The 60,948-nt window shown below is 38.7% G+C and overlaps 1 protein-coding gene across 1 annotated transcript; it reads left to right on the top strand.

The window, feature by feature from the left end:
- The first annotated feature begins 28,866 nt into the window (after positions 1-28,866).
- LOC307102876 (putative selection and upkeep of intraepithelial T-cells protein 1 homolog) lies at positions 28,867-59,337 on the top strand. The gene is made up of 7 exons (XM_079776565.1): positions 28,867-28,944; positions 30,590-30,934; positions 35,522-35,803; positions 39,512-39,619; positions 50,594-50,698; positions 56,756-56,878; positions 59,247-59,337. Exons 1-7 carry the CDS (start codon positions 28,872-28,874, stop codon positions 59,297-59,299), a joined length of 1,089 nt encoding a protein of 362 aa, XP_079632691.1. The 5' UTR covers positions 28,867-28,871; the 3' UTR covers positions 59,300-59,337.
- Positions 59,338-60,948: the final 1,611 nt, after the last annotated feature.

A 60,948-nucleotide genomic window follows, 5' to 3' on the forward strand; every position in this document is an offset into this window, starting at 1 on the left:
TTGCTACTTTTAAAATTCTCTCTGTCTTTAAACTTTTGCATTTTAATTATTACATATCTTTGTGTGGGCCTCTTTGGGTTCATCTTGTTTGGGACTCTCTGTGCTTCCTGGACTTGTATGTCTATTTCCTTCACCAGGTTAGGAATTTTTCTGTTATTACTTTTTCAAATAGGTTTTTCAATTGTTTGTTCTTTCTCTTCTCCTTCCCACAACTGATGATGCAAATATGGTATGCTTGAAGTTATCCCAAAAGCTCCTTACACTATACTCATTTTTTTATTCTTTTTCCTGCTGTGATTGGGTTTTTTTTCCTTCTTCTTTTTTTTTCTTCCATATATTCCAAATCACTGATTTGATTCTTGGCTTCATCTACACTACTGCTGATTCTCTGTAGATTATTCTTCATTCCAGTTAGTGTATCCTTCATTTCTGATGTGTACTCTTTTATGCTATTGAGGTTACCACTAAGTTCATTGAGAATCGTTATAATCAGTGTTTTGAACTCTACATCTAGTAGATTGCTTATCTCCATTTTTCTTTTTTAGTTATTTTTTTGATGTTTTGTTCTGCTCCTTCATTTGGGACATATTTCTTTATATTATCATTTTGGCAGCATATCTGTTTTAGTTTCTATGTATTAGTTAGAATTGCTACATCTCCCAGGCTTGGTAGAGTGGTCTAATGTAGTAGGTGTTCTATAGGGTCCAGTGGCACAGCCTCCCTGATCATCCAAGCTGGGCACACGAGGTGTAACCCCCATGTGGGCCGTGGGACCAGCCTGTTCAGCATCTCTACCACTCCTACCAGTCTCAAGGTAGCTTTTTTAATTCCCTACTTTTAGGACTTCCATTCAACTATATTTCAGATGGCTCAGAATGATGGTTTTTCTGTAGATTATTGTAATTTTGATGTGGTTGTTGGATCAAGACACACTTTCATTATCTATACATATAAAAGCCTAGGCAACTGAACAACCAGTCGCTATGACATGCACTGACCACCAGGGGGCAGATGCTCAATACAGGAGCTGCTCTCTGGTGGTCAGTGCACTCCCACAGCCAACCTCCTGCAGCCGGCCAACCTCCCGCAGTCCCTCCCCCTGGCCAGCCGGCTCTGATGACCCCAATTGGGGCCACTGGCCAACCTCCTGTGGCCCCTCCTCCCACCGGCCAACCTCCCATGGCCCCGATCAGCCTTGATTGCTGGCCAGGCTGAGTGACCCCACCCATGCATGAATTCATGCACTGGGCCTCTAGTAAGGATATAAAAGGGGTTAAAAGTAAAAGAATGGATAAGGACAGCCTGTGCCAAAAGTAACCAAAGATAAGGTAATATAGCTATTCTAATATCAGACAAAATAGATCATAAGACAAAAAGCATTAGTAGAGATAAAGATAATGATTTAATAATGATACATAATGATAAAGGTGTTTAGCACAAAGATATCAAATTTATAACACATGTAGGTATACACACTAATCTTGTACCCATCACTCCCATGTCACATCCTTCTGTGTATCAAGGATGTGTAACAAAGTCCAATTATATGTTTTCTATCTGAGTGCCTGCAATGAATTAAATTTTTGTGTCCTAAATTTGTATGTTGAAATCCAACCTCTCAATGTGATGGTTTTAGTCGGCGGGGCCTTTTGGAGGTAATTAGGTCATGAGGGTGGAGTCCTCACAAATGGGATTAAATGCTGTTATGAAAGAGACACCAGAGAGCTCACTCACCTTCCTCCCACCATGTGAGGATGCAATGAGAAGATGGCAGTTTGCAACCTGGAAGAGAACCCTCACCAGAACCTGACCATACTGGCATCTGATCTCAGACCTTCAGTCTCTAGAGCTGTGAGAAATAAATTTCTGGTGTTTATAAGCCACCTTGTCCATAGTACTTTATTATAGCAGCCTGAATTGACTAAGAGAATGCCTACCTTTCTTCTCTCTATTACCCTTGCTCTTCTTGCACTATGTTCTTGTCAAGCTTTCACAAGCTTTCTTGGGGTCCATGGTTTGGTGTCTGCATTCCTATCCTGGTTTCTAGCCCTCTGGGGCCTGCCTTTCTTTCTGCTTCTATCTCTGCTCTAACCAGGCATTTAGCCTTATCTGACACTATCACCTAAGAAATGGCATGCACACATACCTCATAGACTTTTTTAATAGAATAATGGTCTGGTATACACTCCTCTCCTACTAGAACTAATATCCCACCACATTATATTTTGGAGATTAAGATCCTCCTAGCTGAGCTTGCATGAATCACCTTATCTGTGCCAAAATTGCTGCCTCACCCAGGGGATTGGTCTTCCTTATTTATTTCTCATTTTCTTGCATGTGAACTAGCCAAACTCAGATAAAAAAAATTGTAAGTTATAAATATCATTTTCAGAAAAAAATTAGGCAGAAAATATGTTTCTCTTTTGCTGATGGTGAGATATTTTATCACCTTATCTCAGAGCGCAAACTGCTTTTATTGGAAACTGTGGCTTGTTAAGTCATCTTGAGGTAGGCAAATACAGACAAGCCTAGGCTTCAGCTAGTGCCAACGCTTCTGAGAAATTATGTATTATTTTCTCTGTGTGGGACATAGAGTCAAAAAGGAAAAGGGGAAAATAGAAAGAAATTATAATAGCATCATATGTGTCGTAAGCTGTGTAACACATCTATGATCCTCAAGTCATTGGTAAAGCAATGGACATTACAAATGCTTGGGATGTGGACATTATTAAAGTCATTGAGGTCTGCTTTTTGGATTATGTGGAAGCTAAACAGGAACAGAATGCTTAATTTTAGTGGCTAGAGATATAGGTGACATGCATATTTTGATTCTATAGAAGTTTCAAAGATTTCTGGACTTCCCCCAAATATGGAACTAGTTAGGGTTCAAGGACACTTCATCTAGGACACTGGGGAAGAGGAGATACCCAAATAAGATCTGGATCACAGGTACATTCAGTAAATTACATGTCCCACTCTGTCATATCCAGCTCCGCTTTCTGAAGCTACCGGAAGAGTTTTATATCTGCTTTATGCTCCCAGATACTGGCCTGTGACTTCTCAGGAGTCCCCAGAGTGGTAGAAGTCTCCAATTTGGGGTTAAAGTGGGAGACTCACTTATAGCCTCCTTTTATTCTCATCAATTAACCTGTGACTACTGCCACTCAACCTCTGGTTCATAGTTGCGATTTTACTTTTAAAGGCCAACCTCTTTCTCCATGTCTGCTGTTTCTTGAGACAGTGCCTCTGTCAAGGGCCTGGTTGCTGTGGGAAATGGATCATAAACTGAGAGGGTGAATGGTAGAGACTCACTAGTACTTTATGGAGTTAGCAGTCTGTTCATCCTACTGCTTAGACCTGGTGTGACATACAATCTTTCAAGTTCCACAATATTCATATGTGACTTGTGAATCCTTACTGTGTCTCCTCACATATCATTGTTCCTCTCTGGGCATTAGTTTCCCTAAACTTAAAATGAACCAAGAGATTTTTTTTTTACTAGTTCTGTGCTGCTAGGAATATGATCAGGTCATTAGAAGGAAAGATTAACATTGCCATCTACTTCTTGTACCTCCATTCTATTTTTTAAATTCCCTGCTTGATGTCTTTAGTCCTAATTTTTATCCTGGCTCTGCCTGGGACCCTATTTTCTTTGGAATAGGGTCTCTGCCTGGTTCTAATTTGACCTGATAGAGACAGTACTTCTGATCTTAAATATTGCCTCTGTCAGTTCTCCTAGAAGTTATGCTGCATATCATTAGCTACCAGACTTTCAGCCTTGTAATCTAGGACCTGGAAGCTTTTAAAAGAATTGCTCCTCCTGCCGAGGCCGGTTTGGCTCAGTGGATAGAGCGTCGGCCTGCGGACTGAAGGGTCCTGGGTTTGATTCCAATCAAGGGCATGTACCTTGGTTGCGGGCACATCCCCAGTGGGGGGTGTGCAGGAGGCAGCTGATCTATGTTTCTCTCTCATCGATGTTTCTGGCTCTCTATCTTTCTCCCTTCCTCTCTGTAAAAAATCAATAAAATATATTAAAAACAAACAAACAAACAAAAAAGAATTGCTCCTGGATTCTGCCCTCTTGCCACCAATAGTGACCACGATCTGTCACTATGTCTTTTGGGGACCAAGTAGATCCAAGTGGCCTGTTTGAACTCTCTGTCTAAATGTCCTTCCTTTGTTCTCTGCCTGCTGTATTCAGGGACTGTAACATTATATCAAATAAAAGCTTCTTCTGCTCCAATTGGGTTTCCTCCTCCCTTTTCCGAAGAATTCAGGCTTCACAGATGCCCTTCACTTTATAAAAATGGTGACAATCTGATTGGCTGCTGCTGATTAGACCCTGGACATTTGATTGAATCTGGGAAGGAAAGATGCATCTCTGGGACGGAGGCTCTCTGGAATATTGTGCTGTATAAAGGCAGAAATACTGTCATCTGTTTAGTAACTGTGTCCATCACTGTGTTCTTTTCAAAGCTCTCTTTCACATAGACCATCATCATTGTAAGGTAGGTTGGGGAGCTATTTATATTTTACCATATTAGCAATAAAAATGAGGATTTTAAAGATGTAAGACACTTGCTTAAAATAACACAAAACTACACATGCTTGAGAAAAACAGAGTTGTTTAATTTTAATGAAAAGCCCTATGAAGACACAGGCTTCTTTTCATTCTGGCCACTCCCCTCCCCTTCCTGCTCCCCACCCCCCCCATTTCCTATCAGGATTTATGGAAACCAGGTGGTAGCTCAGATCAGAGAAGACAGGATTCTAGGCAGGGCCAGGACAGACATCTGAATTGAAGCAATCAAACAGCACATCTAAAAATGGAATGGCAGAGTAAGGAAAGGTAGATGCTATGGTCAGTAGAGTATAATCCAGGAATAACCTGGATTCTCTCCTAGGCTCTCTGTTTACCTTCTTTCAGTACAAGCTTCTATCCAGCAAAAAAAGTTTCTGCCATGCTTCTTTGTGTGTGTGAGTCAATTCCATCTATTATTACCCTTTTAATTCTTTCTTTAAATTACAGTTTGCATTCAACATTATTTTGTATTTGTCTCAGGTGTAACAGCATGGCTGTTAGACAGCCACTTACTTTACAAAGTGTTCCCCCTGATATTTCAGGTAGTAGGTATTTACCATGATTCTTAAAACGCTGCATCTACAATCCCATCTTCTACGATATTTCAGACAGAAAAATCCTTACTTCAGGTAACACACATAATTCCACACATTCTGTGTCTGTAGAGAGCCCGTGGAAACTATAACTCCTGCTCTTCCAGTTTGTAAATTTTCTGCCATGTTGATGGAACCTACTAAGGAAGGAAATGTTTCTCACTCTTCTCTCTCTTTTTCTCCTCAAATATTCAGAAACAAGGATCAGCTGGGATAATGGAGTGGGTAAAGGAGTAAAAAGTCTATTTCTTTAACATGTCCCAGATTCAAATGTTTTGACAAATATTTAGTATCTTATAAGATATAATTGCAAGAGGAAGAACTTGCCATTTTCAGAAATATTTTGCCTAGTGAATGGTCTATGTCTCCATGTTTTGCAGAATTATCATGTTTGCTATCAAGCTATGATCAAGTTTCTCTGGATGATTGGTGAGCAGGACAATGGTCCTTAAGTTCCTCCTGTCCCAGGTAGATGCAAGTGGGATGTCAAAGTCATGTGCATATTCATCATATTCATATTTAATTGACTCAGCACTGACCTTTGTTTGTTGGTGTGGTAGTTTGATTTCACAAACATGAGACTTAGCTCCATTTAACACATACAGTAATACTTTGAGAACAGAATTAATATTTCTCTTTTATGAAGCTTTGTCCCAGATCATGCAGCACACAGCAAAAGCAGGCAGAAATATAACACAGGCCAGTGTGATTGTCTGTTACTCCACATTACTTTATAAGGTGTGTATGTGGGGTTATCCCACAGATCCTGGGGCATCAGAGTTAGGAATTCCCCTTAACAGGGGATGCAGAAAGTCAATAAAAGAAGAGTCTAGACAGTGATGGGCAACCTTTTGAGCTTGGTGTGTCAAACTTCGCCAAAAAACTGAGCAAGACTCGGGTAGTGTGTTACTTTGAGGAAAAAACTAACTCCAAGACTCTAGTCACAAATGTTTCATCCTCAGGAGCAGCAAATGTTTCATCCTCGGCATGCGGCCGCGTGTCATCAGAAATGGCTGCGCGTGTCAGTGCTGACATGCGTGTCATAGGTTCGCCATCACTGGTCTAGGACGTATTTCAGATGAGGCAGGTTGAGCAGGCAGTTATTCAGCAGACTGGCAGGGTTCAGGATCCAGGAACTCAGGGGATCAGCTAAAATAGCCCCCAAGAGCAGATTGGGTAGTGAGGTTTTGTTATTGCTGGATTTTGTTTTATTTTGTTTTGCTGTATATGTGTCTCCACAGCTAATACTATTGTTAGCAATACTCTGAGAAAGGGCTTACAGGGGTCCTCAAACTTTTTAAACAGGGGGCCAGTTCACTGGTCCCTCAGACCATTGGAAGGCCAGACTATAGTTTAAAAAAAAAACTATGAACAAATTCCTATGCACACTGCACATATCTTATTTTGAATTAAAAAGCAAAATGGCAAAAACACCCGCATGTGGCCCGTGGGCTGTAGTTTGAGGACGCCTGGAGAATATGCTTCATTTTAATGCTGCATGATGGTGCCCTCTGCAACAAAGTTGGGTTGGGTCAAGGCAAGGGACAGTGCTGGAGAGTCATTCTCAAGAATTTAGAAGGGATCATGGCAAAAGCAATAGCCACACATGGGATACCAGGCAGGTACACAGACAAAGGCAGACCAAATCCCAGTGATGAACAGCTCCTGTAAGCCAGGTCTGGGCAAGCCTTGTGAAGCCACTTGAATTGTGACCTGATAGAAGTGGACTGGATGAGCTTCAGACACGTAAAGTAGGGAAGTAAAGAATGTCTGCTATGTTTGACATGCCTACTCACATCTCAAAGGCTTCTCAAATCTGACAATACAAATACTAAAAGTGTGGGCTAGCTACCCCAGAGAAAAGGCTGGGGTAGCTATTATTTCAACTCAATTAGCATACAAAGACTTGTATCTTTCTCAAGTCCATTTATAGAGCCTAGGGTTTCCTCACCATAGGGGGTACTGACATTGAGTTCCAACTTAGGTGATTCATCCCTTTCTGCTCCTGAGTAAGAGAAGATCTTCCCCAAGAAATCAGAATGATGCCCCAGCAACACTCCATTTCAACAGTGATAAAGACTCAGTCTACTAACATGCTCAGGCCTCCAACACATCTCCCCGCTCTGGTCTTCCTTTTGAAAACTATCAATCCCACCATGCTTTTATTTTATTTCAAAATTCAAATTCCTGCAATCTCTTCTTCTCTTGGATTCTTTTATACCTTTACTCTTTTTTTTTTCCTATCCATTCTACCTATTGGCCCAGGATACTAATTCTATGTAACTTCACTCTATCCATATATTCCCCTTATTTTTTATAATTCTTTCTTCCTCCCTCTCTTGGTTAATTTTATGTGTCAACTTGGGTATTTCATGGTTCCCAGTTTTTGGTCAAACATCAGTCTAGATGTTGCTCTACAGGTATTTTTTAAGATTTTATTAATCTTTAAATCAGTAGGCTTGTGGATAGATCTCATGCAATCAGTTAAAAGTATTAAGAGAAAAGATTGAGGTCCCCTGAAGAAGGGATTCTACCTTTGGACCCGAGAGAGCAACATTAACATTTCCCTGGGTTTCCATACTCCTGGCCAGATCTACACAACTCAGAATTGACAACCTCCACAATTGCATGAGGTAAAATAAATCTCTCTGTGTATATATACATCTTATTGGTTTTGTTTCTCATGAGAATCTTTAATACACTCCCTTAAGGAAAACTTGACTCAGCCCCATGGAAACCACCTCCCACCAAGTGGGTGTCACTAACTGCTTTTTCTCTCCCACAATAGACCACAGAGCCAGGAAGCAGAGTCAGCATTTTATAAGCCTCCCATTTACTACCTCAGAAGTCATATTCTTTTTTGATCAGGTAAAAACCCATCTTTCTTTGTTATTGATGCTATCCAACCAAGAGAGTACTACTTTTATGTTTCTTACTTTTGTCATCTACAACCTCCACATCACGTCCACTCATTCACTCAAGATAACAATGTCTGGCTCTAGCCTATGCATTTGGGACAGTGATATCTATCTTGAAGGATAGTTGTCAGAACTAGAGCCAATATGTATAAAATACCTAACTCTGTGTGACCACATAGGAGTTATTAGCATTTATTATGTTTCTATACAGGTCCTTGTATAACCAGATGAGGCTCCAATGACCATGAGGACAAGCCATCCAACAGCCCTTGTTTCAAAGCTCTTTGACCTTCATTCCAAAAACTTCCACCCAAACTGCTCTTTGGCCACTCATATCACAGCCAAGTACTGTATCTTGTTAGTTTAAGAGGGAAGCATGTTCCTTAAAACTCCCCAGCCACTTACCACAAACTAGTTTTACATATTTCAGCAAGAAGAAAGACTTACTTAAGAAAACCATTTCTGTGATTTCCATGAAAAGAAAATTTCCCCAAACACTACTGGTCTCTTGCTCCACCACTGTATTCCTCCCATCAAAAGAAGAGAAGGTGTTATGGTTGGTTGGTGACAGCATTAACCAAATTTTTTCTCAATTTGCTTGGAGATAATTTGTCAAAAGTCAGTGACCACAGGGATTCAATTTATTTTCTAAACTCAGACCAGTGTAAAATCCTAGACAGTATTTTATTGTCCAAACACCTATTTCTTTTCAGGTGGTCCGAGGAGGATAGGAGTGGTGAGGATGGGTAAGCAGGGAGTCCATTTGGTTTTTAAATTAAGCCAGCAATTTTACTGGTGATAAAGCATTGTCATTTATTAGCCTTCTTAGATTTCACTTGTCATCACCAAAAACTGCTTTATCTGTCTGAAGTCTTAAAGGACAAAATATTGATTGATAACCATATCTTTAGACCATCAGGATTTTTCACACATTTTCCTACTGTAACTAGTCTTTTATTACATGAAGACATAACCCTAAACTCCCTCTATAGTTTGTCATGACAACAACCAATGCTGAATTGATCTCATTCCCAACAGGGCTCTGGATATGTGGAACAGGGACTATTGGTGGCTGTTGTCTGGAGTCAAGTGAACTTTATGCAGTAAAAATCTCTAATAAGTCACTGTTGAGAGACTAGGAGGTCCTGGATGGACACAAGCAAGATACTGGTTCAAACTTCAAAAGGGGAGAATGTGTGTTTGAGTGTGAACATGTTATACACTGAGATGCCCTACAGTGTGAACCACGAGAGTCCCGCTGGGCAAGCACAGTGCCCACCTCAGTGGCTGATGAGAAGTCACATCCTCTCTCTGGACTCTAACTTACAAAATACCTCATCTCTGCTAACCTCTTGACCATAATTACCAAGGGGTCAGATTCAAGTCTCTTTGGGTAACTCCTTCTTTTTACCCCAAATGTGAGAATTATTTTAATTTCCTAAGGATTTCAGAAAACAATGACAATTGAGGATACTTCCAAAGACAGAAGTAAGATGATTATCACAGACAAAAAAGTAAAATACAAAATTGAATGTTGTAAGGTGATATTTGACAGGGGATTTTCTTCATTTAGGAGTTTGGCTGCTACTTAGATGTACTTATGCTGCTGTTTCTGTTGCTGGTGGTGACTTGCCTTGGCTTGACTTGAGTCTGCTCATTTGAATCACCACTGTGAGTGAGCTGGTTGCCAGTGCATCTCTGCCTTGCTTCATTCTCTTTATATAGCAGCAATGTTTTCAAGGTGGTGCTTTTGGGAACATTCAAGGAGCAAGGACTTGTTCAAATTTTGAATGGATTAAGTCATATACATGTGAGTAGTCTAATCCTCTTCTTCCAATTTAGCTGTGGCCATTCTCAGGTTCCATTCTGTAATTTTTTTAAAATCTAGTTTTTCTTACTATGCTGGCTACTGCTCTGCTCTAAAAAGGGAAATTTGTTACGGGCCCATTTAGGGAAAGCTCACAGGGGTAAACTATTTGATTCCATGATGAGTTCAGAGACACCTAGTTTCTGAGAAAAGCAGATGCAGAAAATAAGTTTGCCTTCTCTTTTGTCAGATAGGTTACAGACACTAATATAAATAGGACATGCAAGGAAATGTGTCCAGGTTCAGAATAAGAGCATGGGATACTCCTTTTTGAGACAATGATTCATTCTGATATTTCCTTAAGGTCATGATTTAAAAGGGTCTCCCTCAGATTTAGGGCGCTGCCATATTCAGAAACTTAAAGACCAGGTGTCAGGATGCCACAGTGTGATGATTTAGAGGCAGGCCATTGTTGACAGGACACATTCATGCTCTCCTCGTGGAGATGTATGAACGGATAATAAAGAAATATATAATATATAAAATATGTCCTATATATGTAAAAAATATGTAAAATAGGGGTCTGTTATTTATTTATTTAGCTTCTTTTTAAAGTTTATTTTTCAATTTCATTTACATTCAATATTATTTTGTATTAGTTTCAAGTGTACAACATAGTGGAGAGATAATTATATAATTTATAGTGATCCCCTTGATATTTCCAGTACCCATCTAGCACCATACATATTATTACAATGTTATTGACTGTATTCTCTATGCTGTACTTTACATCCCCATGACTGTTTTGTGACTACCAATCTGTACTTCTTAAACCATTCATGTTTTTCACTCATACTGCAAACCTTCTCCCCTCTGGCAGCCATCAGCCTCTTCTCTGAGTCTATGAGTCTGTTTCAATTTTGTTTATTTATTTTGTTTCTTAGATTTCACATATAAGTGAAATCATATGGTATTTGTCTTTCTCTGACTGACTTATTTCATTTAGCATAGTACCCTCTAGGTCCATCCATGCAAATGGTAAGATTTCATGTTTTATGGTCGAGTAATATTTCATTACATATATGTACCAGTTTTTGTTTTTTTTTATAATTTGTCTATTGATGGGCACTTGGGTTGCTTCCATATTTTGACTATTGTAAATAATGCTGCACTGAACATAGGGGTGCATGTATTCCTTCAAATTAGTGTTTTGGGTTCTTCAGATATATACCCATAAGTGGAATAACTGGTTCATAAGGCAGTTCCACTCTTAATTTTTTGAGGACTCTCCATACTGTTTTCTGTAGTGATTGTACCAATCTGCATTCCCAGCACTAGAGCACGAGGGTTCCCTTTTCTTTACATTCTCGTCAACACTTGTTGTTTGTGGATTTATTGATGATGGCCATTCTGACAGGTGTGAGGTGATATCTCATTATGGTATCACCTCAGAGATACCATTTGCATTCTCTGACAGTAAGTGGCATTGAACATCTTTTCATGTGTCTATTGACCATCTGGACATGTGTCTATTCAGCGGAAGTGTTTATTCAGGTTTTCTGTAAAGACATGTTTTTTAGAATAGCAAATCTTCTGATTGTGTTTGACTTTTAATATTTCAACTATATTACTACCTAGTCTCCCCTCTACCCCCACCATCAAAATTATGTGGAGTTTGCTTGAACACTTCCCCAGCAAGGGAAAAATTGGGTATAACTATTATAGTCTTCATGTCAGTAAGTAGTTATAAAGCTGTAAATAGTATTTATAACTTTTTTCATTACCTAATCCAGATTCCCCTTTTCCTCACTTTAGAGAATCAGAGTTCTTTACCTGTTAGGAGACTCTAATCTTCATTCCTAAAACATTTGAGTCTTTAGTGGTCTTGCCTTTATTCATTACTGTGGTCTTTAATTAACATCTACTATTGAACTTGAAGTAATTAGATGTGTTCAAGAGCATCCCCTGGATTACAGGCATAGTCTTCTCTGCCTTGAGAGTGTATATTACCCTTTAATAACTGGATTTCAATACATTTTTTGCCTATTGATTCAGTAGTATAAGGAGCCCAAATTTGCCAAGTGGCAGTCTCAACTTCCATGTTACCAGGGATATATTGCTTACATTTGTGAAATTATTCCTTCCTTGAGAAGACCTTTAAACTGACAGAGCTCAAAATTATTGGAATGGGAAGCAAGGGTTCAGTGAATAGATTATTTGGTATGATAGTAGGAGAACCTCTCCCACTTTTGTCTCTAGTCTTGAACCTATGTGTTTTGGCAATTGAATTAAAAAGCACCACGTATAAATCATTGGCTCAAAGATAGACTGATTCTTATGGGGTCGTGTTACAGCCTTGCAGATGGTGCTTTCCAGCAAGCACCATACCTGAGTCTTCAATAGGACATGGCAATAACCTATAAGGCCAGCTGCTTCTGTGTAAAGGAATATATGATATGATCCATCAATTTCATAAGTAGGAGCTCATTACTGTACTTTTTATGGTAAAATTAGTTCCTGAACCAGAAACCATTTTGTGTGGAACACCATGACAACAATAAAGCATTGTTATAAATTTGTTCTTGGTGAATCTGGCAGAAGCACTGCAGCCAAAGAAGGCAAATGCATATACGGGATAATTATCCAATTCATGAAGGACAAATTGTCCTTTTCACTATGGTGGCAGAGGTCCAATATAATCAATTAGTGGAGAAAGGTTTCTCATCCAGAGGAATACTTGAAAACATGGGGCTTAATGTTTAATCCATGCCATTGGTAATTGGGCAACCAGTTATGTCAAGTAGGCAGAAATTGTGGAGAGGGAAAATCCATCTTGTTGAGCTCATGCATAGACCTCATCGCACAACCACACCTGCTTTGAATATAAGCCCATTAAACAAACACTGGGGTTGTTCACAAGAAAAAGTTGATTTACATCCACAGAATGGGGCATCTTGTCCACTTGATTATTGAGAGCTTTCTTTGCAATAAGCAACCTTGAATAACCATGCAAAGAATTTATGAATATTTCCATACTTCGTGCTCATTGTGAGTGGTACATTCACACAAAAACTTTACTAGACTGCCTGTCATTAATCTTCCTACTTCATATATTTCAAGATTCTGACCAGTTGGCCAGTCTATCAGTTGGTGTTATTAGCCAGTATAGATCTTTATGGTCACCTAGTGTCTCATTATGAGGCATCTAGTCTTGACCAGAGTGCAGGGATAAGCCAGAAGCTGATTCTCTCAAGGAGAAAAGTTAATTGCTGAAGATGGTCTGCCCTTTTCCCCCAAATCTGTAGAAATTTACATGGTTATTCTTGAAAATGAGAGACTCAGACAATCTGATTTCAAAGCTCAATATACACTAATCAAGACAATATGGCTATTGCTGTAAAGATACACAAATAGATTAATAAAAGATAACAGAGTCAATAAATAGACCCAAATTTTCTGCACTTTGAACCTTTATAAAAAATGAGTTATCAATATATATACCTATCCCCCTGTTGATACAACACTGTTTTGATTAGTATAGCTTTCTAATACATCTTGAGATTAAATAGGGTTGGGTCTTTAACTTCGTTATTTTAAAAAATTATTGGAATTTTCCCATATAATTTTGATGTATTATATAATTTCCTCAAAACAACATGCATGGATTTGGGGGTTAAGTTTAGTTTATAAATAAATTTCAAAGTATGGACTTATAAACAATACTGAGTCTTAATATATCTTTCTACTTAGGTGGGTCTTTAATTTCTAAGATGTTTTGGAATTTTCATTGTAAAAATTCTGTACTTATTTTATTAAATTTATTTTGAGATGTTTAATTTTTATGTTATTGTAAACTGTATTTTTTAAATTTAATTTTCTAATTATAATTTGTAGTATCTGAAATAAAATTTATTTTATTTATTGGTGTTATTTTCTGTAGTCTTATTATATTTATTTATTAGCTTTAAGGTTTTGTTTTTATGTAGATTCCATGGGTTTTTCTATACATATATTCATGTCACCAGTTAATAGAATAAGTGTTACATTTTTCTTTCTGATCTTTATGCCTTTATTCTTGTCTTCTTACACTGGATTGGATAAGTACAATGTTAAATAGAAGTAATAAGATCAGACATACTTGCTTTAGGCTCTAGCTTAACAGAAAGTGTTTAACATCCCATCATTAAGTATGACATTAGCTGTAGGTTTTCTATAAATACCTTTTATCAGACTAAGCGAGTTTTATTCTATTTATATTTTGAAATAATTTGTTATGTGTTGAGTTTTGTGAAATATTTTTTTTCTGCATCTGTTGAGATGATCATATAATTTTTGTCCTCTATTTTGTTAATGATGTAAATATTCTGTTCCACTTTTTTTTTTTTTACCTTTTCTTCTCTGTTAAGTTCAGTTTGGATTCTAGTTTTCACTCTTCAGTTTTACTGCCCCCTTTTTTTGATGGTGTCCTGTCTGTGGTAGACCCATTTAAATTAACTCGTTTTTTTAAAAAAAATTATTATTGAAAGTATTACATATGTCCCCCTTTCCCTTCTAAATTAACTCTTTCTATATAATATCATGTATTTATATTTATTATTTTTTAAACAGTGTCCATATTTCTGGAGAAATTTTTCATCTGGTCACTCATATTGTCACTTTTCTAACTAGATATTTTATTATATTTATCATAATTATCTTAAAGTTCTTGACTTGTAAATCAAATATCTAAGCCATCTCTAGGTCTGCTTCTACTGACTCTTTTCTCTCTTGATGAGTCACATGTTTCGCTTGTTCATATCTGATAAACTTTTATTGCATATCAGACAATGATGTGCTAATTCTAAGTACTGAATGCTAACTCTAATCATATAAAGATATAAAGATATGTTTCTTCTTTTATCAGGCTTTTAATAGGGGGGGGTGCCTAAATTAATCTAATTTGTAGTTGACCTGCATCATGGCAATTTCAGCTTTTGTTTCATTTAGTTTCACTACTTACGTGAAATGCTGTGGGCATGAGATCAGAATTTCCTTTAAAAGGAATCTGGGAGCAAGTTGTATGAGATATCTTTATGCTCTACAACCCAGTTGTCATCTTCCTGATCTCTGAGACATCTTTCTCTGATTTATATTCAAACTGCAAGCTTTTTGGTTCACTGAGGAATTCTTTTTGCTCTCTTGTTATATTTAGCTGTTCCATTTCTTAGAAGATCTTTCACTGCCCTCTTTCTCTGCCCCAAGCTGTTAGAAGGCCAATGCAATGCTACTGATGAATGAGTCTCTAGGAAGAATTTCTCTCATAATTTATAGTGATCCCCTTGATATTTCCAGTACCCATCTAGCACCATACATATTATTACAATGTTATTGACTGTATTCTCTATGCTGTACTTTATATCCCCATGACTGTTTTGTGACTACCAATCTGTACTTCTTAAACCGTTCATGTTTTTCACTCATCCTGCAATCCCCTCAATCTTCAGCAACCAATGTCTTGTACTTGAGGGACATCCTGCATGCCTCAGGTAGTCTCTCTCTTACCTCTTATGCCGTGTCCCCAGTTTTTCGTACACTACTCTCATTCACTAATTGAATTCCCATGGGAAAAAGTTGGTGTTATATACAGACTTGCTCTGTGGCAAGAGCTATTCTAATCTATCAGCTCAGCCCACATACGACTGTTAAAAGTTTAGTTTATTTTGTCCATGGTAAATTTTCCTCCTCTGAAAATTTCACCAGAGATGAAAGAAACTAGAAACAGGTCTTTTTTCAACTAGATTTACGCGCCCCCCCCCCCCGCCCCCTTCCTGGAATTTAGTTCATTAGGTTTCTTTGAGTTCTTAGCTCTCTCATGGTCTTTACAAAGCTATAATTTTATAGCTTATTAACATTCTCATTTTTAGGGTGGAAGTAACAGTCTCTTATTACCTAAAAAATGAAACAATTTTCAATTTTTATCAATGTCTCAAGAATAGTACAAAGAACAAGTATGCCCAGAGACTCCATAAAAGTATTATTATTTGTTCCAGTAAAGTTCTTTTTAGCAGAAGATTCCAATCCAAGATTATACATAGTGTCTACTTTTCAGGTCTCTTTAGTCTTCTTAAGTCTGGAAAATTGCTTCAAATTTTCTTTCACTTTAGTGACCTGGGCATGTTTTATAATTATAGAACATTTATTTTGTAGAACATTTTAATTTAAATTGGTGTGATGTTTCTCCTTGTTTAGACTCAAGCTAATAACTTTAGGCTGAAATACAACATAATTAACCCTATGTTAGTCTCATTGCATTATGACTGGTGGAATATGATGTTGATTTATCCTATTTCTGGTAGAAACTTTGATCACTTGATTAAAATGTTGTCTTCCATTGCAAAAATAAATTTTACATATTTCCCTCATTTTTATTGATAGCTATTTTGTGGGGGAGATTATGTAAAATCTCATTTCTCTTTTTACTTTTACCTATTACATTTTAGTATTCATTAATGTGACTTATCAAATTAATTATTATGATGATGGTTGAAATGGGTGATTTTCTAATTTCCTCATTCCTACTTAGTATTCGACTGTAAGAAAAATATTATTTATTTATTTATTTATTTATATGTTTACATCAGTTTGAACTCATGGGTTTCTATTTTATTCAACAGATATAATCCATAAATATATTATTTACTTTGAAGCTCAAATTGCCCCAAGTTAGGTAGTGGGAGTCCTGAATTCTGTGTCCCCATCATATATTAATTTAAAGCTCATCTTGTTCGTGTGTTTGTTTTTACACTATGACTCTGGAATTAGTTATTTGTCTAAAGAACTGTGATTCCATTGAGAATGGAGTGGTATTTAGAGACCAAGAACTGGGTGCTATATATACTCAGTGCTACTGAAGTGCTAGTACTCCTAGGCCCTCTCAGTGGACAGAGATCAGAAAGAAAGAAAGGAAAAAAAGGAAGGAAGGAAGGAAGGAAGGGAGGAAGGAATTATTTACGTATATAATTTTATTGCTCTTTATATATGTATGAATATGTGTATATATGTGTGTCTATCTACACTAATAAAAGAGAAAGATGCAAATTGACTGTACCTTTGCAACACCCACCAGCCAATCAGGAGTGGGTATGCAAATCAACCCAACAAAGATGGTGGGTTAATTTGCATATGCAGGTGCCAAGCGGTCAGAGGCGTTACACACCACCCCAGCCGCTCCGGGCCTCTGTGCAGTGTGGGAAGGCAGAAAGGCGACTTTGGGCCAGAGCGAAGGCAATGCCGGCAGCCAGGGGAAGGAAGGCCCATTCTTGCACGGATCTTCATGCCAATTGTATATAGACACCATATTTTTCTTTGTTTTTACCTTATCCTTTGCTGTGTTATGATTCAATGTGGATTTATGTTTCTATAGATTTTATTTGTGTGATTTCATGTTAAACCTTGAATAAATGCTTTCTTATATATAGATAGACACACATACACATATATTTATACATTTATTCTCTATCTACCTATATATATTAAAACCCATGCCTTTAAACCAATTATTCTAACTCTAACACAAAGTCACAGAATCTATTCTAGCTTTCTTTCAATATTTGTAGCTCCTTTAGTATATTGTAAAAGGCCTGGCTCCTATTATTTCATTATTTGTTGTTTTTTAAAAGATCTTGACTGATTTTACTATGAGGTAATGATAAGCAAGTTGTTCTGGAAGGTTATATTTTTTTCTTAGTATTAGTTTGTTCCTTAAATGTTTGATTTGATTAAATTCACTAGTAAAGTTATGTGTGCTGTTAGTTTTCTGTATAAAAAGATTTTAATTATAAATGTAATTTCTTTAATAAATATCCACTATTTATATTTCTTATTTCTTGTGTCAGCTTTATTTCTAAATAGTTTTCCACTTAATGTGCATTGTAAATTTATTGTCATAAAATGTTCACAATATTTATTTAATTTCTACCAGAATACCTTCTTTACACAAACGATACTGGCAATTTGCTTTCCCACATTCTTTTCTGCTGTCTTACCAAAGATATATCAATTTTGTTAATCTTTTTTTTTTTAAAAAAAACACCATCTTTATAATTTAATTGATTTTTCTCCATGTTAATTTTCTATTTCATTGATTTCTATTCTTGTTTTTATTTAACTTCTTCTACCTTCTAAAAGTTTGTTTTGCTTCTGTTTTCCAGCTCCTTAAGGTAGAAGCTTAGACATGAATTTAATCCTTTAAATTTTTTCACATAGGCATTTAAAACTACAATTCTCTATCTAAACTCTGCTTTAGCTGCACCCTACATATGTTGAAGTGCTGTGTTTTAATTCTCATTTAGCTCATAATATTTTCTAATTTCTCTTCTGAATTCTTTTTGACACATGGACTATTTGGTAATGCATTGTTTAAATTTCAATTATTTGACTATTTTCTAGATTAAAACAATGGTTTCTATTTTACTTTCCTAAAATAAGAGGACTTATTCTTTAGGATTTTAATTGTTTGGAATTAATTGTGACTTGTTTTATGTATTTGATCTGTCTTGGTGTATGTTCAGTTTCTGGGTATAATCTTCTATAAATATAATTTTATTATTCAACTTCTTTATTTTGCTCATTTGATGGGTGAAAAATTGCATTTACCTGATTAGTAGTGAGATTATGAATTTCTTTATACAGATTTATCTGTTCAAGTCTACCCTTTGATGGATTTCTTTTTCATACAATTTAACAATTTATTCATTATTAGCATAGATATTTAATTTAAAGTTGTAAAATGAATTTTTCTATATATTTTGTACTTTGTGGACTTATTAAGAAATCCTTTTCACTCCAGTGTCACAAGACACATTATCCTGAGTTTTTATTTACTCCTTTTTTCATAGAGTGAGCTGTTTTCTTCAGGAATCCATCTTTGTTCAACTGATAGGTAGTTCTACCTGTTTTAGTCAGGGTTGTGGCGGAGAACAAAAGGCAGATTCAGATTAAATTCTGAAGATAATCAAATGAAGAAAATGTTTATTCAAGAGTAACTGGAATTAAGTGAGCTAACAAGATCCTCAAGATCTGGCTAATAATGAGTTATCTCCCCTCATCATGAACAACAAAGGACAAAATAGTGTTGCCAAAGCCTGAGAGATCCAGAACCTTGTGTGATGGGCCATGAGCTGGCTCTGTAGTTGTAGAGAATGAGCCCATTGGCTGAAGTGTGGGCCAAAACGAAAGGGAGCAGGAAAGAGATAGCCTGGCCTCTTCCCAATCTTTTTTTTTTAAATATGTATTTTTAAATTGATTTTGAGAGAGAGGAAGAAAGAGAGGAAAAGAGAGATAAAACATAGAAGAGAGAAGAACATTGTCATGAGAGAGTAACATCATTGATCAGCTATCTCCTGCATGTCCCCTACTAGGGATTAAGCCCACAACCTGGGCATGTGCTCTGACCATGAATCAAACCAGTGATCTCTTGGTTCCAGGGTCAACACTCAACCATTAAGCCACACCCAGCTGGGCCTTTTCTCAATCTTTAGTCCACTTTCTATGGCAAAAGGACCCTAAATTATTGAGTTGGTAGAGGTCAGCTATGCAAGCTACAGAGGAAGGAAAAGAAGTGTAAGAATGGTTCTGAAGGGACAAATGGAGAAAGACCAGCTTATACCACATATATTAAATGCTGCAGGTAGTGTTTTTGACTCTCTATTCTGTTTCATTTGGATTTGAGTTTTCTAATACCAGGACTACTGTGTGTGTGTGTGTGTGTGTGTGTGTGTGTATTTTCTTCTACTATAGTTAATTAATATCTAGTAGAATGAATCAAAAAACTTTGTTGTTCTATAATTATCTTAGCTATTAGTAAATATTAATTCTTTCCCATAATTTTTAGATTAAACCATTTTATTATTTCTAATATTCTGCTACACTGTATTAGAACTACAGTGAATCTATATATTAATATGAGATAATTTAAAATGTTAATATTTTTTTCCTCCCTGAATATTATGTAATTATCCAATTATTTAGGTATATAAAACATTTTTAAAACTCCAAAGAGAGCTCACACATTATTTAAATTAACTTAATTAAGCTGGAGGTAAGGAGTACTATTTTAAAAAATGTATTTGTATTTGTCCATCATCTTATCACTTTCTATATAAATTATATCATCCACATTTATTAGTTTTTCTTCTTCATTTCTAATATTGCTACACTGAAATCTTAATTTTCTAATTGTGTTAGATAAAAATTTTACTTAAAGAGAAAAATTCCAAATAATTTTCCTCATTAAATATACTTTTTATGGAGATGTCTATAGGTAGCCTTTATCAACATAAAGATGATCCTTCCTATTTTCATTTTCAAAGACTGTATCCATCATGTATAATCTTCCCAGATACAAGATTCCTAAGATACTTTATTGTGAGTTTTCATCATAGAAAATTTAAATGATTCAGTCTTATGATACATAATAATAACATTGTTTTATGCTCTATTTTCAAGAAGAGGCAAGTCAAGTTAAAACTTGTGCTTGAGAGTTGTTATTGAATCCTGATGGCAAAAATGAGTTTGAACAAAGTCCTACACACTGGGTGGGGTTGCCACCTTCAGATTTTTCTTGTGAGGGGAAGCTGTTGTACACAGGCATTCATGTATGTTGTACATGTGTTTAAGGGTGTGAGGAGGCTATACAAAATATCTGGAAGGAATCTAGGTCTTTAACAATCTAGAGAAGCTGACCTACCAGTCTTGAAATGTGTGCCTTTGGCTTTCTTTGATCATGTTTAAGAAAATCTTAAAGATAAATATTGAATAGGTATAAATAATATTTATAATATATTTGAATTAAAGAATAACAATAAACTGAACAACCATGTAACTGCAACCCAAACCCATTTAAGAAAAAAAAAAAAAGACATAACAGTTTCATCATTAAACAAGATGAAAGAAGACCAAAGGTGGGTTTCCAAGGTTTACAAAGGTGGGGCAGCTCCTTCTGTTTTACTTGGTGCTCCATCATCTTCAGCCTATGGCTTCCACTTCAAGATTCAAGGTATGTATGAAGTATAGCTATCAGGATGACATTCAGTCTGACTCCAAGGAGGAAGAGAAGAAGCTGTGACTCCTTCCTTTAGGGATTAAAGAATGTTGTTTACAGTTCTGTTTGCATTGCTTTGGCCAGAAATCAGTTATACAGCTTCACCTTGCTGCCAGGAATCTGAAGTGTAGCTTTATTTGAGTTGTTCAAGTTCCTTTATGTACACTGGATGTTCTTTACTAAGGAAGGAAGAGAAAATGATTCTGTTTAAGAGACAACTAGTGATTTGTATAATAAGGATTAATTAGTATATTTTAGATACTGATCCTATGTTAGTAGTAGGTGTTTCAAATGTCTTCTCCTATATCAGAACTTGCCATTTTACTTTCTTTATAATATCTTTAGATAAATACACTGTTAAATTTAATGGAGTTGAGTTTTCCATTGCCATTTTATTCATAGTTTGAGAAATTTGTCCATATTCCAATTTCATAAAAAATATATTACTATTATCCAGATCCAGTCATGCTGTTCCAAATGGTAAGAGTTCCTTCTAAGCAAAATAAGCCAGAGAAAGACAAATACCATATGATCTCACTAACACATGGAATCTAACGAACAAAATAATCTGATGAACAAAATAGAATGAGAGGCATGGATACATGGAACAGACTGACAATGTCAGAGGATAGGGAGGTGGGGAGGACTGGATAAAAGGAAGAGCAGAGATTAGCCAAAGAACATACTGTATATGCAACAATGTGGTGAAGATCCAGGGGAGGTTGGGGTGGCGGCTGGATGGAGGTGAACATTCCCAGAGGGGAATGAGGGACATCTGTAATAGAATCAACAATAAAAAGGAAAAAGTATATTACTATAAAATTATTCAACATTTTTATAGCTTTGACTTAGCTTATTTATAGCTTATAGATTTAGAATCTCTACTTCCTCTGTGCAGCTGTCTCAGCACCATTCATAGAAAGTAATTATTTTCTTAATTGATTTGCAATGCTACTTCTATCATGGATAAGGTTTCCATGTGTGTTTGGATCTATTTTGTTGATTTATCTATTCATCAATTTCTACATTAATATCACAACTCTTTCTTATTACAATAATTTTATTTATTTATTTATTTATTTATTTATTTTTGAATTTTTTGAATGTTTTTATTTTAATAAATCTTTATTGTTCAGATTATTACAGGTGTTCCTCTCCCCCCCACCATAGCTGCCCTCCACCTGATTCCCCACCCCACCTCATGTCCTTACCCCCCGCCACTGTCTTCATCCATAGATGTAAGATTTTTTTTGTCCAATCTCTTCCCACACCCCTCAGACCCCCTTCCCCTGAGAATTGTCCATCCTCTCCCTTTCTATGTTCCTGATTCTATTATATTCCCCAGTCCATTCTGTTCTTCAGAATTTTTATTCACTTGATTTTTAGATTCACTTGTTGGTAGGTATGTATTTGATGTCTTTTTGTTGTTCATATTTTTTACCTTTACCTTTTTCTACTTCTTCCTCTTCTTAAAGAATACCCTTCAGCATTTCATGTAATCCTGGTTTGGTGGTGATGAACTCCTTTAGCTTTTTCTTGTCTGTGAAGCTCTTTGTCTGACCTTCAATTCTGAATGATAGCTTTGCTGGGTAGAGTAGTCTTGGTTGTAGGTTCTTGCCATTCATCACTTTGAATATTTCTTGCCACTCTCTTCTGGCCTGCATAGTTTCTGTTGAGAAATCATCTGACAGTCATATGGGTACTCCCTTGTAGGTAACTAACTGTTTTTCTCTTGCTGCTTTCAAGATTCTCTCTTTGTCTTTTGCCCTTGGCATTTTAATTATGATGTGTCTTGGTGTAGTCCTCTTTGGATTCCTCTTGTTTGGGGTTCTGTGTGCTTCCTGGACTTGTAAGTCTATTTCTTTCACCAGGTAGGGAAAATTTTCTGTCATTATTTCTTCCAATAGGCCTTCAATATCCTGCTTTCTCTCTTCTTCCGGCACCCCAAAAATCCTGATGTTGGTACGCTTAAAGCCATCCCAGAGGCTCCTTACACTATCCTCACACTTTTGGATTCTTCTTTCTTTCCACCTCTCTGGTTGGGTGTTTTTTGCTTCCTCATATTCCAGATCTTTGGTTTGACTCTTCAGGTACATTGATCTATTGTTGAATTTCTGTATATTCTTTATTTCAGACAGTGTATGCTTAATTTCTGACTGGTCCTTTTCCATTTTTTTGACATTCTCATTAAGGTCCTTGGAGGTCTCTTCAAGTTTCTCAAAGGTTTTTAGGAAATTCTTGAGTAACCTTATAAATGTGGTTCTGAACTCTGTGTCGTCCAGTAGTTTACTTTCCTCCATCTCTCCTATTCGTGACATTTTTCTGTGTCTCCGCATTTTGGCTACCTCCCTGTGTTGATGGAGTGGCTTTGTGTGGTCAGTGACCTATAGAGGCCAGTAGCTCAGCTTCCCCAATCACCTGAGGTGGTTGCTCTTGGTACACCCCTTTGTGGGCTGAGTGCAAAGTCTTAGTGTAGTTAAGCCTTGATTGCTGTTGGTACACTGGGAGGAATTGACCTCCAGGCCAATTGGCTGTGAGGACCCGCTGTGTCTATAACGGCAGAACTGCTGCGCTATAGACATGCTTATGGTACAGGCCTTGTTTCAGTGGGGCTTTGGTGCTCAGAGAGTCCGCCTCCCGAATGTGTCACTTATGGATGTGAGGAGTTGAAATCTGGTGTCTCACACTGACCACTAGGTGCATTGGCTTCTGGATCTCCAATGGGGTGCAGTTCAGCTCCTGTCTGAGAACTGCAGCCCTCTCCTCCCTGCTTGGAGTTTGGAGGCCTTGGAGCTGTCTGTACTGGGTTGCAAGTTTACTAGCTTAAACTGCCTGCAATAGAGAAGGCCATTCATATGCAAAAGCCGCTGCTTGGAGCTTGGGTGTATTTGTAGGTTGTGCGGGGCGGAGTCTCAGAGAGTCACTAGGCTAGGGTGTGGCAAACAGCGATGGCTGGCAGTGAGCCTTCTCTGCCTACCACCATGTCCCCGCGTCCCTGTGTCTCGCACCCCAGCAAACGATTATTCTTGCGCGCAGCTCTGCAATCAAGCCACCTTCACTTTCTTACCCAATGGCAGACAGCCCAGCTTCTCCCCAGAAGCTGAATTTCAGAGAGGTCGAGAGCTTGTCTCTCTTCGGGTTGAAGAAAGCAATGCCTACCACCAACCGGCTCCGCTGACAGCCTGTTTCGCACGTGCGTGCACGCGCCTGTACCTCAGTTTTTCAGCATTTGCACCCTGAGTGCTCCATCTAGTTGTAGGAGCTTCCACTCAGCCAGCTTTCCTGTGGTTCTGGGTGATAAACATTTTGTCTTTTAGTTGTATATTTGAAATTGTTCTGGACGGCAACAGTTCAGATGTTTACCTACACCGCCATCTTGGATCTCCCTACAATAATTTTATAAGTCATGATATCATTTCACTCAGATTTTATCACATTATTTTTTTAAATTTTAAACTATTTTCATTATTGACATTATTACAGATGTCTCCATTTTTTCTTCCTTTGCTCACCTTCATCCGGCCCCTGCCCCCCTTACATCTGGCCATCACCACACTGTTGTCTGTGTCTATGGGTTATGCATATACAGTATGTTCCTTGGCTAATCCTTTTACATTTTTTTCATTCAGTCCTTTACTCCCCCCTTTCCTCTGACATTGTCAGTCTGTACCATGTATCCATACCTCTGGTTCTATTTTTTTTGTCAGTTTATTTTGTTCATTAGATTCCATATCTTGGCTCTTTTTTGACCCAACACTGTTCTATCTATGTTTTGGAGTCATAATTTTAAGATTTATAATACAAAACAACAACCAAAAAATTCAAAATTTTGACTGAGAGTGCATTGAATCTATAGAATATGTTATGTAGAAGTCTATGATATTGAATTTTCTAATCCATAAACACCATGTTGTGTCTCTGGGATTTTAGAATACTGATGTAGTATCTTTCAATAGATAGTATTATAATAGAATGTCATAATTTCACTAATAAAAATTTTGCATTTTTGGTACATTTATTCTTGAGGAATTTATATTTTTGTTGCTGTTTTTAACAATTGATAATTGCAAAAAGCTATATATGTTAACTCTTGTTGGCAGAAATGCAAGTAATTTTATAATAAAGAAACAAAGTAAGTATTTAGAAAATTATTATTTTCTACGTAAAATCACAAATTGTTTAACAATCAGTTATTAACATTTTGTTTATACGATTGTTTGTTGAATGTTGATATTATTTTGGGTTATATATGTAGGCTTACTGTTAAGATATTTATATTCCTAATTTAGTTATTACCAATAATGTCATCATGAAGTTTACTAGAGGCCTGGTGCATGAAATTTATGCACGGAGGCGGGGGGTGGTCCCTCAGCCCAGCCTGCACCCTCTCTAATCTGGGCCCCCTTGAGGGATGTCTGACTGTCCAACTAAACGAGCAGTCGGATTCCCTCTCACAATCCAGGATTGCTGGCTCCCAACCACTTGCCTGTCTCTGCCTGATTGCCCCTAACTGCTTATGCCTGCCAGCCTGATCACCCCCTAACCACTCCACTGCCAGCTGGATCGATGCTTAACTGCTCCCTGGCCAGCCCGATTGCCCCTAACTGCCCTCCCCTGCCAGCCTGGTCACCCTAACTGCCCTCTGCTGCCAGTCTGGTTGCCCTTAACTGTCCTCCCTTGCAGGCCAGGTCACCCCCAACTGCCCTCCCCTGTCAATCTGGTTGCCCCTAACTGTCCTCCCCTGCAGGCCACACTCCCCCACAACTGCCCTCCCCCACAGGCCTGAGTCCCCCCCAAACTGTCCTCCCCTGCAAGCCTGGGCCCCCCACAACTGCCCTCCTCTGCAGACCTGGTCTCCCCCTAGCTGCCCTCCCTGCTGGCCTAATCGCCTCCAACTGCCCTTCCCTGCAAGCCTTGTTCCCCCTAACTGCCCTCCCCTTCTGGCCTGGTCCCCCAAAACTGCTCTCCCCTGCAGGCCTGGGTCCTCGCCAAGTGTCCTCCCCTGCAGGCCTAGTACCAATAAACTTCCCTCCCCTGCTGGCCTGGTCACCCCTAACTGCCCTCCCCTGCTGGCCTGGTCACCCCTAACTTCCCTCCCCTGCTGTCCTGATCCACCTCAACTGCCCTCCCCTGCAGGCCTGGTCCCCCGCAACTGCCCTCCACTGCAGGCCTGGATCCCCTCCAACTGTCCTCCTCTGCAGGCCTGGTCCCCCCCAACTGCCCTCCCATGCAGGCCTGGGTCCTCCCAAACTGTCCTCCCCTGCTGTCCTTGTCCCTCTCAACTGCTCTACCCTGCAGGCCTGGTCCCCCCCAACTGCTCTCCCCTGCAAGCCTGCCCCCCCAACTGCCCTCCCCTGCAGTCCTGTTCCCCCGCAACTGCCCTCCCCTGCAGACCTGGTCCCCCCCAACTGCTGTCCCCTGCAGGCCTGATCCCCCCAACTGTCCCTCCCCTGCAAGCCTGGGTCCCCCCAACTGTCCCCAACTGCCCTCCCCTGCCAGCCATCTTATGGCGGCCATCTTTTGTCCACATGGGGGCAGCCATCTTGTGTCTTGGAGAGATGGTCAATTTGCATATTACTCTTTTATTAGATAGGATTGTACATGTCTCTTGGTCATATATGAATGTATTTATCTGATCATACATCCAGATGTAAAATTGCTGGATCACAGGCTGTTTATTTTCAACTTCAGTGGAAGATGCTAAAGTGCTTTCAAATACAGTCATCCTTCTTATCTGTGCTTTCACTTTAGGAAGTTTCAGTTACCCATGGTCAACCAAGGCTCAAAAATATTCAATGGGAAATTCCAGAAATAAACAACTCTTAAGTTTTTAATTGCATGCCATTCTGAGTAACATGATGAATTCTCGCACTGACCTGCTCCATCCCACCTAGGACATGAATCATCCCTTTGTCCAATGGAACCACACTGCTTATGCTACCCACACATTAGTAATTTAGCAGCTCTCTTGGTTATCAGATCAACTATTGTGATAACACAGTACTTGGTTCAAGTAGCTCTTACTTTACCTAATAACAACTCCAAAGTGTAAGAGTAGTAATGTTGGCAATACATACGTATATGTCAAAGAGAAGCTGTAAGTGTATATATAGGGGTCAATGCTATCTATAGTTTCAGGCATTAACTTGGGGCCTTAGAATGTATCCCCTACAAATAAGAGTGTACTGCCGTATCATTGTACCAATGCATTCAAACTGGACATGAACATGAGGAATGCCCAGGACACATTATACCACAGCCTCATAAAACTTGGCATTGTCAGCCTTTTCCACTGTAGCCATTCTGGTGGGTGTGACAATTACATTGTGGTTTTAATATGTATTTTTCTGATTCTTAATGAGGTTCTACATCTTTTCTTATCTTTACTGCTATTGAGGTATTTTCTATGTTGAGACTGTTCAGGTCCCTTGTCTATTTTTCTTTTGGCCTATCTGTTCTAAAAATCATTTGTGTTATTCAAATTTTAAAAATATAGATATCCAGGATATGAGCTCTTTTATCATTTGAAGTTTTGCAAATACCCCCAATCTGTGTCATTGCTTTCAGCTAATTATTCTTTCCAATTCCATTTTCTTTTTAATGGATAGATTAAACCATTGTAAGACACATCTAACTTGCAACTTTTCTCTCCTTTAATACATCATTTTATATTCTTGTACTACAAAACACAAATCTCAAAATGGAATCACATCATTTATATTTGCATATAAGCACTCCATATTCTAGCAGGTCAAATCTAATATTTTATTTATTAACGTATTTGAGATCCTTCATCAATCCGACTTCACTTAACTGTTGAATATATGAACAAATATGTCCCTCTCAATCCAGCATGCTAATGCCTATCTCCATATCATAGCAGTGTCGCCTTTTTTCTATCTAGGGTTCCTAGAAAAAGAGCCCAAACTTATTACTAAGAGTTTATTAGAAGGGGGTTGCAGTTTAGGAGCCTGGCTAGTGTGACTCAATGGTTGAGTGTCCACTCATGAACCAGAAGGTCATGGTCAGGGCACATGCCTGGGTTGTGGGCTCAACCCCCAATAGGGGGCATGCAGAGGCGGCAGATCATTGATTCTCTCTCATCACTGATGTTTTTTTTTCTCTCTCTTCCTCTTCCTTTCTCTCTCTGACATCAACAAAAACATTTTTTTTAAAAAGTGAGGGGGGAAAATTAGGAAATAAAGCAAGAGAGGAGTAGCATTTATCTGCTTGCTTATTCCTATTACCTGTTAATATCCCCATATATCTTACATCTGAGTGTTTTGACTTAGCTCTTCTGGGCAGCTACTGGGGAGTCTAGATCCCACTTCCCTGATGTGGCATTTCCTTTGAATGTGGAAGTAGTGGGTGAGGCCAGAAATTCCATAGATTCAGGTTTGTCAGACCCTGCTTATAACAGTGATCTTATTAATGTTTTTCTAAAACTGGCCTATCCCCCACAGCAGAAGGCACACAGTGCCCCCTTTAGGAAATGAGGCCACATCAGAAGCAGCAGCCAGGGCTCTCCATTGACCAAGTGGCTCAGGCCAAGGGACAGATGAAGCCGAGTGGAGATGTACATAGCTGGGTTCTGTTTACCTTTATGTTTTCATCTACCACAGCTGCCCTTCAGAATAGTAATCTAAGGAAAGCAACGAGCCACAGTAGAGCACAGGAAAGAAGGAAGAAAAGAAAGCATCTCAATGGGTCTGACATTTGTGGTTTGACTAAGTCATTTGGTTGCACATCAAAGGGAATGCTCTAGAAAGACAGGATTTCAAAATTCTGTGTGTGTGTGTGTGTGTGTGTGTGTGTGTGTGTGTGCGCGCGTGTGTGTATTACCATGATTCTTGCTGCCTGATCCCCATTGCTATTTCATTTTCCAGGTGTGATGGAGCCTTCACTTTCCTGTGTACCTGGATACTTTGTGTCCTTTCTCCTCTTACAGATGGTGCTCACTTCGGGTAAGGACATCTATTCTTTTTCATGGTGTGTCACAGTGATAAAGAAAGATCATGGAGGAAAATGACACTGAGGGAAATGAGGACGTTTTCTCACTGATGTTTTTCGGGTTCCACCCTTTTTGTTGTAGTATAGAGGATAGAAAGGAGGCTGTAAACAACTTGTGATTAAGAAATGTTATTTCAGTGACTGAATCTTTCTCAGCCCCGACTCCATCCACAGTGCTGTAATGATGTGCCTAGGCGATGAGACAGATAAATGTCTACCATCTCCCCCGGGGAGGCTCGAATTCTCACTGTCAAATCATAATGAATATACCCCTTATGTTTAGGAACAAAACACGGTCATTTATGTGACTACCAGTTTAGTTTAGAATTAGAAGTTTAGTAGAACCTCAGGTAAAGCGCTGGATCTGTCCACAAATTTTTCTTATTGCAGTAGACCTTAAGTCTCATCATTCAGATTCCTTATGGTGAGAAGGAAAAATGTTGTCGCCAGAGACAGGAATGAATTTGGCATAGTTGAAAGAAGCAAAACCTTAGAGTATTGGAGGAGCTGTGTGATAGTCACCTATAGGTTTATAACAGGTTATCCCCCAAATGAATGTTTTAAAACAACCAATATTTTATTACATTTCACAGTTGGTGGGTCAGGAATTCTGGCTAGCACTTTCTTCTGTTCCATGGGACACAGACTGAGGTCACTTGGTGTATTCAGCTGGTGGGCAGGATGGTCTGAAGAACCCAGGGTGGTTTCATTCATGTCTGAAACTTTGGTGGAGTAGGCTGGAAGGCTGGGATTATCAGATGGCATGTCAACACATGGCCTTTCTGCCATGATGGACTCAGGGGAGTCAGACTTCATTTTGGCAGCTCATGGCTTCCAGAAAGAGTGTTGAAATATAATAAAGGAAATAAATTAAACGAATGAGAGCTGCTAATTTCTTAAGACAGGCTCAGAAATCATTGCAGGTCATCTGCCATATTCTACTGAGCAAAGCAATCACAGAACATACAGTTTCAAGAGGAGGGGACATAGACCTTTTATCTTCATGGAAGGCACATCAAAAAATTTGTGGCCACCTTAATCCACCAAAAAGGATACTGAAAAAAGCAGCTGTGTGTTTGATAAGTAAAGGATATTGTTGGGCAATATTGGTTCACATCCTACCTCTAGACAATGGGAGAATCTTCCATTCCTTTGGTAAGTATTTACAGAGTGCCTAGTAGGCACAGACAGTGTTTTATGCACTGAGGATAATAAAGAGAATGTAAAAAGGAATAAGACAAAACTCTGCTGTTGCATGACTTACGTATTAGTGGGCCCTGAGAGAAAATAAAGACAGAAATTAACAATATCAGGTAGTTGTATGTGCTGTGAAGACATGTGTAGGTATGATTAGAGGAGATGATAAATGGGTACTCATACAAAATTTCATAAGGAGTTGCCATTTAAGCTGGGACCTGAGAGATATGAGGCAGAGTGTGGATGTCTGAGTGGAGATACTCCTGAGAGTCAAATTCTGAGTCAGAAAGAACTTGGCATCAAGAACCAGAAAGAGGCCAATGTGTCTGGAGCAGAGGGGTCTCGGTGAAGCATTTTTCTGTGTCTTTCACGCTAAAACCTCGTCTCCCACTTCCTTCACAGAGCAGTTCTCTGTGCGTAGCTCCAGGAGCCACCACGTGGTCCTGGTAGGCGAGCACACCGAGCTCAGCTGCCAGCTCTCCCCACCGCAGAGTGCGGAACACATGCAGGTGGGCTGGTATCGGGATCACTACCAGCCGATTTCCATTTACAAGAAGGAGAAAAAGCACTCTGGAAAAAGCACTCAGAACTATACAAATCACACAGTGCTCCTGAAGGATGCCCTGGGAGAGGGCAAAATGACCCTCAGGATCCATAATGCCAGTGTTATTGATGAGGGGAAGTACCACTGTTTCTTTAAAGATGGTGACATCTCTGAAGAGGCCGTCATGGATCTGAAGGTAGCAGGTAAGGGCAGAGGAGTCATCTCTGGGTTTTCTATGTAGTGCCGCTCTGGACCCACGATCCAGAATTCATGAATGGTGGGCCATGAGGAAAATATCTCAGGGTATTTAAAAAATCTATAACTTTTATAATGTACAGAAAAATACATAGAATAGTGTAATAAACTAGATACTTGGTTAACAATTTATTATATTTACTTCAGATCAAGTTAATGTCACTTTTGTACTCATCAAATATGCCATTCACTTTTTCCCTTTCCAAGAAGTAACCATTAAACTCATTGTCTCTTTTGGTTAACACAAAGACATTCATAAAAATATTATTATTTTGTGTGTTTTAAATTTGCATAGCAGTATCATTATGCATATTCTATTGACTTGATTACACTCTTAGTTTTTTATTTTTATATCAATCCATGTTTATTCAAGTGGGTACAGTTTATTCTTTAACTGCAGTATAGTATTCCACTCCATAAATATATGACTATTGATTTATGTATTCCCATATCAATGGACATTAAGGTAGTAGACAAATTTCTGTTCTTATGTTAGACTGTAGTATTTTTGTCCAAGAGTTCTTTTAAGATATACAGCTTGCAGTTAAGTTACTAGGCCATTGTGTACAAATATCTTCAAATTATTAGCAGTTACCCACCAACATGATTGGATCAATTTATATTTGACTCAAGTCTTGTAAAAGCTACATCCATACCGATACTTGAAATTACTATGTTTTTAAATGTTGGCAAGTTTTAAAAATATTTTTATTGATTTCAGAGAGGAAGGGAGAGGGAGAGAGATATAGAAACATCAATGATGATAGATAATCATTAATCAGCTGCTTCCTGCACACCCCCTACTGGGGATTGAGCCTGAAACCTGGGCATGTGCCCTGACTGGGAATCAAACTGTGACCTCCTGGTTCCTAGGTCGACGCTCATCTACTGAGCCACACCTGGCAGGGCAAACTTTGATTTTAGTTTAGCTTATCCTTAATAATAATGAAGTTTTATTTGTTATATAATAGAGACCTTTTTTCTGATTCTTGCCTGTTTATTATTTTTGCCCATTTTACTATTGAGTTCTTTGATTTTTTTTTAATTTGTGGGAATTGTTCTTTATTCTGGATATTACAATTTAGTTTTTTTATGTTACAATTTTTTTAGTCTACTGCCTTTTTAAAAATGTATGGTAACTTATTTTACGTAGATTTAATTTTTATATTATCAAATTTATAGTCTACCAAATTATAATTTGTCATTTGTATCACATTTGAGAAATTCCTTCTTAGCCTAATTTTTGAAGATATTTGCTTTAAATTTTTGAAGCTATCTTTTCACATTTAATTCTTAATCTATTTAGACTTTACCTTTGTGTCTTTTTTTAAATAAATCTTTATTGTTCAGATTATTACAATTGTTTCTCCTCCCCCCCCCCATATCTCCCCTCCACCCAGTTCCCACCCTTCCCTCTGCCCTTACCTCCCCCCCTCGCTATCCTTATCCATAGGTGTATGATTTTGTCCAGTCTCTTCCCGTACCCCCCACACAGACACCCCCTTCCCCCTGAGAATTATCAATCCACTCCCATTCTATGCCCCTGATTCTATTATGTTCACCAGTCTATTCTGTTCTTCAGATTTTTAATTCACTTGACTTTTAGATTCACTTGTTGATAGGTATGTATTTGTTGTTCATAATTTTTATCTTTACTTTTTTCTTCTTTTTCCTCCTTTTAAATAATACCTTTCAGCATTTCATGTAATACTGGTTTGGTGGTGATGAATTCCTTTAGCTTTTTCTTATCTGTGAAGCTCTTTATCCGCCCTTCAATTCTGAATGATAACTTTGCTGGGTAGAGTAGTCTTGGTTGTAGGTTCTTGCTATTCATCACTTAGAATATTTCTTGCCATTCCCGTCTGGCCTGCATAGTTTCTGTTGAGAAATCAGCTGATAATCATATGGGTGCTCCCTTGTAAGTAACTAACTGTTTTTCTCTTGCTGCTTGTAAGATTTTCTCTTTGTCTTTTGCCCTTGGCATTTTAATTATGATGTGTCTTGGTGTGGTCCTCTTTGGATTCCTTTTGTTTGGGGTTCTGTGCGCTTCCTGTACTTGTAAGTCTATTTCTTTTACCAGGTGGGGGAAGTTTTCGGTCATTATTTCTTCAAATAGGTTTTCAGCGTCTTGCTCTCTCTCTTCTTCTGGCACCCCAAAAATTCGGATGCTGGTATGCTTGAAGTTGTCCCAGAGGCTTCTTACACTATTTTCTACTTTCTGAATTCTCTTCTCTTCTTGCTTTTCTGGAGGCGTGTCCTTTGCCTCTTTGTATTCCAAATCTTTGACTTGATTCTCGCGTTCCTTTAGTCGGTTGCTGGGTCTCTGTATAATATTTTTTATTTCAGTCAGTGTATGTTTCATTTCTAGTTGGACCTTTTTCATATCCTCGAGGGTCTCATTAAATTTATCAGCTTTTTCCATGAAATTCTTGAAAAACCTTATAACTGTGGTTTTGAACTCTATGTCCAGTCGTTTGTTCTCCTCCATTTTTTTTGTTTGGGATCTGTTTCCTTGCCTCCTCATTTTCGCTGCTTCCCTGGGTTGGTAGGGTAGCTTTGTGTCCTATTGGTTCAACAGTCAGCCTCCCAGTTACCTGAGGTGGACGCTCTTGGTGCACCCCTTTTTAGACTGTGTGTACAGCCTTGTTGTAGTTAAGTCTTGATTGTTGTTGGTGTCACTGGGAGGAATTGACCTCCAGGCCAATTGGCTGTGAGGACCCGCTGTGTCTATAAAGGAAGAATTGCTGTGCTGGAGACACGTTTATGGGCCGGGACTTGTTCCAGTAGGGCTTTGGCGCTCACTGAGTCTGCCTCTTGAATGTGTCCCTTATGCAAGTGGTTGAAATCTGGTGTCGTCTCACACCGACCACTAGATGACCTCGTTTCTGGATCTCCAATGGGGTGCAGGTCAGCTACTGTCTGAGGCCACTCAGCAGGAGTTACAGCAAAAACTGCAGTTTTCTCCTCTTTGCTTGGGTGGTTTTGGAGCAGTCTGACTGGAGCTGCAGTTTATTTGGTTAAGCTGCCACAGGGCAGGCCATTTATATGCTACCTTTGTGTCTTTTAATGAGCTAATAAAATATATATTTATTGACTATTCCCAAAAATTATAAGGTAATTCTGTCATCTACCAAGTCCATACCTCTGCATGGGTCTTTTTATGAGTTTTTATTATGATTACTTTTTAGGTCATCATTATCTAATTATCTATACCTAATACAATACTGCTTTTCTTAAATTACTACAGTGATGTGTCTTGGTTTGTGATAGGGTATATCTAATCTTGCTATCTTTCTCCAAAATTGTTTTAGCCCCATATAGTCTGAATTGTAATTACAAAGTTAAATCCTCTTAGGAATTATGATTAAAATTGAATTGAACATATAGACTAGTTTTGAGAGATTTGTCATGTTTCTTTATTACATCAGTGCACATTTACTCAGCCATTTATTTTAGTTCAATTTATATTTCAGTTAAATTTGATATGTTTACCCATAAAGATCTTGTATAACTTTTGTCAGAATTCATTAGTTAATTTTTTTTGGATTATGAATGAGATGGTATTGTTACAAAAATTAATGATTATGGTTATGATGTAGAAATGTTGCTGATTTAATTTGTTTTCTTTCAATGTTATTTAATTTTAAATAAAAACATCAAGATTAAAAATTTAATAATTTAAAGAATGCATAGTAAAGTCTCCCATATACTCCAATCATATAGCTATGAATTTCACCTCCCACAGGAAACTAATGTGATTAACTTCTTACATAATACCTCTTGAGATATTTTACATTTATATGCATAATATGCATAAACATACATACGTCTATGCATATACAAACATACAGACATATATGTATATATCTGTATATAATTTTTATATATCCATAACTTCTTTTTAAATAAATGCTAATATACTACATACATTGTTTTAAACTTGATTTTTTTCTTAATAAAACAAACTGAAAAAGATTCATATTTTTATATGATTTTTTTATATTTGTTCTGTGGTTGCAATGTTTTCCATTGTGTGAATGCTTTAGAAATTATTTTACCTATACCTTATTAAAGAATATTCAAGTTGCGTTCAAGCTTTTGGTATGCAAGAAATGCTCTAACAATTTAAGTAAATTACTACATATGTATGTAATTTCACACCTCTTCAAATCTTTTTCCCATTTTAAAAACCCCATTTGCCTGTCTTAATTTATTTATAATACTTTAAAAAATATTCTGGACTCACTCCTTTCTCAGATATATTATAAATGTTGTCTAGTCTGTAGCTTCATTTTTTTACCTTCTACATGTTGTCTTTTGTTAAACAAAAATTAACTTTCATAAAGTCAATCATCTCTTCCATGGTTAATACCTTTGATGCCCTGCTAGCTTGGGTGGTCATCTCTGCCCTATTTGTGATTATCACCATTAAAGTATGGCACACTCTGCCAGCCACAGAGAATGAAAAGGAACATTTACTTCTTTATTCTTGAGTCCATACCAATAATTAATGTCAATACTCTCTCCTTCTCTAGCTCTAGGCTTGGATATACAGATTAATGTCCAGGTTCCTGACACAGAAGGGCTCATGGTAGAGTGTAACTCAAGAGGGTGGTACCCACAACCCCAGATGAATTGGAGAGACAGCAGAGGGAATATAATTCCAGCCTCATCAAAAATCTTCTCTGAGGATGGAACTGGATTATTGCACCTAAAGACAAGTGTTCTGCTAAAAAACAGTACCCATGGTCCTATCACTTGCTGCTTTCATAACCCAGTTACTGGTCAAGAGAAAAGGGCAAGTATTGTCCTACCAGGTGAGTACCTGCGGCTTAGTTCTACCAAAGAAGAATGGTTTTCATCAGTGTGACAACATAAAGATAAAATTAGGTGACATAATAAATGAGAAATTGCTTTATAAATAGTGAACTGCTGTAGACATGCAACATTTAAACCTTATTAAGTATCTAGACACAAGGAAAATACCAGATGTTCAGGGAGCCTGTTCTTAAATATCGAAGGAATTATAATAATTAGAGAAAAAACCCTTATTCTGTTTAGCATCTCAAGGCTTCAAAAGTTATATGTCATTTGACTGCTAGATTCACTATTTTTAGCTTTATGAACTTGGATGTCATGTAACCTTCAAGACCATTGATTTTTCTCATTTAGAGATGGTAACATATATTTTTTGAATTTGAAATAAAATATCAGAAATAGGATTTATAAGACATAAAGCAATATGTAGAATTAAGAGTGATTTAAAAATTATTGATGTCATAAGTGGACTGTATTACTACCTTGTGAAGAAATAGACATGTAGAAAAGTCCATTACTAAAGATTCAGCAACTGGTAAGTGATATATCCAGTATTAGATCCCAACTCCTCACCCATTATCCAGGGCGACTTTTCTCTGGTACAGGGTGGTTATGATCAGAGAGGTTAGCTATAAATTGTAAAACTGTGTTCTTTGTGCTTCAGCCTGTGACTAGATCTAGTCCCAAGACAAATTATGATGGATAGAAAGAACAAGAGGTAGACAGAGTGAAAGGATTAATTTTAAGTAGGAAAACAGCTTAACTGTTACACAAAAACCTTGCCCCTATCAGCAGTTCAAACACAATGGAAATCTTCAGATAGTTCATGTGGCTGTACTCCTTAAAGTAATTCAAACACTCAGGTTCATGTGGATTGTTGACCATCAATCTCCTTAAAGATCTTTTGAAAACCTGTTGATCAAGCAAAAGTAAGTTTATTAGACTTAAGCCCATAAGAGAGAACATAATCTTTATAGAATATTAATAGCATTCTAGAATGGGTAATTAGGGGAGGATATTTATAATTTTAGAGCCTCTAAAATTTTTTAAAAATATATTTTTCTTGATTTCAGAGAGGAAGGGAGAGGGAGAGAGAGATGGAAACATCAATGATGAGAGAGAATCATTGATCAACTGCCTCCTGCTTGCCCCCTACTGGGGATTGAGCCCAAAACCTGGGCATATGCTCTGACTGGGAACCAAATCGTGACCTCCTGGTTCATAGGTTGATACTCAACCACTGAGCTACGCTGGTCCAGCATACTGGGTGATTTTAAAGTAAGTCTTGCAAGCTGAGAAAACAAGTTAGAATTTGCAGTTTAAATATAACTAGAGGCCTGGTGCACGAATTAGTGCATGGGTGGGGTCCTTCAGCCTGGCCAGCGATAGGGGCCAATCAGGGCTGGCCCAGGGAGAGGACTGCAGGAGGTTGGCCAGCTGCAGGAGGTTGGCTGTGGGAGCACACTGACCACCAGGGGGCAGCTCCTGTGTTGAGCATCTGCCCCCTGGTGGTCAGTGTGCATTATAGCTGCCGGCCAGTTGTCTGGTCATTTGGTTGTAATGGTCGCTTAGGCATATCTATACTAATAAAAGGGTAATATGTTAATTAGAGCAGACAAAGCCGCAGTGGCTGCGAGGGCCAAGGGCAGGTAGCCGTGAGCCCCGGCGGCTGGCAGTGGCAGCAGCAGCAGGGTGATGTGGGCGGTGCCTTCCCCTGATTGGCTGGTCACCTCCCGCAGAGGGAGGACATCCCCTGAGCGCTCCTGGACTGTGAGAGGGGGCAGGCCGGGCTGAGATACCCCCCCCCCCCAGTGCACGAATTTTCGTGCACTGGGCCCCTAGTATATATATAACTTTGAATTAGTGAGCATAGCAATATGAAGGTCTTGAAGTGAGTCTTGAGCTCATCATTAGTTTTGTTAAATAAGCTATTTTAGTTATTATCTCCCAGGAGCATGTATTTCCTGGAGGCAGTAGCCAACTTACTGTTGTTTGCTTTCAGTTGCATAGTATAGGGAAAGGAAAGATGCCTAGCACCAAAATAGTTTACCACAAGAATAGGAAATTGATTTGTTCTGGTATTGCTTAACATAGGGACAGGGCATTATTTTGGTTTCATTTCTCAAGGGGGACTATGGCTGAAAAGGAGAAAGAGAGGGCATTCCCTGAGGGACATCATCAGTGTCTACCAGAGGGACTTTGGATGTGATCTCAGGCCAATTTTAGCCTATTGTTAGAGTACTCCTGAAGAGTAGGTAACTGTTTAACTCGGTCCAGTTCACAAAGGCTTAGTATTAGGGAATTACAAAATGTTCTTTTTTCCTCATAGTCATGGGAATATAACTAGGAAGTTGATAAATAAATTTAGGAAGCCCTTTTCTCCTGTTCATCAAAACCTCACTTTATGTGCTTACATCTCTTTGTAGCCCAAAATTAACTCCCCTGGTTAACTCACAGTTTCAATTTTCTGTTTTACTTCATGGAAGACTTACTTTTGTTTTCCCTTTCAATCCTACATTTATATTCTGAGTCATTCAGGAATCTTGGACTAGCCCACCTATTCAGTGTTGTTGAAACTGAAGTATTAATTTAGAACCTTGGACCCCATGTCCTTTTCTTGTGAATTTTTTTTTTCATTTGAATGAAAACCTTTCATAAAATGAAAGAGCAAATTCGGTCCCAGTGATACTCAAGGAAGGGGTGAATAATATACCTTGACAATGGAGCAGTTATTTTTATATGTTATGTATTTGTTGTTGCTAAAATTCAAATTCCAATAGTTTGGTGCCAAACCCTGCTTTACTTCAAACCGGTTTTTAATTTACTACATTAAGATATTTATTTTGTGTTCTGCATCTGAAAATTACATTATATGGAGGTATTGATTGTATGCTTCTATAATTTGTTTGTTTGTCTGTTTCCAAGTTCACCTTCTTCATTCTCTGGGAAACAATGCTTGTCCCTTTACACAACATCTTATACACAAGGCTTTTTGAATCCAGGTCACCCGTGATTGGTAGTTAATGGTACTAACTGCTGCTATAGTGCCTGTCACCATCAAACAGAGCAAATACAGATATTGCACTTTCCCTATTTTCTGCACTTTGAGGACTTTCATGCTCTATCACTACTCAGAAATTTTTAACTTTAAAAAATATATGTATTTTTATCAGGATATTGAATGTTTACTCCTGGGAAAATTTTTCTGTCACATTGGTACTAGATTGCAGGGAATTTAAACACTGAATGTCAGAAGACTTTTGCAGTTTTATTTCTGAAGTTTCAGAACTCTTATATGTATATAACAATTTTAAACTTCCTAGAATTTTACCAGGGGCACTTCTGATCCAGTTCCACAGCCATTGGCTTCCTCCAAAACCCCATATATTGTGGTGCCCAGGATCCTGTCCTGTAATTTCCCTAGTCTCATAGATTTGTCCCCTGGAATATAAGAAAAGAAATAGAAAGTTATTTCTCCATTCAGTCCTGTTCCATCCTTGCCCAATACCTCCCAAATCCTGGTCTTTCCCCTAGTCCCGCTACACTGGCCAGTAGTCCTCGTCTGAGCCCAGAGTGCATACATAGTACAGAGTGTAATAGGGGCCATAAGTGGGTATCTTGCTTCCTTAGAGCAATATTCCATGCCCCTTGGAGTCGTGTGATCCTGCTGCCCTACTTACCAAAACTTTCATTTTGCTCTCTCTCAGATATCCTGTTAACATCGGAGTATATGTCGACAATGTCATATATAAAGTCGTGGCTCCTGATATATTTAGCACTCATTATGCATTTTCTTCTGTGTTTGAGAACAAAAGGTATTTCTTTCAGATATTAAATGCTTTGAGAAGGTTCATACAAAAAATGTGTAAACTTGCACATCTGAATGTATCCCACTGCTATATTTGCCAAATAAGGTCTTAATGTCTTTAATTATGCTTCAGGTCAAGCTGCAATTCTCCCTCCTTATGCGGCTCTCAGGGGTGCTGCTATAGTGCCTGTTACCACCAAATAGTAGTTGGTCCTGATTCCTTCATAGCTATCATTGCTTATTTCCCAGTTCTTGGAATTTCAACAATAGTAATTCTGTTCTCTTCAATAGGCAACCATGGATAGTTAGACTTACCACTCAAAGTGTTCAGAATATTTTACTTTGATAACAAGAGAAAGAAAAAGATATGAACCAATATCCAGATTATTTGGTCCTCCTTAATCTCCTCTTACTTCTTCTTTTGCGCTTCCTATGAAACTAACAAATATATTCTCTTTTTTTCTCATTAGAGGTAGGAAATAGAATCTTAATTTCAGGGAACTGAGGGCAAAGGGTAGAGTAGGTATCCTATATAATAAAGAGGTAATATGCAAATTGACCATCACACCCTCACACAATATGGCCACTCCCGTGTGGGCACAAGATGGCTGCCTCCATGTGGTAACAAGATGGCTGGCAGGGGAAGGCAGTTGTGGGTGATTAGGCCAGTAGGGGAGGGCAGTTGGGGGCAACTTGGCCTGCAGGGGAGGGAGGGCAGTTGGGGGGGACCAGGCCTGCAGGGGAGGTCAGTTAGGGGTGACTAGGCCTGCAGGGGAGGGCAGTTGGGGGTGATCGGGCTGGCAGGGGAGCAATTAGGTGTTGATCAGGCTGGCAGGGGATTGGTTATGGGGTGATCAGGCTGGCAGGCAAAAGTGGTTAGGGGCAATCAGGCAGGCAGGCAGGTGAGTGGTTGGAAGCCAGCAGTCCTGGATTGTGAGAGGGATATCCAGCCTAAACCGGCAGTTGGACATCACTTGAGGGGTCCCAGATTGGAGAGGGTGCAGGCTGGGCTGAGGGACACCCCCCCCCAGTGCACAAATTTTGTGCACTGGGCCTCTAGTCAGGTATATTTGAGGATAACCTCTTAAGTACTTGACCTTAGGAACTTCACACCATACAAGGTGAATAACTGAAGTGATAAATTATGACATCCAATACTTGACATACAAAACATTTTCTAAAAGAAAAGAGTTGTCATATTTCTAGGTTCTTTTGGAAGGAGGAAGAGAGGTACTGGGAGATTTGGGGAGATTATTTAATCTATAGTGACATATACAATTCACAAGACAAAGTGCTTTTTAAGAACTCTCATAAAAATTAGATTTATCTATGATTCAGGAAACATAAGGCTAAAAAAGAACAGACAATTTGACTTGCTCTGCCCTCTACCCAATTTATAAAGATCTGCATAACTTTGAATTAGTACTTATCACGTGCCAGCAGATGTGATATATACTTTGTAGTAAATATCTTATTAATTTCTCCAAACAATCCTATGTGGTAGGTTCTATTTATTTTCAACACTTTTAGATGAAGAAATTAAGGATCAGAATTTTTAGGTGAATTGTTCAAGCTAAGACAACTATAAATATAGTCAGGATTGGAACCTAGATTTTTAAATGCCAAACACTTTGCTCCAACCATTATGCTCTTCTTCATGTTGTATATGGGTATCAAGATATCCTTGCATTCTTGCAGTGATGGGAAGGTCACTAACTCATTAGACAGTTTGATTTATTTATTTGTTAATTCAACAAATTTATATTGAGCACCTCCTAAATACTAGCCACTGTTCTAGATATTGACAATATAGTAAGGAGGTGGGAGCCAAAAGTCTTTGCCTTCATAGACCTAATTACTAGTGTAATGTGAGAAAATTTGTCCTTTTTGAACTTGCTTGTTGAATTGCTGGTATTTTTCTGCCTGACTTGTATATATTTTTTTTACTTTAAATATTTATTTATTTATTTTTCAATTACAGTTGACATGCAGTATTATATTATCTTCACCCAATGATTAGACATTATATAACTCAATAAGTGATCACCATTATAAATCTAGTACCCATCTGACACCAAACATAGTTATTACAGTACTATTGACTATATTTCATATGCTGTACTTTATATCCCCATAACTATTCTGTAACTACCAATTTGTACGTCCTAATTCCTTCACCATCCTCCAACCCCCTTCCCTTCTGGCAGCCATCAAAATTTTCTCTGTATCTATGAGTTTACTTCTGTTCTGCTTGCTTGTTTATTTTATTTTATTTTATTTTATTTTATTTTATTTTATTTTATTTTATTTTATTTTATTTTATTTTATTTTATTTTATTTTATTTTATTTTATTTTATTTTATTTTATTTTATTATTTTTTAGATCTATGTTGCTTGGTGTAAGAATTGCTACCCCATCTTTTGTTTGTTTGTTTACATTTTCGTAAAATATCTTTTTCCATCCCTTTACTTTTAGTCTGTGTGTGTCTTTTGATCTGAAGTGAGTCTTCTGTAGGCATCATATGAAAGGGTCTTATTTTGTTACTCATTTCAGCCTCCATATGTCTTTTGATTGGAGTATTTAATCTATTTGCATTTAAAATAGCTGTTGATAAATATGTATTTATTGCCACTTTACCATTCATATTTTAAATTTTTTTTTCTTCTTCTTAAAGAAGACCCTTTAATGTTTCTTGTAATAGTGGTTTGATAGTGATGAACTGCTTTAGCTTTTTCTTGTCTGGGAAGCTCTTTTTCTGTCCTTCCATTCTTAATGATAGTTTTTCTGGGTAGAGTAATCTTGGTTGTAGGACCTTGCTTTTCATCACTTTGAATATATTTTTTTCTTTTTTCTTTATTGATTAAGGTATTACAAATGTGTCCTTATCCCCTCATTGTGTCCCCATCCCCCCAGTCTTGCCCTCATCCTCACCCCCTGTTGTCTGCGTCCATCGCTTATGCTTATATGCATGCATACAAGTCCTTTGCTTGATCTCTCCCCCATACCCCTCCCCTCCCCTACCTTCCCTCTGATGTTTGAGCATCTGATCAATGCTTCTCTGTCTCTATATCTGTTTTTGTTCATAAGTTTATGTTGTTCATTATAATCCACAAATGAGTGAGATTGTATGATATTTACCTTTCTCTAACTGACTTATTTCACTTAGCATAATGCTCTCCAACTCTATCCATGCTGTTGCAAATGGTAGGAGTTCCTTCATTTTTACAACAGCATAGTATTCCATTGTGTAGATGTGCCAAAGTTTTTTAATCTACTCATCTGCTGATGGGCTTTAGGCTGGTTCCAAATCTTAGCTATTGTAAATTGTGCTGCTATGAACATAGGGGTGCATATATCCTTTCTGATTGGTGTTTCTAGTTTCTTGGGATATATTCCTAGAAGTGGGATCACTGGGTCAAATGGAAGTTCCATTTTTAGTTTTTTTGAGGAAACTCCATACTGTTCTCCACAGTGGCTGTACCAGTCTGCATTCCTACCAGCAGTGCACCACGGTTACTTTTTCTCCGCATCATCACCAGCATTTGTCATTTGTTGATTTGTTGATTATAGCCATTCTGACAGGTGTGAGATGGTACCTCATTGTCGTTTTGATTTGCATCTCTCAGATGATTAGTGATTTTGAGCATGTTCTCATATATCTCTTGGTCTTCCTTATGTCTTTTTTCAAAAAATATCTATTTAGGTCCGATGCCCATTTTTTGATTGGGTTGTTTATCTTCCTTTTGTTAAGTTGTATGAGTTCCCTGTAAATGTTGGAGATTAAATCCTTATTGGAGATGTTGTTGGCAAATATGTTCTCCCATGCAGTGGGTTTTCTTGTTTTGTTGATGGTTTCTTTTCCTGTGCAGAAGCTTTTTATTTTGATGTAGTCCCATTTGTTTATTTTCTCTTTAGTTTCCATTGCCCTAGGAGCTCTGTCAGTGAAGATATTGCTTCGGCATATATCTGAGATGTTGCTGCCTGTGGATTCCTCTAATATTTTTATGGTTTTCCATCTTACATTTAAGTCCGTTATCCATTTTGAGTTTATTTTTGTGTATGGTGTAAGTTGGTGGTCTAGTTTCATTTTTTTGCATGTGTCTGACCAAATTTCCCAGAACCATTTATTGAAGAGACTGTCTTGACTCCATTGTATGTTCTTGCCTCCTTTGTCAAATATTAATTGAGCATAGTGGTTTGGGTCAATATATGGGTTATCTATTCTATTCCATTGGTCTATATGTCTGTTCTTGTGCCAGTACCAGGCAATTTTGAGAACAGTGGCTTTGTAATACATCTTGATATCTGGTATTGAGATCCCATCTACTTTGTTCTTCTCTCTCAGGATCACTGCAGCTATTCGGATTTTTTTTTTATTCCAGATGAATTTTTGGAGAGTTCTTTCTAGATATGTGAAATATGCTATTGCTATTTTAATGGGGAGTGCACTGAATCTATAGATTGCTTTGGGTAGTATGGACATTTTAATGATGTTTATTCTATCAATCCATGAACACAGTATGTTCTTCCATCTGTTTATGTCTTCCTCTATCTCTTTTTTCAGTGTCCTGTAGTTTTCTGAGTAGAGGTCTTTTACCTCCTTAGTTAAGTTTATTCCCAGGTATCTTAATTTTTTTTTTGAGCAATGGTAAATGGGGTTGTTTTTTTAATCTCTCTTTCTGTAAGTTCACTATTGGCACATAAAAGTGCCATAGATTTCTTGGTGTTAATTTTGTATCCTGCTACATTGCCAAATTCATTTATTAAGTCTAATAATTTTTTGATGGAGTCTTTAGGGTTTTCCATGTACACTATCATGTCATCTGCAAATAATGATAATTTTACTTCTTCTTTTCCAATTGGGATGCTTTTTATTTCCTCTTCTTATCTGATCACTTTAACTAGCACTTCCAGTACTGTGTTGAACAGGAGTGGTAAAATCAGGCATCCCTGTCTTGTTCCTGTTCTTAAGGGAAATGGTTTTAGTTTTTGCCCATTGAGTATGATGTTGGCTGTAGGTTTGTCATATAAGTCTTTGATTATGTTGAGGTATGATCCTTCTATTCCCACTTTGCTGAGCATTTTTATCAGAAAAGAGTGTCAGACTTTATCAAATGCCTTTTCTGCATCAATTGATATGATTGTGTGATTTTTGTATCTCAATTTGTTTATGTGATGCATCACGTTCATTGATTTGTGGATATTGTACCAGCCTTGCATCCCTGGAATAAATCCCACTTGGTCATGGTGCATGATCTTTCTAATGTAATGCTGGAACCAGTTTGCTAGAATTTTGTTGAGAATTTTAGCATCTATGTTCATCAGAGATATTGGCCTGTAATTCTCTTTCTATGTGGTGTCTTTATCTGGTTTTGGGATTAGGGTAATGCTGGCTTCATAGAGCTTGAAAGTGTTCCTTCCTCTTGAATTTTTTGGAATAGTCTAAGAAGGATTGGTTTTAGTTCTTCCTTGAATGTTCGGTGAAACTCCCCTTTGAAGCCATCTGGTCCAGGGCTTTTGTTTGCTGGAAGTTTTTTTGATTACTGTTTCAATTTCATCAGTAGTTATTGGCCTATTCAGGTTTTTTGATTCTTTATGAAATCATGAGTTTTGGAAGCTTGTATTTTTCTAGGAATGTGTCCATTTTGTCGAGGTTGTCCAGTTTGTTGGAGTAGAATTGTTCATAGTATTTTTATTTTATTTTACAATTATTTGTATATCAGTGGGGTCAGTTGTTACTTTACCTTTTTCATTGTTTGAGTCCTCTCTCTTTGCTTCTTGGTGGGCCTGGCTAGAGGTTCATCAATCTTGTTTATCCTTTCAAAGAACCAGCTCTTGGTTTCATTGATCTTTTGTATTATTTATTTTTTTTGGTTTCTATGTCGTTTATTTCTGCTCTGATCTTTATTATTTCCTTCCTTCTGGATACTGTGGGCTTTTCTTGTTGCTCTCTTTCTAGTTCTTTAAGTTGCAAAGTTAGATAATTTATTACCAGTTTTTCTTGTTTTTGTGTGTTTTTTTTTGAGGTAGGCCTATAGAGCTTCCCTCTCAGGACTGCTTTCATTGTGTCCCATAGATGTTGGATTGTTGTGTTTTCATTGTCATTTGTTTCCAGGATGCTTTTTATTTCTTCTTTGATCTCTTTGGTAACCCAATCAGTGTTTAATAGCATGCTATTTAATCTTCAAGTGTTTGATTTTTTTCATTGTTTTTATTGTAGTTGATTTCTAGTTTTATGCCATTGTGATCTGAGAAGATGCTTGTTATGATTTCTATCCTCTTGAATTTGAAGAGACTTTGCCTGTGTCCTAATATGTGATCTATCTTTGAAAATGTCCCATGTGCACTGGATAAGAATGTATATTCTGTAGCTTTGGGGTGAAATATTCTGAAGATGTCAATTAAGTCCATCTGATCTAGTGAGTCATTTAGGACTGCTGTTTCTTTGCTGATTTTTTGTTTAGAGGATTTATCCAGTGGTGTCAGTGGGGTATTAAAGTCCCTTGCTATGACTGTATTGCTACCAATCTCTCCCTTGATATCTTCCAGAAGTTGTTTTATGTATTTGGGTGCTCCTGTATTAGGTGCATATATGTTTACCAGAATTATATCTTCTTGTTGAATTGCTCTCTGTAGTATTATGTAGTGGCCGTCTTTATCTCTTGTTATGGTCTTTACTTTGAGGTCTATTTTGTCTGATATAAGTATTGCAACCCCGGCTTCTTTCTCATTTCCCTTTGCCTGAAAAATTTTTTCTATCCCTCACTCTCAGTCTGTGTGAGTCCTTTGTTCTGAGGTGGGTCTCTTGCAGACAGCAAATATATGGGTCATGTTTTCTCATCTATTCAGCTACCCTATGTCTTTTGATTGGAGCATTTAATCCATTTACATTTAATGTTATTATGATAAGTACTTGTTTGTCATCATTTTTATTTTTAATGTTTGTGTTTCTTTTTGCCTTTCTGTATCTTCTTTTTACAGCAGTCCCTTTAGCACTTCTTGTATTTCTGGCTTGGTGGTAATAAAATCTTTTAGCTCTTTGTTGTCTGTGAAGCTCCTGATTCCACCTTTAATTTTGAATGATAGCCTTGCTGTGTATAGTATTCTTGGATTCAGTCCCTTGCTTTGCATCACTTTGTATATTTCATTCCATTCCCTTCTGGCCTGGTGTGTTTCTGTTGAGAAATCAGTTAATATTCTAATAGGAGATCCCTTGTAGGTAACTTTCAGTCTCTCTCTGTCAACCTTTAAGATTCTTACTTTGTCGTTGGTGTTTGCCAATTTAATTATGATGTGTCTTGGTGTCGGTCTTTTGGGGTTCATCTTGTTTGGGACTCTATGTGCTTCTTGGACTTGCGTATTTTTTTTTTCTTGCCAATATCAGGGAAGTTTTCTGTCATTATATCTTCAAATAGGTTTTCTATTCCTTGCTTCTATTCCTCTCCTTCTGGTACTCCTATTATGCAAATGTTGTTTCATTTTGTATTGTCCCAAAGCTCCCTTAGGCTTTCCTCTTGCTTTTTAAATTTTCTTTTCAGTTGCTGCTATGTTTGTGTGTTTTTTCCTACCTTTTCTTCTAATTCACTGATGCGGTCCACAGCCTCCTCTAGTCTACTGTTTAAGGCTTCCATTGTGTTCTTTATTGCAGCTATGTTGTTCTTCATTTCCTCTTGGTTCTTTTTCATGTTGGTGAAATTCTCAGTAGCTCCTTATAATTTCCGTCGAGTTATGTGTATTTGTCATTGAGTTGTGTGTATTTGTCATCCACTCGTTTGAGTATCCTTACAACCATTACTCTGAATTCTTTCTCTGACATGTTACTAGCCTCAATTTCATTTAATTCCCTTTCTGGTGATTCCTCTTTTTATTTCCTTTTGGGATTGCTTTATTGTCTTCCCATATTTTGCTGTAATGTTTAATTGTAGATTTGATTGCTTTGCTACCCAAGTTCTTTTGGGGATGGTGCTACTATTGTTATCTCTCAGGTCTCCTTGGCTTGGTAATCTAGTGTAGCTCCCTACTTTAGCTATTTGGGTTCACTTGATGTAGGCCTGCAAGCTGGAAAGGCATGACTGCAGAGTCTAGAAGTCAGCAACCATGGAGGGGAGTGTACCAATTTTTGCTGTCTTGTGCCCTTGGTTGAAATTGTACGTGCCCAGGAGAGACTCACAGTGGCACCCAGGAGCCATCTGTTGTGGTGGTGGGGCTCAGGAGGCCTGCACTCTGGAAAGGTGTGACTGTGGTGTCCAGAGTTCTGTAATTGTGGGGTGGGCAGACAGCTTTTGCTGCTGTCTCTGTGGTTGAATACACATGCCCCCAGTGGTGGCTCATAGGAACACCTTTGGTACATTTGCCAGCAGGGTGTACTGACACACTCTAAAGGGCCCTGGTGCTGAAGTCACGCAATTGCAGTGTCTGTGGGCAGGTATCCCAGAAGAGGGAATCTAGAGTTTCTATAACCCAGCAGTGTGACCCTGTTTGTATAAGTGCTCACCCAGTGGGAACTCACAGTGGTGCCCCAGGGCTGCCTATGGAGTGTTGGGCTTGGGAGGCTTGCATGTTGAAAAAGCGTGCAACTGTAGTGTCCAGAGTTCTGCCACTGTGGGGTGGGAAGACTCAGTTTTTGCTACTGTGCCTGTGGTGGCAGCTCACAGGGGCATCCATGGTGTGTTTGCCAGCACGGTGCACTCTGAAGGCCTCTGGCACTAAAGCCACACAATTGAGGTGTCTGTGGGCAGGTATCTGGGATGAGTGAATTCAGAATTTCTACTGCCAGGGGAGTGCATCCCTATTTGTCCAAGATCACACCCAGTGGGGGATTACAGTGGCTCCCAAGAGTGCCCTGCAGATCAATGGGCTAAGGGGGCCTGCTCACTTGAAATGTGCAACAGTGGCAGTGTGTTTGCTGGTGCAGAGATCTGACACACTCTGAGGGGCCCCGGCACTGAACTTGTGCAGCTGGGATGTCTGTGGGAAGTTATTCAGGAAGAGGGAATTCAGAATTCCTACTGCGGGGCAGCGCACCTTTGTCTGTACAAAATCACACCCAGCAGGGGCTCCCAATGGCTCCCAATAGCTGCCTATGGAGTGGTGTGCCCAGGAGGCCTGAGCGCTGGACACATGCATCTGTGGTGTCCAGAGTTCTGTGGGAGTGGTGCACTCTTGGAGTTGGAGGTCCCAGGGTCCGCTGGTTTGCAGAAGAGGCAGCAGGATTTTGCAGGAGTGGCTGCTGAGACACAGGCAGTGTCCAAGGCCTGTCTGGGTGGTGGTGCTGATGAGTTCCTAGAAATGGCCACTCTACTCTTCAAGATGGCATGGGCTAAGTGCCCGATTCCTACAGTCTAGAAAGTGCCTGCAGTGGTGGTAGTCTCTCCCTGTCCCAGAGAGCCTGGTTTGCCAGCCCCTGCTGCTCCTGCTGGATTTAACTGTCCCTCACTCACTCATCGCATACCACACACATCCACACACTCTCCTTTCATCCCCTCACTCACTCACTTCCTCTCCCTCACCTCCGTCCTGCCAGCACCATCTTTTTCGAGTCTCGGTTTGAATATTTCTTGCCAATCCCTCCTGGCCTGCAAAGTTTCTTTTGAGAAATCAGCTGAATATCTTATGGAAACTCCCTTGTAGGTAACTTACTACTTTTCTTTTGCTGCTTTTAAGATACTCTCTTTGTCTTTAACCTTTTGCATTTTAATTGAAATGTGTCTTGTTGTGGGCCTCTTCAGGTTTATCTTGTTTGGGATTCTGTGCAAAATAGCAACAAAAGCCACATTCTTTCTGGATTTTCTCTACTCTAAGCCAAGTATTTATAGTTATTTTCTTTGCAATATATGTCTCAGAATTACCCAACAATCTTATCATTTTCCTCTAAGAATGTTATGAATCAGTAATTGAGTCTTTTCTTTAATCTAGCTTGATATAGAAAATTATTCTATATAATAAAAGCCTAATATGCTAAGTGTTCAGTCGTCCAGTCATCCGTTCAAAGTGTAAAGTGCTAATGATATGCTAAGGCTGCTCAACAGCTTGCTATGACATGCACTGATCACCAGGGGGCAGACAGTTGACCAGTTGCTATGACATGCACTGACCACCAGGGGGAAGACGCTCTGATTGGTAGGTTAGCTTGCTGCTGGGGTCTAGGCAGATAGGGACTGAGCGAGACAGGCCAGACACATCCTAGAGCCCTCCTGTAGTCCCTCCCTGGCTTGCCAACCTCCTTCATCCCTCCCCAGCCATGATGGTGCACTGGTGGGGTCCTTCAGCCTGGCCTGTGCCCTCTTGTAATCTGGGACTCCTCGGGGTATGCTAGAGAGCCAGTTTTGGCCCAATCCCACAGGCCAGGCCAAGGGACCCCAATGGTGCATGAATTTGTGCACCGGACCTCTAGTAGTTTAATAAGAAGTGTTGTCCAGGCTTGAAATGATCTTTCTCACACTTCAGTAAGCTCCCTAAAAAATAGATATTCAAGTAAAGATTGTCTGAATAGCAGGGATGCTGTGGAGAAGAGCCTTGCATTATAACTTAAGGCCTTTACATCTATAAAATTCTTGGCTTCCAGGGAACTTTTTGTTGTCTGAACTAACACAGAGTTTCCCAACACTAGTATTTCATTGGTCCCATAAACTTTAAACCCTTAAATATTTACATATTATAGTGACCAGGGCCCTACTCTTTCTAGATCTTATTTCCAGGCTGATTACATGCTGCACGAAACGGGAGAAGTAAGAAGAGGTAATTCTTCCTAACCCTGCTCTGTCCCTAGCCTAAATGACTGTGAGCTCTTATTCCTGGCTTTATCTTTACCCACATTGCTGCCTTTCATACCTGAGCTCTGACAGAGGTTGAATACCTCTAAGTAGACATAGCAACGAGACCTTTAAAAAATTTTCCTGTACCCAGGGATACATTGTTGTTATTCCACTGTATCCCTAAATGACTCCTTCCTAATTCTCTTTCTCTTTGACTCTTTTTCAGGTATACAAGACAATTGGTTCATTATTTGGGGAATTGTGTTTAATTGTTTACCATTCCTGATGCATGCTAGCATCTTTCCTGTCTACTGGTATCTGCGGGATAAAGGTAAGTGAAACTAGAAAAGTGAAAATTTTTAGGTCATTTCTTCTTTGGCTGATATCCTCTTCACTAGAAGGTATTTTCATAAAGCTGAGTGACCTTTAAAGTAACAGGAAGAGGAGTCAGAGTTCATGTGACATCTAAAAGTCTTAAGATTCTGTTTCCTGAACTGTTAGAGGCCCAGAGTTTTAGGCTGTACTGATGGTGTATGTCTGCCACTGCTCATGGTGTTAGTTGCTTGTGCACCAAGGGAAAAGATAGATTCCTTCAGATTTTATGGACATTTCATTCAAACTTATGAAGTCCAGACACTCATTTATAAAACACAGTTACTGATGTCACCTATAGGTTGGCTCTAAACCCATGATTCAAAACATTTTTGAGTTATGGATCTTTGAAAAATTAATAAAAAAATATAAAATCATAATTTTAATTATTTTATTTCCTATTCAGTATCCAAACTATTAAAAGCTTATCATTTTGCCTATATACTTAGATGCTATTTAGAACTGTAATTATAATATACTAGAGGCTTGATACACAAAGATTTGTGCAAGAATGGGCCTTCCTTCCCCTGGCTGCCGTCATTGCCTTTGCTCTGGCCCGGAGCCACCTTTCTGCCTTCCCACACTGCTCAGAGGCCCAGAGTGTCTGGGGCAGTGCGGAACACCTGTGTTGTTGCCATGGCGACAACACAAGCATCCTGCCCTCAGCTGCTTGGTGCCTGTGTATGCAAATTGACCCGCCATCTTTGTTGGGATAATTTACATACTCACTCCTGATTGGCTGGTGGGTGTTGCAAAGGTATGGTCAATTTGCATCTTACTCTTTTATTAGTGTAGATAATGTACTTTATTATGATAGTATCTGAGAATTAGCAATATATTTCATTCACTTGCAGTTGCTGGGAATTATTTACATAAGACAATGACAAGGTAAACAAAAGGATCACTTTATTATTTGGGAGAGCTTTTTCAAATCTATTACTGAACTGGCCCCAAACAAAGCCTATTACATATATTTTTACTTCCAGTTACAAACCCAACCCTCAAATCTTAACAAATGAGCTGAGAAGACAACCCTATCAGGATTAACTAGAAAGTAGTAATATGTAAGAATGTATAAGATGGCATTCTTTTTCCAACATTATGGGGAAATCTGACTACCCAAAACAACTCTCTGACTCTCTGATAACAATATATGTGCTGCAACATCTATCTATCTATCTATCTATCTATCTATCTATCTATCTATCTCTCTATTAAAAAATCTATATTTATTTACCAACCACTATTTTCAAGTTATTTTTTAGCTATTTAGAAGCATTGCTAAAGGAAATTCTTCATATAGAGGAAAATAATACAGAAGGAAATGTGGATGTTAGAAATTAAAGAAGAGTAGGAAAAATGGTAAACATCCAGGTAAATCTATTAGATATTCTTCTCCTTTTGAGTTCCTAAGAAATCCCAGTTAGCTATTTCTCTTCATGTTGTTCCATCACTTGGCATTGGACACAGGGAAGGACAAAGGAAGAATACAGCAAAGTGGATTTTTTAGTCCATGTAGGGTGCCATAACAGATTGAGTAGCTTAGAAATAGAACTGACTCAATAATGAATATAGATGGAATCATTAGATGGGATGATCCTACCTAATAAAATAGTAATATGCAAATTGACCGCACCTTCGCTACACCCAAGCCACGCCCACCATCCAAAGCCACGCCCACCAGCCAATCAGGGCGAGTATGCAACTTACCCAACAAAGATGGCAGTTAATTTGCATACGCTGAGGGAGGGAGGAGTGAAGACTGAAGACAACTTAGAAGGAAGATGGAGGAAAAGTGGAAAGCAAGATGGCTGCCAGAGGGAAAGCCCGGGCGGGGCGGCGCGGGGTGGGGCGGGGCAGGGCAAGTGGCAGAGGCGCGCGGGTGCAGGCGGGGTGGCCACAACAGCTGCGGCAGCGGCAGCGCATGCTTCTGAAGCGGCCGCTTGCAGGATTTTTCCTGCAAATGGGCTACTAGTTAAAATTATAAAAAGGAAAATGAAGTTATTAAAGATACACAATAAGAAAGCAAAAGAAGAGTGGAAATGTGTAGATAAAATAGAAAGGTCAAATAAGCACAGAATAATGTTAGAGATTTGAAATATTAATAAGCAAAAGGAATAATGAACTATTTAAATACAATAATTTTTAGACAGGGTAGATTAAAGAATTTAAATCCAATTTTGTGCTTTCTGAAAGGGGAACATTAAAGCACAAACATTACTGAGTCTGAAGTGAATTAATACCTTAAGTATTCTTGGAAGTTAAAGAAAAGTGCCTTGGATTTCATCTTTTCTTATGGCTGAGTAGTATTCCATCATATATATGTACCACGTCTTCATTCAGTCATCTAAGTGAAACTCCATATTTTTACATATACTATTCCTTCTATTTGGAATATTTAACAAATAATATTCTCAACCTGAAAATCTCTATCTTTAAAGATACAGATTTCATACCATCTCTTCTGAGAAGCTACATTCTGCTTCCATTTATTTCAACATACTTTTTAAAAATAATATAAGTTGGATTGTTTTGTCCTCCAACAAGTCTATTCTCCCAAAGATTGTGAACTCCAAAAGGGCATTTGATGACTCTATAGGTCACAGAGCTTCATGACCTCTTCCCAAATGAAACAATCCTTGTGTGCTGAGCAAGTGAGAGAAGAGAGAACAGCATATGCACAGCTGCTGTGTGTTTTACATACACTGACTATTTAGCCTTCACAAAATGTGAAGTGCATAACAATCCCATTTTACAGATGAAGAAACTACATCTTGTGCTTTACCCAAAACACAGAACTCTCCAATTTTTATTTGTTTTCAAAACATTTGATTTTTTTAAAATAGATTTTTGTTGATTTTGGGGATGAAGGGAGAGGGAGAGAGAGGAGAAGACATCAATGATGAGAATCATTGATCTCTGCCTATGGTCCAGGTGTGTGCCCTGACTGGGATTTGAACTGTGACCTCTTGGTTCATAGGTAGATGCTCAGCCACTGAGTCATGCTGGCCAGGCCATAACATTTGATTTTTTAATTGTAATGATTAAAATGATGAAATAAAATTTTATTATTGTAAATATCAATTATAAATAAAGAGTGTTGACATTAAAACTGATTTATTTTTAGCATTATAAGCAATTCCATTGAAAATATTTTAAGCAAACCATTTTGTGTGATATAGTGTATTTTTAAATAACTTTCTTATATACTATCGCCCAAATGATGTAACTATGACATTTTGTTAGTTTATTATTCTTTGATATGCTACAGATGTTGGGAAATTTTATTAGAATATCCCAGCTACCTATGTAACAGTGAGAAGTAGAAAGTGGAGTGAGATTCAGGTATATTTCAAGCTCACTACTAGGGAGATTTGAAACTTTGATGGGGAAAAGGGTAAATAATTCTTGAAAAATACCACATTTGAAGTTGCAATTGAAAGTAACAAATGTGTGACGACACATTTCCTTCCCTGTTCCCTCAGAGCAGCAATAAAAAGAACAAAAGTTATCTTATACTATATAGATATCACCTCCAAGGAAATGCATTTTATGACACTGTTTTTAGAGAACAAAGGGAGATGGTAAAATGTTGCATAACCAAAATGAAGGTCAAAATCTTAAAGCACTCTGTTGATATAATATAGCAAGGTGAAAAGAGATTAAAAAAAAAAAAAAGCCAAACAAAAACTGGTTAGCAAACATTGTAATCCGGATTTCTATTCCTTAGTGAAAAAAATACCTTTGTAAAATATTAAGATCATGATATAATCAAGCTAAATCATAACCTTCTCACAGTTGCTCTTGTGTAATTGCTAATCTCTAGAATATAGAATATTCAGGGATTGTTACATTGGTGTATGTGCAAAGTTTATTTTTATGAAACAGAAATACTCAAATCAGTTCACAAGATACATGCACAATAAATAATATTTAGAGTAAGAAAAAAAAGTACTTGGAACACCTTATTAATGTTTAGCTCCATGGAGTTATAAACTATGGTTGTTGAAGACTTTAATTCTATGTTATTTAAACCTCATACAAGATTATTATAATTATTGTTTTATACAACACTTGAGGCCCAGTTCAGAAATTCATGCATGGGGTGGGGTGGGGGGTGGGGGGAAATGTCCCTCATCTCAGCCTGCACCCTCTCCAATTTGGGACCCCTCGAGTCAGACATCCCTCTCACAATCCAGGACTGCTGGCTTCCAATCATTGGCCAGCCTGCCTGCCTGATTGCCCTCTAACCACTCCCCAGCCAGCCTGATCCATGCCTAACTGCTCCCCTGCCAGCCTGATTGCCCCTAACTACCTTCCCCTGCTGGCCTGGTCACCCTAACTGCCCTCCCCTGCTGGCCTGGTCACCCTAACTGCCCTCCTCTGCCAGCCTGCTCACCCCCAACTGCCTTCCCCTGCTGGCCTGGTCATCCCCAACTGCTCTTCCCTTCTGGCCTGATCGCCCACAACTTCCCTCCCCTGCTGGCCATCTTGTGGTGGCCATCTTGTTACCACATGGAGGCGGCCATCTTTGACCACATGGGGTGGCCATCTTGGGTGTTGGAGTGATGGTCAATTTGCATACTACTCTTTTATTAGATAGGATTATCTATATATATATATAAAAGCCAAGTGACCAGAATGCCAGAACGAACAGAAAAACCGAAACAACTGGTTACTATGATGTACACTGCGGTGGCCAATCAGCCTGATCAGGGCCCTGATCTGCACCCTCAACCTCCCACGGCCCCTCCCCCAAGCTGTCCCAGCCCCAATCAGCACCCCTATACTGACTGGGGGCAGGACTGGCTGGCCAACTGCCCATGGCTCCTCCCCTCAGCTGGCCTTGCCCCTGATCGTCCCCCACCCCTGGTTGGGGGTGAGGCCCACCAGCCAACCACCTGTGCCCCTCACACCTGATCAGCCCCCATTGGAGCAGGCCTGTCCAGCCGGACCCCACCTGTGCATAAATTTGTACACCAGGCCTTTAATTTATTTATATTTATCCATATATTTACAATTTTTTTTATTTTTATTCTTTCTTGCATGCCAGACTTTTTCAGATGTGCTATTTCTCATGTTATTTAAAAAAATATTTTTTCTGGCCTTCAGATATTTTCTGGATTGTCTCTTTCAATTTTTGAAACATATATGGGTATTTTATAAGATTTTATCTCTTAATTGAAATATCTAAACTTGTTTCTGATTTCTGATGAATGTTGTCTTTATAGTTTTAATTCATTTAACAGATATTTAATAAGGGCCTACTATGGCACATTTCTAAATACTGGGGATTCAACAATGAACAAAAAACTAAAAGGCCTTGACCTTCTGGAGCTTACATTTTAGGGACCACGTTTTACATTAATGAAATGAAAACTATCATCTCTAACTTCTGTCTAGTCCTTATCACAATGAAAGCATTTTACAGTCTTGAATTTAGTATCATGGCTCCTTTATCTTCCTTTGTCCATTTGTTACTTAAGTGGATTGAATTTGAGCTCCTTCAACATCATGGTCCTATCCAGTACACATTACATATTCAAATTTAGTCTTCCATCACCAAGCTGCAATTATATAGACAATTTTGTTTTATCCAAATGCTCAGAGGTTCAATTTATTATCTCTGTGATGCTTCTAGAACATTTTGCCTCTGCAGCTCCTAACCAAGTGTATGTAAACAAATGAGAGTGTGTTCTCAGTTACCTGTGGATACATGAGTAGACCCCTCCTGGTGTGCACTCATGGCTCAGCCCAAATTCCATGCACCCTCTGGATCATCTAAACTACCAAGTCTTATAAATTAGGCCTAGGAAAAACACACACATGTAAATGAGGGTTAGAAGGCAGATATTCCTTTTTCAGTGCTCCTCCTTCCCTTGTTAAGTGGGATATGTTTTCTTTATTTGTGCATATTTTCCAGTCTCTATTTGGTTTTGTTATATATATATATATATATATATATATATATATATATATATATATATATATATGTTTTTAATTTTCTCTTTTCCAGCCTCTGTTTTGGATGCCCAAGCCCCATTTTATAGTACTTGGATGTGTGATATGTCTTGGATCCTGGGTATACTGATGACATTTTTCACCCTACTCATTTTTGGTCTGCTTTATACCCTGAAAGGTAAGTGAGATGGCGAGGGTGGGAGCTCTGATGACATTACCACCTATACCTCCACCTGAATCCCTTGTATGGTTAACCTGCACTCTGAAACTTCTGTTACAGGGTCAAATAAGCTCTGAAAAAAAATGGCATTTTGGGATATCCACATTTTTCTTCTCCATCAGCAAGCAGAACGAGGACATTTTAGCAATAACCTCCTGCCTTGCTAAATACTCATCCCATTACATTACCAATCCCCCTTCACTGATAGAACACATACGTGTGGGAATGGGGGCTTTACCATTTACATTAAAGCCTGGGCAGCACCAGAGAAAGACCTCAGCCCAACCATGCCTAGCTGGTGACCAATTAATTGTTGAAAATTTGCTGTAGATTCACAAAGGAAGTTCCCTTTGACATTTCAATGGAATTCTTCCTTCAATGAAAACTTATGATATGGTAATGAAGGCACATGTATAGGGAAGGGTGCCATACTATCCATATCATAAGCGATTCCCATGTAAAAATCAATAAAAGCAAAAAGAAAGAGCAGATGTAATAGGCTAAGAGCCAGAGCAACCAATGCAGACTTATTTTATACTTTTTTGAATGCCGTGGCTCCAAATCCTAATTAATTATTTAATCATTTTTCTTGTCTCAGACTAATAAATCAATGTAGTCCATTTAGAGACCTGGGGGATATATAGTGAGAAAGAATATAGATCATATTTACTAGTAAGCTGCATACTCTGCCATTCCAGGCCTGTGAATAAAACTTTGAGAAAAATACCACTGACTGCAACTTTTCTCATTTTGCTTAAGTTTGGTATTTAGTTCTAGAGGTTTTTTCTGCAATGTGGGTCTTAGATCCTTAAATTTTAGTCTTTTTTTTTTTTTAAAGCATTTCTCCCCATTCTAGTATTGGGAATAGAAAAAGGTGAAGACATTTGGGAAGTTACAGAATCTGAATGCCTGCATCTTATTATTTACTATCCGTGTATTACACCAACAATATCCCAAGGGAAATGATGAACATAGACATGGCTGGGGAAATTGCTACTCCTTAGTAATAAAAACTTTCTCTAAAAAAGAGTTAAACTTCAATAAGTGTACATTGGCCCTACTGTTATTTATATTTAAGTTAAGCCTCAGACCATAAACTAAAATGGCACCAAGTAACTTAGATCTGTAAGCTCAACAAAGACTTTCCCTTTGACTTGACCACTCTACTGTGAAGGACGGCTCATACAAACAGGGCAAGCTATCAGAAAGGAAGTTAGGACAAGGGCATGAAAGGCCGGACAAATGTGTGTTTGCCCCAAGAGAGGTTTATATTTAGGCTCTTCCTCCTTCCAGAGATGATAACGAAGGCACAAGTACAGGGGGAGGTAGCATACCATCCAGACAATAAGCAATTTCTGTGTAAGAGTCCCAGGCCAACAGAAAAGAGCAGAAGTAACAGCATAAAAGCCAGAGAAGAGCTGTACTCATTCAAACACAGGCTCATTTTATTTCCTTCTTGCCACTGCTCAGGGCTTTCCCTTCTGTCTGAGAAAGAATCAGACAAATTCAATTGGTCATAAATTTTTTTTTTATAGCAAAGGTGGAGATTTATTGAAGAATGAGTACAGACTCCCACATGGGGGAGGGAAAGAGTCCCACAGAATGGACTCCCAAGTAGGGAGGGGGGACAGGGTCCCCCAATTGGTCATAATTCGGTCGTGTCCAAATACACACTACTGCTCTAAGCCCTTGAATTGGGGGGTTTCTTTTATGAAAGGGGCCAAAGTATGTGTTTTGTCCTGGCTTGTTTCTATCTAAGTCAAGCAATTGCAAAGGTGTCAGGCTTCCTTTTCTTGAATTGCACTGCCAAAGGAATGGGTCATAGCTGTGATATTTGAGTTAACATTTCACTTTCAAACCATATCATTTAACTCCCTTAACAAATATATTCTAACTATCCCAATGTGGATTTGAACTACATCTGTCTTGGGAGAGATTCCACTTCCTTACCTAAATGATATACTCCAGGTTTGTAGTAGGCAGCACTCAAATTTTGTGACTTCTGTGATATTTAAGCCAATATCTTTGCTTCTCTGTATGTATCTCTTCATCCGCGCAAAGTTCTTGAATGACACATATAACTTACATTAAAATGATTGTTGATACTGGTTTCTGCTATAGAATTTAACCCTACAAAGAATTACAATCAAATACATTATTTTCTTTCCCCAATTTCATTCTGTCTGTAAAATGTAGATTTTGATTTTCATTATCCTGTGAATGTCAGTGAGTACCATCATAGCCTCTGATGTGCACTCCTCCCCATATCTTAACTATACCTGAATCTATGTACCTCCAATAACAACAGGCACTGTTTCCCTAATAGATATTTCACAAGAATGGACTTCTGACTACTCATCTGAAACACAGGACACTTGAGGACAATAGAACCAGTGATGAAAAGGCATTTTGGACCAAGGAACTGTACTTTTGTACAGGGCCAAATAATTGTCAATGTGTGAGAGCAAAATAAAAAATTTCATAGATATTTTGTAGTCTTTCAGTATATTTATTACATATATATTTTCCTTGCAAATTTACATGAGAAATTACCTACACCAAATGTGATCACACCACAATTAAGATCTCAAGCAACAGAATATATATATGTAGAAAAGTGATAAGCCAAGAAACAAATAAATGTACCATAAGATCTAAATACTTTCCTGCAATAATTCCAATGTACCATAATCCTCTCTAATAAAATGGTAATATGCAAATTAACCATCACTCCACTACATAAGCCACGCCCACCAGTCAAGCCACGCCCACCAGCCAATCAGGGAGAGTATGCAAATTAACCCCAATCCAAGATGGCTACAGCCACAGTGAGCAAGGTTTCCCAGGTAACAGAGCAAGCCAAGCTTTCCATAGCCGTTGTAGGCCTAAGCCTCCACTCAAGCTACAAAGTTTCAATTATAGAAGGTAAACAAATTCAAACAAAGGGCGGCAGAATGGAGCTTGAGAGAGCAGGCCAGGGTTGCCGCCGGCAACAGGGGAAGCAAAGCTTTCCGCACACCCCTGGCCAGGCTCACCTGCTTAAGGCTACAAAGTTTCAATTGTAGAAGGTGAATTAACTGCCACAGAAATGGCTGCCACCCCGGAGAGAGCCCCAGGCTTGGCTCTGCTCCAGGCTACAAAGTTTCAATTGTTGAAGGAAAATAAATTCCAGATACCAGGGCCTCCCCTTGGGTTGCCAGGGGGCGTGGCCGGCCTGCAAACCACCACAGGCCCCTCGCTCAGGCCGCTCCACGCCTCAAGGGAACCCCATCCTGATCCGGGACACCCTTCAGGGCAAACCAGCTAGCCCCCACCCGTGCACCAGGCCTCTATCCTATCTAATAAAAGAGTAATATACAGATTGGTCATCACTGCAACACACAATATAGCTGCCCCATGTGGTCAAAGATCCTGCCCCCATGTGGACACAAGATGGCCACTACAAGATGGCCAGCAGGAGAGGGCAGTTGGGAGGCACCCGGCCTGCAAGGGAGGGCAGTTGAGAGGGACCAGGCTTGCAAGGGAGGGCAGTTGGAGGTGATCAACCCTGCAGGAGAGGGCAGTTAGGGGTGACCAGGCTGGCAGAGGAGGGAAGTTGGGGGCAAACAGGCTGGCAGAGGGGCAGTTAGGCATCAATCAGGCTGGCAGCAGAGTGGTTAGGGGGTGATCAGGCTGGCAGGCAGAAGTGGTTGGGGGCAATCAGGAAGGCAGGCAGTCCTGGATATGAGAGGGATTTCCGACTGTATTTAACTTACAGCAGTTGGGAGCCAGCAGTCCTGGATTGTGAGAGGGATTTCCGACTGCCCGTTTAGGCCCGATCCTGGTGGGATCGGGCCTAAACGGGCAGTCGGACATCCCTCCAGGAGTCCCAGATTGGAGAGGGTACAGGCTGGGCTGAGGGACAACTCCCCGCCGTGCACGAATTTCGTGCACCAGGCTTCTAGTAAGCTATATAAATAAACTTAAAACTCTGATTTTTAAACTGAGACTAAAATTGGATAAAAGCACAAAATAAAATATTTTTTATT

The sequence above is a fragment of the Cnephaeus nilssonii genome (genome assembly GCF_951640355.1).
Source record: "Cnephaeus nilssonii genome assembly, chromosome: 7".
Taxonomy (NCBI): Eukaryota; Metazoa; Chordata; class Mammalia; order Chiroptera; family Vespertilionidae; genus Cnephaeus; species Cnephaeus nilssonii.

Excerpts from the sequence above, each read along its gene's own strand:
- LOC307102876 (XM_079776565.1), top strand. The coding sequence starts at position 28,872 with ATGGAGCCTTCACTTTCCTGTGTACCTGGATACTTTGTGTCCTTTCTC. Across the intron at positions 30,935-35,521 it reads CATGGATCTGAAGGTAGCAG|CTCTAGGCTTGGATATACAG; the intron begins GTAAGGGCAGAG and ends CTCCTTCTCTAG. Across the intron at positions 35,804-39,511 it reads GGCAAGTATTGTCCTACCAG|ATATCCTGTTAACATCGGAG; the intron begins GTGAGTACCTGC and ends GCTCTCTCTCAG.